This window comes from Salvelinus sp. IW2-2015, unplaced genomic scaffold (genome assembly GCF_002910315.2).
Source record: "Salvelinus sp. IW2-2015 unplaced genomic scaffold, ASM291031v2 Un_scaffold1623, whole genome shotgun sequence".
NCBI classification, from domain to species: domain Eukaryota; kingdom Metazoa; phylum Chordata; class Actinopteri; order Salmoniformes; family Salmonidae; genus Salvelinus; species Salvelinus sp. IW2-2015.
In genome coordinates, this window is record NW_019943041.1 from 107,484 (window position 1) to 179,572 (window position 72,089).

The 72,089-nt window shown below is 43.3% G+C and overlaps 5 protein-coding genes and 2 pseudogenes across 5 annotated transcripts; 4 read left to right on the forward strand and 3 right to left on the reverse strand.

Annotated features, from left to right (window-relative positions):
* Positions 1-2,409: 2,409 nt before the first annotated feature.
* LOC112071485 (transient receptor potential cation channel subfamily M member 4-like) lies at positions 2,410-25,316 on the reverse strand. The gene is made up of 4 exons (XM_024138936.2): positions 25,088-25,316; positions 3,752-3,813; positions 3,446-3,623; positions 2,410-2,729 (listed from the first exon to the last, which is right to left on the reverse strand). Exons 1-4 carry the CDS (start codon positions 25,193-25,195, stop codon positions 2,493-2,495), a joined length of 585 nt encoding a protein of 194 aa, XP_023994704.1. The 5' UTR covers positions 25,196-25,316; the 3' UTR covers positions 2,410-2,492.
* Positions 25,317-33,303: 7,987 nt separating this feature from the next.
* LOC112071486 (RNA polymerase I-specific transcription initiation factor RRN3) lies at positions 33,304-38,620 on the forward strand. Its single transcript, XM_024138937.1, has 17 exons — positions 33,304-33,754; positions 33,879-33,935; positions 34,034-34,123; positions 34,222-34,351; positions 34,436-34,495; positions 35,005-35,068; positions 35,197-35,266; positions 35,355-35,453; positions 35,561-35,656; positions 35,767-35,896; positions 36,020-36,150; positions 36,257-36,387; positions 36,549-36,733; positions 36,921-37,029; positions 37,232-37,384; positions 37,537-37,615; positions 37,727-38,620. Exons 1-17 carry the CDS (start codon positions 33,659-33,661, stop codon positions 37,877-37,879), a joined length of 1,833 nt encoding a protein of 610 aa, XP_023994705.1. The 5' UTR covers positions 33,304-33,658; the 3' UTR covers positions 37,880-38,620.
* Positions 38,621-38,624: 4 nt separating this feature from the next.
* Positions 38,625-53,218, reverse strand: LOC112071487 (zinc-binding protein A33). Its single transcript, XM_024138938.2, has 7 exons — positions 53,129-53,218; positions 40,649-41,084; positions 40,065-40,160; positions 39,748-39,981; positions 39,601-39,623; positions 39,377-39,495; positions 38,625-39,229 (listed from the first exon to the last, which is right to left on the reverse strand). The coding sequence occupies exons 2-7, from the start codon at positions 41,051-41,053 to the stop codon at positions 38,658-38,660; spliced, it is 1,449 nt and encodes a 482-aa protein (XP_023994706.1). The 5' UTR covers positions 41,054-41,084; positions 53,129-53,218; the 3' UTR covers positions 38,625-38,657.
* LOC112071488 (tubulin beta-3 chain-like) lies at positions 43,615-46,573 on the forward strand (annotated as a pseudogene).
* LOC112071490 (tubulin beta-4A chain-like) lies at positions 49,811-52,564 on the forward strand (annotated as a pseudogene).
* Positions 53,219-53,317: 99 nt separating the features above from the next.
* Positions 53,318-58,225, reverse strand: crb3a (crumbs homolog 3a). The gene is made up of 4 exons (XM_024138939.2): positions 57,815-58,225; positions 56,614-56,840; positions 54,840-54,883; positions 53,318-54,725 (listed from the first exon to the last, which is right to left on the reverse strand). The coding sequence occupies exons 2-4, from the start codon at positions 56,711-56,713 to the stop codon at positions 54,516-54,518; spliced, it is 354 nt and encodes a 117-aa protein (XP_023994707.1). The 5' UTR covers positions 56,714-56,840; positions 57,815-58,225; the 3' UTR covers positions 53,318-54,515.
* Positions 58,226-59,563: 1,338 nt separating this feature from the next.
* On the forward strand, positions 59,564-62,931 carry LOC112071491 (histone chaperone asf1b-B). Its single transcript, XM_024138940.2, has 4 exons — positions 59,564-60,098; positions 60,873-60,988; positions 61,417-61,593; positions 62,089-62,931. Exons 1-4 carry the CDS (start codon positions 59,990-59,992, stop codon positions 62,278-62,280), a joined length of 594 nt encoding a protein of 197 aa, XP_023994708.1. The 5' UTR covers positions 59,564-59,989; the 3' UTR covers positions 62,281-62,931.
* The last annotated feature ends 9,158 nt before the right edge of the window (positions 62,932-72,089 follow it).

Consider the following 72,089-nt stretch of genomic DNA (forward strand, 5'->3'; position numbering starts at 1 on the left):
TGCTTTGCTTCTGGGCATCCGAGAAGGAAGGATCAACACGACTCCTGCTCGTCAGCCACAGGGGAGACTCACGTTCGACCCACCACCGCCTCGTGCGCTCGCCCACTCCCATCTCGGTCGTGCCTACCGTGTTCTCCAGCCCGCCAGCAGGTAGTGTCGTAAATTTCAGACGCGAGGTTTCGAGGAAGCCAAACGACACACTGTCCACGCTATGTTGCCTGTCAGAGCTGATCACCTGTCACACTCTAGTTTTCAATAACAGTAGATCACACTCAACTGCTCTCCTTACTCACATAAGGACCACACTGGTCTACTACTGGCCAAGGAAACAAAGCCAGAGCATAGAAATATCAGCCAAGGAAGCACAAGAGCACGCACTGGTGAGCGCAGAATCCTACAGACTGCACCTACTCGGGTGCAGTTGGCTACTCGAGCAGGCTCCGGACCGTAGCAGCCGTTATGGGCTAACTCGTGGCGCGAGCATGGTAGCTAAGACGCTCAACTGGGCCTTGAGCAGCTTCCTCGAGCTCAAGCAGTTCAGCCATATTAGCGTCCGCTACAATGATCTCGCACAGGTTTATGCAATAGAGAGGGCATACACGACTGTCAGCTTTGTCTTGCAATAGAACGCATATCCTGCGAAAGGTCTCTTGACCCTTCACCGGGATAACTTCTGCTGAGAAAGGTTTATTTTTATACTCGAACAGACATGTAGCTGGTATTTTTCTATAGAAACTCTTATGATCATAGGCTTACTTGGTCTAATGAATTTCTGTTCAATTCTATATACAACCATTGTTGGTACTCTTTGATACTAGAATTGTGCACTACGATGGAGTCATTAATGTCAACTTGACTTTCGAGAGAGAGGCATATAGCACCAGTTCTCGATGTCCTAGCATTGATCGCGTGAGTGCACCGGCGCGTGATGTCGGGTCGCGCTCTAGACTCGGGTGTAGGTCGCCATTTGTGTGCTCTAGCTTCATCCAAGCTGTAGTTCCCCAATAGGAACCAAAGATATCATAGCTCGACGCCTGTCACCACAAGCGAATGGCAGTCTGAGGCTGTTCATCACACTTGTGGGAGTTTACGTGGGTCCCTGCGACTTCATGGGCTCGACATGTAGTAGCATTCGCCTTACAAGCACTACTTCACTTAATGCTTGTCTGCACAACAGACGTATAGACACCACTGGTCGCACAATAATGAATGTCTTCACCATCAGTTCGAGACTATGTAGTAACTATGTTTGTCACATCAAATGCTATAAATATGTCCTTTATCTGTGGTATTCACCATAAACTAATTGTAAGCATGTGATAGCGGGGCTTACCAGTCAACGACCTTTCTTAGCCATTATGTGTAAGAGGTAGATGGACCTTAAGTAGTCTTCCATGATCTTTGAGTGGTTATCAACCTCGAGCTCATATCGTTTAGTCTAATCATTTACAAACCGACACTGAGAATCTTTTACTGTTAAATTCAGCTATCACACTAACTAAGTAACTCTGTTTTGATACGTTTCAAATTCTAAATAAGATTGATGAGTATTATGATCTTAAATAGTGAATATTTGGTCCGTTTGCAGCAGCAAGAGTTAACACGTGCTGACTACATGGTACCTTCACAATCAGCGAAGCCCCGGACGGTGCTGAACACTGACCGAGGAGCTCTAAATCTTACCAGCCCGCAGGGGTTCGTACGGATGGAGGCTTATGCTCTCAGATTCCAGGGTATGGGTTAGATCGTACCTACCTTCAAGATCGCGACCAGACATTGAAATCGGAGCACTTTTGACTATAGCGTTACGGGCAACTCTTTCAATACAATGAGATCCTTTTTGGTAGTTCGGCTACACTTTCAGATCCTTATAGTTTTATTCGTGTGTTGCCATTTAGCGACGATTCCTTTGTTCTTTAGGGCTATAGTCCATTTGCGCGAGGGGCGCTCAAATTGAAATATACTTTCGCCCCATTTGGCAGCAATCATTCTCATGGCGGCGTTGCCAAGATTCAAATACTCTTTGGTCGAGTGTCTATTCATTAGGCGCGCCAATCAGATGAGTGATCTTATACTAAGACGCGTATAATCGTGAGAACTGATTATCTACATAGAGTCTGTTATATGCTTATATCTGGTCCATCTACTCGGTTCTCTCCGATTGTCTTTGCTCCACTCCTGTAGCTGTGTGAACTGAGATTCTTGTCTCTCTAGTTGGTGTGTGTAACTTTGAAGTGAGATCCAGCTCGTCAGGTTTAAGCGTATCTAGACGCACACTTTTATACAACGCACATCTTTTAAACAAATAGATGAAACAGAGTGGGCGTTGTCCTCAGCTGTGCTCTGACCAGCCTCCATCACAGCACACCATTTATGTCTCTCGTCTCTCTGTACCGATGGCTGCTTCTAAGAGTGTATGAATGAATGATCTTTTAAACAAATAGATGAAACAGAGTGGGCGTTGTCCTCAGCTGTGCTCTGACCAGCCTCCATCACAGCACACCATGGTATGTCTGTTTGTGTGTATGTGTGTGTGTGTGTGTCTCACCGGTTCTCTGTGCCGCCTTGACCAGCCCCTGTCTCAGCACCTCCCTGACCCAGGTCTTGACCTTCTCGCACCCCCCACCCCCCACAACAGAAACCACCAGGTTGGGGGAGGGCACCCCCCARTGGGCCGTCATCAGACTGTACACGATCTGAGGTGGGGTGTCACATGACAGACGCAAGAACTGACCWATAGGAAGAGAAAAGGAGAAGAGGGTGGGGAAGGGYCAATGAGTATCGCCACACAAAGTTATGATGCTCAAGAGGCTACATAAAGTGCTGCTTGCTAGTTSCTTGTTTTGCCTATAKGGTGTAGCTAATCGATAGTGAAGAGATATCAGTACMGGTGAGAACATTCCGCACGCCACGGTTCCATAGAATGCCAGACAGACGTTCTRCAACATACAGCCCAACCAGACTTGATGTAGATGAGCAAAAGACTGAAATGAAYTACATTCACATATTTGTCATTTAGTGTCAATGAATGGCTATGTGACGTATTCATTAGCATCATGAGATTAGCATGAACTCAATCTCTCAGTAGGATCATGTGRTAACATAGCTGAGTCAATTGATAGTTATGAGTTGACAGGCACTAAGCCAGCTACCTAATTCATGAATCAGCCAGTCACCATACTGACAGATATGTGTGTGTGTGTCCTAATGTTATTTATTCCTTAGTAATACCCTGGGCTGATTGATTGAGTGTGTGAGACGGCTGAATAAACACACCGTCCTCCATGAGGTCATCAACAAGGGCCAGAGGCCAAACCCAAGACACCAGTGTTGTGTGGGTGTGTGTGTTAGTTTGCCCTTGCATGAGTGTGTGTGTGCAAGTGTATGCACGCACGTGTGTGCATATGTTGGTATGTGCATGCTCTTACATGTGTGTGTTACTCACATGGCTGTGTCTCCTGCCAGCCCCTGCGAATTCCAGCTCTCCGAAGGCGTCGGTGGGGTACTCTGAGGAGTGCTGGGAGCTGTCCCACTGGCTGACGATGGCGGCTCCGAAATAGTCTCCCGTAGCGTTGGAGCCGTGAGTCTCCCGCATGCCCCCACACTGACACAATGCCCCATTGCTGACAGGGAGAGAGACACACACACACACAACATTTGCTTTGCATAGACCAGACACATTTTGCATTGTAACTGTAACTATATTGTGTCAGATAAAGGGACAACTCAGTGACCAAGAGAGAGGCTGTACCTTAAAGAGTCCTCTACGAATGTGGTGCATACTCTCTTCCTGATGATGTTGGGGATCCAGCTCTGGGAGAGAAAGAGTTGATTAAGAGTAACTATCTCGGCTACAGATGTTGAATTTTAGGTGAAACTGGATGTATAGTAGCAATTAGCAAAAAGCCAAGTCATCATACACATTGTACGGAAGTGTGTGTGTTTGTGTGTGGACTGCATGGACATGTTACTGTTCAAGGGCTGCTAAGGATTTTAGGGGCCGCCTGAGGCCTTTCACCCCCTAAGGTTGATGTCCGTGCACCCGTGGAAATCGAATTAGCATAATACAAAAATCCCGTAAAAATCTGTCGGTTTAAGCTGTCTCACCTCCACATCTACGGTGAAAAGTGACAGTGCTATTACGGTGTTTATCTGATCATGAGACTTCCTAAAAATCTGTCTTCTCACAAAATCGTCTGTAGCAACCCCTCTATGGAAAGATGAGACTCTCACGAACACGATGTGCTCTGTTCTACGACCCACAAGCGTCTTGGGACTCATCTGAAGTCGGTACAGCCGACTAGCACACTCCACCAACCCTGATGTCCTTGCCGTATCTGAATCCTGCCTTAGGAAGGCCACCAAAAATGATGAGATTTCCATACCCAACTACAACATTTTCCGTCAAGATAGAACTGCCAAAGGGGGAGGAGTTGCAATCTACTGCAGAGATAGCCTGCAAAGTTCTGTCATACTTTCCAGGTCTATACCCAAACAGTTCGAACTTCTAATTTTAAAAAGTAATCTCTCCAGAAATAAGTCTCTCACTGTTGCCGCCTGCTATCAACCCCCCTCCGCTCCCAGCTGTGCCCTGGACACCATATGTGAATTGATCGCCCCCCATCTAGCTTCAGAGTTAGTTCTGTTAGGTGACCTAAACTGGGATATGCTTAACACCCCGGCAGTCCTACAATCTAAGCTAGATGTCCTCAATCTCACACAAATCATCAAGGAACCCACCAGATACAACCCTAAATCCGTAAACATGGGCACCCTCATAGACATTATCCTGACCAACTTGCCCTCCAAATACACCTCCACTGTTTTCAATCAGGATCTCAGCGATCACTGCCTCATTGCCTGTATCCGCTATGGGTCCGCGGTCAAACGACCACCCCTCATTACTGTCAAATGCTCCCTAAAACACTTCTGCGAGCAGGCCTTTCTATTCGACCTGGCCCGGGTATCCTGGAAGGATGTTGACCTCATCCCGTCAGTCGAGGATGCCTGGTCATTCTTTAAAAGTAATTTCCTCACCATCTTATGGTGCCCCGTTCATGCCCCGTTCATGCCCCGTTCAAAAAAATGCAGAAAATGCAGAACTAAGAACAGATATAGCCCTTGGTTCACTCCAGACCTGAATGCCCTTGAGCAGCACAAAAACATCCTGTGGCGGACTGCAATAGCATCAGTCAGGAACCAATACACGCAGTCAGTCAGGAAAGCAAAGGCTAGCTTTTTCAAGCAGAAATGTGCATCCTGTAGCTCTAACTCCAAAAAGTTTTGGGACACTGTAAAGTCCATGGAGAACAAGAGCACCTCCTCCCAGCTGCCCACTGCACTAAGGCTAGGTAACACGGTCACCACCGATAAATCCATGATAATCGGAAATTTCAATACGCATTTCTCAACGGCTGGCCATGCCTTCCTCCTGGCTACTCCAACCCCGACCAACAGCTCCGCCCCCCGCAGCTACTCGCCCAAGCCTCCCCAGCTTCTCCTTCTCCAAAATCCAGATAGCAGATGTTCTGAATGAGCTGCAAATCCTGGACCCGTACAAATCAGCTGGGCTAGACAATCTGGACCTTCTCTTTCTAAAACTATCTGCCGCAATTGTTGCAACCCCTATTACCAGCCTGTTCAACCTCTCTTTCGTATCGTCCGAGATCCCTAAAGATTGGAAAGCTGCCGCGGTCATCCCCCTCTTCAAAGGGGGTGACACCCTAGACCCAAACTGTTACAGACCTATATCCATCCTGCCCTGCCTATCTAAAGTCTTCGAAAGCCAAGTTAATAAACAGATCACTGACCATTTCGAATCCCACCGTACCTTCTCCGCTGTGCAATCCGGTTTCCGAGCCGGTCACGGGTGCACCTCAGCCACGCTCAAGGTACTAAACGATATCATAACCGCCATCGATAAAAGACAGTACTGTGCAGCCGTCTTCATCAACCTGGCCAAGGCTTTCGACTCTGTGAATCACCGTATTCTTATCGGCAGACTCAATAGCCTTGGTTTTTCTAATGACTGCCTCGCCTGGTTCACCAACTACTTTGCAGACAGAGTTCAGTGTGTCAAATCGGAGGGCATGTTGTCCGGACCTCTGGCAGTCTCTATGGGGGTACCACAGGGTTCAATTCTCGGGCCGACTCTTTTCTCTGTATATATCAATGATGTCGCTCTTGCTGCGGGCGATTCCCTGATCCACCTCTACGCAGACGACACCATTCTGTATACTTCTGGCCCTTCCTTGGACACTGTGCTAACTAACCTCCAAACGAGCTTCAATGCCATACAACACTCCTTCCGTGGCCTCCAACTGCTCTTAAACGCTAGTAAAACCAAATGCATGCTCTTCAACCGTTCGCTGCCCGCACCCGCCTGCCCGACTAGCATCACCACCCTGGACGGTTCCGACCTAGAATATGTGGACAATTATAAATACCTAGGTGTCTGGTTAGACTGTAAACTCTCCTTCCAGACTCATATTAAACATCTCCAATCCAAAATCAAATCTAGAATCGGCTTTCTATTTCGCAATAAAGCCTCCTTCACTCACGCCGCCAAACTTACCCTAGTAAAACTGACTATCCTACCGATCCTCGACTTCGGCGATGTCATCTACAAAATAGCTTCCAATACTCTACTCGGCAAACTGGATTCAGTCTATCACAGTGCCATCCGTTTTGATACCAAATCACCTTATACCACCCACCACTGCGACCTGTATGCTCTAGTCGGCTGGCCCTCGCTACATATTCGTCGCCAGACCCACTGCCTCCAGGTCATCTATAAGTCTTTGCTAGGTAAAGCTCCGCCTTATCTCAGTTTACTGGTCACAATAACAACACCCACCCGTAGCACACGTTCCAGCAGGTATATCTCACTGATCATCCCCAAAGCCAACACCTCATTTGGCCGCCTTTCCTTACAGTTCTCTGCTGCCAGTGACTGGAACGAATTGCAAAAATCGCTGAAGTTGGAGACTTATTTCCCTCACCAACTTTAAACATCAGCTATCTGAGCAGCTAACCGATTGCTGCAGCTGTACATAGTCCATCTACCTACCTCATCCCCATACTGTTTTTATTGACATTTCTGCTGTTTTGCACACCAGTATCTCTACTTGCACATCATCATCTGCTCATTTATGACTCCAGTGTTAATCTGCTAAATTGTAATTATTCGCTCCTATAGCCTATTTATTGCCTACCTCCTCATGCCTTTTGCACACACTGTATATAGACTTTTTTTTCTTTCTACTGTGTCATTGACTTTTTTATTGTGTTATTGGCTTGTTTATTGTTTATTCCATGTGTAACTCTGTGTTGTTGTCTGTGTCACACTGCTTTGCTTTATCTTGGCCAGGTCGCAGTTGTAAATGAGAACTTGTTCTCAACTAGCCGACCTGGTTAAATAAAGGTGAAATAAAATAAAAATTGCAATTATAAACTAGGTACCAACACAATTAGAACAGTAAACAAGTAATTTTGTGTCATACCCATGGTATATTGTCTGATATAGCATGGCTTTCAGACAAATCAGCATCAAGGACCCAAACTACCCGGTTTATAACACTGTTCCATTGTCTATAATATGGGTCCACACTTTCAGTGTTAAATGAAAGGTTGAGTAAATTAGAAAATTGGGTACATTTGTGGACAAAATTCTATGTAAATAGTTTAAAATAGTTTTAAATATAGTTTTATAGTTTTAAATAGTTTCTCGTTAGCTGAAATCGTATTATTCCGAAGTTATTTTAGCTGTCGCGCTAGCTGTTTGGTCCGAACACATGAGCAAATCATGGGATTTTATCATAGGAAATGAACACATGTAATAAAGTAGCCTCTGCTTCCAGGCCTGAGTCACATTGTTCTCAAGAGTCTGGGAAAGTTCATATTGGAAAGGTAGGTATGAGTGGAACGCTGATTACCAGCGGCTGCTGGCAGATTGGCCGTGAGAAGCACAAACTATCCAGATTAAGATCATTTACGGTGCTAGCATTGTTGGCATACTATATATTGTTTTGAATACATTTTTTAYATAATWTGGTTGAAAATGACACTACCCCAAGTGGGCACCAGTGAAAATGATTGGCTTTCGGTTTCGACTCYCCGCCTTTGTTCAWAGCCATGTGAATWAGGGGTTCTRAGGGTGCTGCAACACCCCCTGAAAATCTGAAGAAAAAAATTACAACAATAAWGTAGTGCACTAGGCCTTTAATAGTCCTGTWTTAGCAGACCGATATATCCRTCTGCAGCGCCAGCAATGACAAAAATATTTGGCTAGCCCCCCCCGCACGTCGACAAAAACTACTACCCGCAGCTATACCTTTGTTTGAATGTGCCTATTCCAAATTGTCAAAAAATGTACAGTCTCCAGCCACCCAGGCCATAGAGCATCTATCTCTCTGCTACTGCACGGCAAGCGGTACCAGTGCACCAAGTTTGGAACCAACAGGACCCTGAACAGCTTCTACCCCCAAGCCATAAGACTGCTAAACAGCTAATCAAATGGCTACCCGGACTACCTCCCGAGTGGGGCAGCGGTCTAAGGCACTGCATCTCAGTGCTAGAGGTGTCACCACAGACTCTGGTTCGATCCCGGGCTGTATCACAACAGGCCGTGATCGGAAGTCTCATAGGGCGGCGCACAATTGGCCCAGCGTCATCCGGGTTATGGGAGGGTTTGGCCGGGGTAGGCCATCATTGTAAAATGTTACTAGTTAAATAAAGGTTAAATAAAAAAATACCTGCATTGACTCTTTTTTTGCACTAACTCTCCTGCACTGACTCTATGCACACACACTGGACTCTACCCAGAAAATTATACTGACACCCCAACACACACATACTTTCACACTCACCACATACGCTGCTGTTACTGTCTATTATCTATCCTGTTGCCTAGTCACCTTACACCTACCTATATGTACATACTGTAGCTACCTCAGTTACCTTGTACCCCTGCACATTGACTCAGTACTGGTACTTCTTGTATATAGCCAAGTTATTGTTACTCGTTATTGTTATTATTTATTCACTGTGTATTTATTCCTTGTGTCATTATTTCTATTTGCATTGTTGGAAAATGACCCGTAGGTAAACATTTCAATGTTGTTTATGAAGAATGTGTCAAATAAACTTTGATTTGATTTGTTGGGAGTGGCAAACAGCTTGGATACACTCCACCTTCTTTTAGCCTCTTACTGACAAGATGTTCCGCAGGCTTTATTACCGAAGGCGAGGTGAAAGCGTGGTAGGGACTAATAATAAAAGCTACTATCTTGTCCCTTAAGGTGCACTATTGGCTGTTGAGGTCACACTGCAAACTCACAATTATGTAGGGGAGAGTTGGGTAAGTTGAGCCATTTTTTACATTCAGCATCACTATGTCAAGAGAAATATACTATTCTTTCTAACAAAGACACTGTATCTACATTCATTTTCGATGTTGTGTATCCCTGGAAATAAGAACAATTCATGTAAACATAACAGTTTTGAAAACATAGCTTGTCAAAAGTAGTCTCTTGAAAAAAAATGACCCCAGGTATGGGGTAAGTTGAGCATAGAGAAAGGGTAAGTTGAGCCACCTTGGGGTAAGTGGGTGATGGTGTTCTGTGACAGTGGGTGATGGTGCTGGTCGGTCATAGTTTAATTAATGGATTGGAGGTGTGATAAATTGTATATCTTAAATTCATGCCTAGATTCATATGTAGATCTCTCTGTTCAATATCACTTATCCTTCCATTTCTTGACCAGTTGTCCGGGACAGGGATGTTGTTTTGATGTGCCAATTTGTAGGCAAGTTCTCTCCATGAAACTGGTCTGCGACATTCTTGACATGTTTAGCAAGCTCAGACTCCATGTCATCAGATAAGACCGTGTGTGCCTCTGCTACTCTATCATAGCCCTCCTTCACACAGGTACGTGGTCCTTTTCTTTTTTGTCAATGTACCATTCAGTCTATTTTTTCCATCTCTTGCTGCTGCTGAATGGACTTCTTCTCTTCTCTCAATTCCTTGGGGGGCTAAACGCACTGGTTTTGCATTTGTATACACTGGGCATGACGATGTCTGCTCTTTAACAATAGTTTAAATGCATGATACATTGCATAAAACTGACAAAATGTTATAATTTGTATGGTCTATGGTGGCCATTGGCTGGACTTACCCAATGGACATTGGCTCAACTTACGCCAAGGCAAACATAGACTATATTAGCCCATACATGATAGGTTTAGGATCTCACTTTGTAGCTTATAGACCCCAACTGATTTACAATTTTAAAAATCTACTTTGGTTTAGATACAAGCATCATTAAACCTATAACACAATTAATTTATTTAACTATAAAAATCTGTTTTTTGGACCCAACTTGCTCACCACTTTTTTCATGTTGTTTCTTCCTTCACAGACTCCATGGAATGATTTCATATTTGGTGTATGGACGGTTTCCCAGAAACAAGGGGTGGCTCAACTAACTATTTGGGTCAACTTACCCCACTCTCTCCTATAACTAATGGTACAGTGGGAATACCTTACAGGGTACCACTACAGTGACAAGCACGTGTACCCCTTTAAGTACAATGCCCAATCTTTTTTTCTGAGACTGTGGGATACTGTAAGTGTTAAGTAAACAAACTGTAGACTAATCTAACTGGTAGAACATGACTAGCAATAGCTGCTGAAAGGGGATTGGCATTCAATTCACAACTCATATCCCATTGACCCACACCCTAGTACCTGTCATAGCATGCTCAGTGCATATAGAAGTTATACTGTACCGGAAGTGCATTAAGATGGCTAGTCTCTCGCTCTCAAACTTTTAGATCTTGTTATGATGAGAAACCAGGCCTGGGCTAGAAAAACGGACTCTCTGGCTGATTGGCAGCTTTTCATGCAATTGAGAAAGAGATGTACTACCTCAATCAAGAAAGCTACATCTAGCTGCTTCCTAAGTTCTATCTCCGACTCCACTGGTGGTCTGTTAGAATTTGGGAAAACAGAAAATGCACTGAAGCGTGGAAATTCCTCTCCTTCCCTTCTTAAGCAAGTTGTGTCAAACTCTAGCATCATAACTGAGAAAAATAAATAAGAATTGATGTTTTTAATCTGTTCCGTCAACTTCTAGTTAATCTTTGCTTTCATTACAACAGCTTTGGACTTGTGATGTGCTAGACAACTTGTGCAAGATTGATGTTAAAAAAAATAAAAAAATAAAAAAAAGCCACAGGGGCTGATTTGCTTGATCCTTTTTTGCTGCAGCTTTCTGCTGATGTGATTGCAGAATCTTTAACACTCCACTTTAACCTAACAATTATTTCTGGTATCATCCCCAGGGTCTGGATTATCACCCCATTTCAAATGATCTTGCCTAGCAGCAAAAAATGATAGAATCCTTTGCAAATATTCAACTTAGATTTTTTTAAACTACGAAATACAGTACCTTCGTAAAGTATCAGACTCCTGGACTTTTTCCACATTGTTACGTTAGCCTTATTCTAAAATTGATTAAATAAAAACAATCCTCAGCAGTCTACACAATACCCCATTATGACAAAGTGAAAAAAAGGCTTTTAGAAAAAATTTGCCAATTTATTCCAAATAAAAAAACAAATACCTTATTTACATAGGTATTCAGACCCTTTGCTATGACACTCGAAATTGAGCTCAGGTGCATCCTGTTTCCATTGATCATCGTTGAGATGTTTCTATAACTTGATTGGACACGACTTGGAAAGACGCACACCTGTCTACATTTGACAGCGCATGTTAGGACAAAAATCAAGCCATGAGGTTGAAGGAATTGTCTGTAGAGTGTCGAGATAGGATTGTGTCGAGGCACAGATCTGGGGAAGGGTACCAATAAAGTTCTGCAGCATTGAAGATCCGCAAGAACACAGTGGCCTCCATCTTTCTTAAATAGAAGAAGTTTAGAACCACCAAGACTCTTCCTAGAACTGCCCCCACGGCCAAACTGAGCAATCGGGGGAGAAGGGCCTTGGTCAAGGAGGTGACCAAGAACCTAATGGTTACCCTGACAGAGCTCCACAATGTTCTCTGTGGAGATGGGAGAACCTTCCAGAAGGACAACCATCTCTGCAGCACTCCACCAATAAAGGCCTTTATGGTAGAGTGGCCAGACGGAAGCCACTCCTCAGTAAAAGGCACATGACAGCCCGCTTGGAGTTTGCCAAAAGCCACCTAAGGACTCTCAGACCATGAGAAACAAGATTATCTGGTCTGATAAAACCAAGATTGAACTCTTTGGCCTGAATGCCAAGCGAGGAAACCTTGCACCATCCCTACGGTTAAGCATGGTGGTGGCAGCATCTTGCTGTGGGTATGTTTTTCAGCGGCAGGGACTGGGGTACTAGTCAGGATCGAGGCAAAAATGAACAGAGCAAAGTACAGAGAAATCCTTGATGAAAACCTGCTCCAGAATGCTCAGGACCTCAGACTGGGGCGAAGGTTCACCTTCCAACAGGACAATGACCCTAAGCACACAGCCAAGACAATGCAGGAGTGGCTTCGGGACAAGTCTCTGAATGTCTTTGAGTGGCCCAGCCAGAGCCCGGACTTGAACCCGATTGAACATCTCTGGAGAGACCTGAAAATAGCTGTGCAGCGATGCTCCCCATCCAACCTGACAGAGCTTGAGAGGATCTGCAGAGAATGGGAGAAACTCCCCAAATACAGTTGTGCTATGCTTGTAGCGTCATACCCAAGAAGACTCGATGCTGTAATCGCTGCCAAAGGTGCTTCAACAAAGGACTGAGTAAAGGGTCTGAATACTTATGTCAATTTGATATTTCCGTTTTTTATTTTTAATAAAATTAGCAAACATTTCTGAAAACCTGTTTTGGCTTTGTCATTATGGAGTATGGTGTGTAGATTGAGGGAAAAAACAATTTAATCAATTTTAGAATAAGGCTATAACGTAACAAAATGTAGAAAAAGTCAAGGGGTCTGAATACTTCCCGAAGGCACTGTATATTCTAAATGTACACCAGTCAGGTTTCAGACCAGGTCATAGCACTGTCTTTGCTACCTCTATGTTTTAAATGATGTTCTTAATGGTTTGGATAATAAGAAACACTGTGTCCATGTTTATTGACCTGTCTAATGATGGCTTCAACACTGTGTCCATGTTTATTGACCTGTCTAATGATGGCTTCAACACTGTGTCATGTTTATTGACCTGTCTATGATGGCTTACACTGTGTCATGTTTATTGACCTGTCTAATGATGGCTTCAACACTGTGTCCATGTTTATTGACCTGTCTACAATGATGGCTTCAACACTGTGTCCATGTTTATTGACCTGTCTAATGATGGCTTCAACACTGTGTCCATGTTTATTGACCTGTTAATGATGGCTAACACTGTGTCCATGTTTATTGACCTGTCTAATGATGGCTTCAACACTGTGTCCATGTTTATTGACCTGTCTAATGATGGCTTCAACACTGTGGATCACTCATTACTTATTCAGAGGCTTTCATCAATTGGACTTGACCAGTAGCTGGTTTGAAAATAATTTAAAAGGACAGAATACAGTGTATATTTACTGATGGAGTTAAATCAGGTTGTTTAGACATAACAACGGGTGTCCACAGTATCCTTGGTACAAATATTTTCATTATTTGTTTAAAAAAAAAAAAAAATTAAATACTTTCACCTGTATGCATATTGACACTGTGGTATATAATATTGTCACCACAGCTGACAAGGCTCTGTCAGAGCTTCAATCTGCCTTTATCGCCTGTAGAAAGCCTTGGTTGAACTGAAATGAATTCTTAATGCTGGTTAAACCATGTATATGTTATTTTCCAAATCACGTAAAAATGTATCTGATGATTTATGTATGTTTTTGGATGGAGCCCTCATTGTGTCCCCGCTTATAAATGTCTGCCACTGGATTGAAGCCATTGGATGCAGTTTATCAAAGTGCATTGCGTTTTATTAAGGGCGATAGGTTCAGTACACATCATTGCATTTTGTATCAGAAAGTAGGCTGACCCTCCTTGAAGTCTCAGAGCGAAGCATTGCGCTCTTTTTGTCTATAAAGCCCTCTTGCATATGCTTCCGCCATACCTTACCTCATTGCTAACCTTCAGACTTATAAGTTACCAAACCCGGACTCAGGAATGGCTAAACTTTGAGATTCCTTCAATATCCTTCACTCTCCTTCCAGACTGTACGTTTGTTTATCCCATGTGTAACTCTGTGTTGTTGTTTGTGTCACACTGCTTTGCTTTATCTTGGCCAGGTCGCAGTTGTAAATGAGAACTTGTTCTCAACTGGCCTACCTGGTTAAATAAAGGTGAAATAAAAATTTATTTTAAAAAATCTACAAATTTAGGTTAATCTGCTTTTAGTTTTTTTGCGCCTCTCATGTGGAATGATCTCCAAACATTCTTAAAGTTGGTCCTTCTAGCGCAATTCAGGTGGATGTTACAGGGCGTTTTTACTGAAGAATGTGTTTGTTTCATGATTGTATTTAGGTTTTCGTGTTTTGAGTTTGCTTTTCCATGTGTATATACTGTAGATATGTACAGTATAGTGTAATCGTTTGATGTTTTCATGCTGGGCTCATCTGAGAAAGAGAGCGCAGTTTCAGCATGACTCCCTGCTTAAATAAAGGTCAAATAAAATTAACACACACACCCTCTCTCTATACAAATATTGACTGTCCACTCAAGCACCACTATTCAACAGAGTACATAAGAGAGAGGAAAATGAGCGGACAAGATTAAAGGTATCACTAGACAAGAGAAATACCTTCCTCTCTCAATAGGCAGATTTCCAATGACCAGGTTTATTCAACAAAAGCAATGTCGCAAAAATAACTTGTGACACGTGTAATGGAAAGGGAAACGTGTAATGGAAAGGGAAACGTGTAATGGAAAGGGAAACGTGTAATGGAAAGGGAAACGTGTAATGGAAAGGGAAATGTGTAATGGAAAGGGAAACTAAATAGGAGAAAGGTTCTAAAAGATCCACAAAATGTTTCTGTTTGACAGGAACTTTCTTTGTAGCAACAAATGATGGAAAAGTGTTTCTCTAATAAATAACGAATTATATAACACACTTATGTTTAAAATGCTCATAAATGTGCAGTAAATGTGTACACAAAACAAGCTGCTCAGTTACTACTCTAACCAGCAGGAGCTCCGGGTGCCCAGGCTGTGCGTCCAGTGCTTGGATTGTTTTGTCAGCTATTTGCTATGAGGGGGGACTGCAAAGTAAATGGACATCCTGGGGTGCTGAAATGTGCGCTCAGTTCTTCTGATCTGCCCTATCAGGTAGTCAACTGATAGCGCTAGAGAAAATTGTACTTGAATTTTTATTTTTTTTATCATAAAAAGTCATTGGGAGCCTGCTGGATGGGATCTGGGACTTGATAAACTGGACAGCCACATCCAACAACAGTCGAATAACAGTCAGAGGGATACACTAGCTAGAATCTTCTCACGGACCAGGTAAGACAAAAATGCATGGCTCTGTGAATTCCCAATTAGCAACACCGTATTTTGTTTCAGATGCTAGGTAGTGGACAGGGTGTGTTCACTAAATCATTGTAATTGACATAGGCTACATTTCCATTTTTCATATTTTAGGTGTTTTGTTAGTTCTCCTCGAAATGGTCAAATAATTTAAGCATAGATTCTTAACTTTTTTCTAATTTGGCAAACAGAAACTAGGGGACATAGTAACTTGGCCAAAAATAATGGCACCGATTGGCCTACAGGGGTCGCTGTTATAAGCRGTCTCACAAACCCTCATATCTGTTGCCCCGTTTGACCTAGAGACTTTAAACTTTGTATGTAGGCTGTTTCCGCATGCTGAATACATTTGTCACAAGGACCCATAAGGTCCGTCAGGATAGATTTTCCTCCATCTTGGACATTTTGGAAAACGTGTTCTGAACCAAATAATATCAAATTTGACAGTTTGATAAAAGCTAAAGAAAATATAATTCTGACCTTCATTTACCTGCATATCCAGACCTTATATTTTGCCTCACAATGAACTGGACTGTTTTACCATTTTCTTTTCAGGACAACCCGGGCTACACATAGAACACAAAACAATTTGACAAACAGTTGCAATCATGAGTTTTATTGACAAATGTCAACAATTTCTTTTTTTTTAAAGGTCCGCCAAAACAAAAACCTGATAAAAATGAATTTGAATGCTGTAGTACAAAAATAGTTTCTTCAGTGAGAAATTAATATCCAACTAGTCAGTGACAACTGTGTGGAGATTGTGACAGCAACTACGTGAGCTTATTAATATATTATAGACACCATGTCCTGGCATTTCCTATGATAGTCTATGTCGAAGAACGCCTTACCTTCAAACAATTATTGTGTAGCTTGTGAGCGTCAAAGAAAAAAACATGTTACACGTGTTCATGAGAGCCTCAGCTTTTTCATAGATATCTACAAACTATTAAAAGCGCAAACCATTCTTACTCTACAGGGTTTTTTGTAAAAAAAGACCCGGCTCAGGGCCCCTTCTGGGTCCGCCCTTGTCTCACAACAACTGCTCTAGCTCAGCCCCTAACACATAATGGTTGTTACCAACTGATGTAGAATAAATAGACAAATCCAAATGGTACAACCCAGAAGTATGTAGCTTAAACACACAATGTTTAAAAGGGGTTAGAAGCCCTAAATCACGCCGGCCTTAAGAGATGGCTGGCTATTTATCGATAAATCAGGAAGTCCGATTTTACGTGTCCATTTAAATCCTTTGTAAATACACTCCAATGGCCTGTCAACTTGAAATATTTTAGGGTCATCAAAAACATTACTATGTTATAGGATATGCTTGGCATTGATATCATAAAAAAGGAGGAAGCTTAACAATTCACTTTTTTGACTACGAGACACTAATGTTTAAAATAATCATAAAAAATCTTCTTCTCTTGGACTTAGAGTCAGATTCACTCCAAATGTGTTAGACTCATCACAATAGTTCCTAAAGAGTTTGAGAAAATAACATTGATGCATTCAAAGATGACCACACTATACCAGTAGATACTTATTAGCACAGACGCTAATATGCTAAAAATACTTCTCATGAACTATAGGACTAAATGGCACCAAATTTGGAATGTAGTCCCTTGGTACGTCTTAACATAGCTTTTCTCAAAGTAAGGGATTGTCCATTTTAAACCACTGTAAATCCACTCCACAGTGGCAGATCAACTTGTGTCATCACTATTATGGCCAGTACCTAAGATGAACCACACTGAATTTGCTATTGACAAAAATAAACTATTTACTACTAAATCGTTATATATGTAACGCTAATACTCAAAATCATCTGCAATCATCAACTTCTCATGAACCATATGTCAGATTCATTTCAGATTTTGTATTTAGACTATTACATCAGTCTAATGGTTTTGAGAAGAAAAAAGGTGTTGCTGCATTCAAATATGGCCACATTGTACCTATCTGCATGTTAGCACATATGCTAATGCAAAAAAAACATACATTTTCTTCTCATGAATGATAAATCATATTAAGTCCCGATTTGGTATATAGACTCAATGAATTTGAGAATGATTAGTTGCTACATTTAAAGTGGGCCACACTACACCACTAGATGACACCAGGGATATAAGAGCTGAACCGAAAGACATGGGACCATGACATTTTGGTATGAAAACCTTATGTATATGTCCTTAGAAGCTGTGTAAATATAAAGTCACTGCAACCTTTGATGGCTGCACCAGACCAGTTGGTGGCACTATGGATGTCATTAGTAACTTATGTGACACTTACTTTTTATTTATCTTTAGGCAAGTCAGTTAAGAACAAATTCTTATTTCAATGACAGCCTAGGAACAGTGGGTTAAACTGCCTTGTTCAGGGAATCCCCTTGTCAGCTCAGGGATGTGATCTTGCAACCTTCTGGTTACTAGTCCAACACTCTAACCACTAGGCTACCTTCCGCCACTGGTGCCAGAGCAATGACTATTGTCTAATGCAAAAAATATATAAAAAATATGGGCAAGCCAAAATAAATATTGTGATTAGTATATCTGTATAATCAGATATATGAACATAGTGAAAAGTGGATCTATTATTCAGGGAAATTAGAAACCCGGAAGTCCTGCCGCTTGCACAGTCTGCGTATTACAGCTGTGAGATTGTATTGACGTATTTTGGAACGCTGATGTGGAGTGCCTCAACTGAGATTTAAATCATTTACACACAAATATTGAATTCCTGGACTTTATTTTGTCAATGATGACCGCAATATAGCTATACACACTAATGCTGAAAATATTTCACAAATCATAACGTAAACCATTAGTCAAATTGACCCCAGAATTGGTATATAAACTCATTACATTAACTAATGACTAAGAATGATTACCTGTTGCATTAAAAAATAACCAACCTACAGCACTAGACTAAACTTCACTTGCATCATCCTTGTGGTACTGAGATAAACATGGTAATGATTTCACATGATAGTTCCTACATGATAGAGTGCTTGCTTTGATAACCAACTGATACTGTCCTTTCTATCATCTTGTGAACCTTGTTGTAGAGGACTTATGGACTTAAATCATTGTGCAACATCATGGGTAAGCTCTGGCCATTGTCTTTCAGCTCGAAAAATAGGATTTCTACTGCTGTGAGCGTTAAAAATCTGCCTGTTCAATGTATTTCCATCACATTTTCAAATTGTAGACTACTGATGGTTTTGTCATAAAAACTGTTGCGTTAATTAGCAAATTATGAGATTATTATGGACAAGAGCAAGATTTATATTTGTCAAATGGCTGCCAATCATCGATCATCATGTCTCCTGTGAAGTTCATCATAACTTATTTCCTCTGTAGCATAATAAACTGCATGCTTTTCCGAGTTGTAGTGGGAGGACCACATAACATATTATTATGTAACTCCAAGTTTCCTTTAACGTCATTAATTTTACCGGCAAAAAGATCCCACCATGTGGAATGAACAAATTGTCTGTCGACATTCATGAAATTATCTCCATCATCTTGTTCTTGGCTTTTTTTATGCTTCATATAATTTATCCGCATGGGGTAATCTTCTTGGTAGCCAACTTGATTCTTCTTGCATGTCCTACTGAGGTGAAAAAGCATTGGATTGGTGTAAACATGGGCGAGAGAGAGTTTCCTTCCACCAGTCATAGCATTATTCTTTTTGAATCCAAGTCACATTGAGTTTGACTTTATCATTTAAAGGGCCAATCAGCAGTTGAAACAAAAACAAAGCATTATACCCTTCTAAAATAACCTTGGTGCACATAAATGGTAATTTTTCACTTACATTTTCAAGTATAAAATTACATTTGTTTTCATTGCTTTTTCAAATAACAAATGTACCCCCTCTGGTCTTGGCACATGTGGTCCAGCCAACAGTTCACAGATAAAGTGCCGATAGGCTAGCCTACATGATGAGATCATATTGGATAAAAGAAGAATATTTGTATTTGTCAAATGGCAACCAAGCAACAGTCCACCAGGGGTCAATTTATAGTCCCCAGGTCCAGAACAAATTCAAGGAAACATACAGTATTATACAGAGCCATTAGTGCATGGAACTTCCTTCCATCTTATATAGCACAAGTGACCAGCAAACCTGGTGTTCCAAAAACAAATAAAGCAACCCCTCACAGCACAACACCTCTCCCCCATGTGACATACTTGTTGTGTGTATGTACTGACATGTATGTGTAAGTGACAGATGCACACACTACATGTTAATGTTTTTAAATTGTAAAGTCTTTGTCTGTAATGTATTTTTCGTTATATGTCGGACCCCAGTAAGACTAGCTGTTGCCATTGGCTGATGGGGACCCTAATAAATCAAAGCATCGATCATCATGTCACCAGAATAAGACCCTGGATATTTATTGGAAAAAAGCACTAAGCTCATCACTGTGCACTTTCACCACTCTGTGAAGTTCATCATAACATAATCTGTAGGGTAATAAATTGCATCCAAGTCATAGGAGGACAACACATATAATCATGTGAATACAAGTTTACTTAAATATAATGCTTGTATATCAATATTTGCACATAAATGCATTTTCCATAGCCATTTCATGCTGATTAATTTTACAGACACAAAAAGATCCCACCATGTGAAACGAACAAATTGTCTGTCACATTTATATTATTATACCACCACTTCCTGTTTCCATCACAGCTGTAGTGATTTTTTATTCGGTATGACAATAGTCCCATAGAAACTGTGGATGGAAACGTGGTCTTTGTCTCTATTTGCTCGCTCTTGAACAGAGTTTTGTCCAGTCTTATCTCTCCCTTGTTTCTATTTCTCGGGNTTTTGTCCAGTCTTATCTCTCCCTTGTTTCTATTTCTCGGGAATAATGAATGGAATGCATAGTACTACCATACCAGCATGTGGGCTATCATGCCTTATCTTTTGTGACTGACACAAATTGTGTAATTTAAATTCTCAAGTTTAGTTTATTAGAGGCTGCATACATATACAGAACTTATGGGCCAATTGTCACACAGAGTTTTGCTTTTTCACTCCTTTCAAATAGGGTTAGAAAAACCTTTCAGCTTTTGTATGTCAAGAGACTAGAGGGCACTAAAACTCATGTTTTTTTAATAAACTACTTTGTTTGTGGGACAGTTGGCAGCTGCTGTACAACTTAAATTAGTCGTATGTCCAACCTCTCGTCCTATCAGTTCATGCATGAAAAAGATGGACTAGCCTGCCCTAGGGATTTGAGACGCTCGTGTCACAACAACGCAGACATTATCCCGTCATTGCCACTCAAAAAAACAGTTAAACGTCGACAAAAAAAATGCAATAAAGTCATACAGAACCTTGTTAGAAGGTATGAACAAAAAACAGCAAGCCTACAGTAGTATGCCTTGCCTACATTGATGAGTAAGTAACTGTCACAAGGATTGAGAATTCAGCTATTCTTGTCTCCCTGTCACCACATAAGAATAATGTGCCATTTACGATCAATTATGTGCAGATTTATTTAAAAAATATTTGCCAATAGTTTTATACTATAGAGCCTTGAGGTGGTAGATTTTTGACAATGAATGTAAAGCTACTGACATTGATGAATGTAAAGCTACTGGCATTGATGAATGTAGGCTATATCAAGATTAGGGTATAACAGGTTAGGTGGAACTGTAAAATCAAGATTAAGTTACAAGTTTCCTGGTTCTGTAAGCACTTTAGCCTACTGAATTTCAGCAACTGAAAAGAGAGCAATTAGTTAAATAAAGAAATACCACGAAATGGAGAGGAATGACATAGGCTACTGCAATTTTACATCTAAATTCCATCCAAATTGATTTTTCTTTTGCGATAAACGTTATTTATTCTATAATAAAAGTCAGTTAATACTATACTTTCTGCATTCAGTGAAATATTTAACACAGAAACAGAAAACCCTTTCTGCATATGCTGTAGTAGGCTACCATTCACACACGATTTTGGCTTGCCAATACCCAAAGAAGAAAAGAAAACCTTATGGCACAGCGGGGACTGAAGAGAGACATTTTTATGCATTTTGTATTATATTTCGCATTTGTATTACATAGCCTATGTGATTTGTGGTTGGGATACAACTGTGATATGTGGTTGTCTCACCTAGCTATCTTAAGAAGAATGCACTAGCTGTTGGTTGCTCTGGATGGGAGCGTCTGCTGAATGACTAAATTATAAATGTACACTACATGACCAAAAGTATGTGGACACCTGCTCGTCAAACGTCTCATTCCAAAGTCATGTGCATCAATATGGAGTTGGCCCCACCTTTGCTGCTATAACAGCCTACACTCTTCTAGGAAGGCTTTCCACTAGATGCTGGAACATTGCTGCGGGGACGTAACCTCTCTGGGATATGTGGGACGCTAGCGTGGCCAACATCCAGTGAAAATGCAGAGCGCCAAATTCAAATAAATATCTATATAAAATGTAACTTTCATGAAATCACATATGCAATACACCAAATTAAAGCTACACTTGTTGTGAATCCAGCCAATGTGTCAGATTTCAAAAAGGCTTTACGACGAAAGCACACCAAACGATTATGTTAGGTCAGTACATAGCCACAGAAAAACACAGCCATTTTTCCAGCCAAAGAGAGGAGTCACAAAAAGCATAAATAGAGATAAAATTAATCACTAACCTTTGATGATCTTCATCAGATGACACTCATAGGACTTCATGTTACACAATACATGTATGTTTTGTTTGATAAAGTTCACATTTATATCCAAAAATCTCAGTTTACATTGGCGCGTTACGTTCAGTAATGTTTAGCTTCCAAAACATCCAGTGATTTTGCAGAGAGCCACATCAATTTACAGAAATACTCATCAAAATGTTGATGAAAATACATGTGTTATGCATGGAACTTTAGATAAACTTCTCCTTAATGCAACCGCTGTGTCAGATTTAAAAAAAGCTTTACCGAAAAAGCACACCATGCAATAATCTGAGTACAGCGCTCAGAGCCCAAACAAGCCAAAGAGATATCCGCCATGTTGTGGAGTCAACAAAGTCAGAAATGGCATGATAAATATTCACTTACCTTTGATGATCTTCATCAGAATGCACTCCCAGGAATCCCAGTTCCACAAGAAATGTTTGATTTGTTCAATAAAGTCCATCATTTATGTCCAAACACCTCCTTTTGTTCGCGCGTTTAGTACACAATCCAAACTGACGATGCGCTGGCAGGTCCAGGCGAAAGTTCAGATGAAAAGTCATATTACAGTTCGTAGAAACATGTCAAACTAAGTATAGAATCAATCTTTAGGATGTTTTTATCATAAATCTTCAATAATGTTCCAACCGGAGAATTCCTTTGTCTGTAGAAATGCAATGGAACGCAAGCTACCTCATGTGAATGCGCGTGACCAGCTCGTGGCACTCTGCCAGACCTCTGACTCAATCCCCTCTCATTCCCCCCTCCTTTATGGTAGAAGCATCAAACCAGGTTCTAACAACTGTTGACATCTAGTGGAAGCCTTAGGAAGTGCAATATGACCCCATTTCCACTGTATCTTGGATAGGTAAAGACTTGAAAACCTACAAACCTTAGATTTCTCACTTCCTGGTTGGATTTTTTTCTCAGACATCATTCAAACAGTTTTAGAAACTTCAGAGTGTTTTCTACCCAAATCTACTAATTATATGCATATTCTAGCTTTTAGGACAGAGTAGCAGGCAGTTTACTCTGGGCACCTTTTTATCCAAGCTTCTCAATACTGCCCCCCTGTCCCAAAGAAGTTAATTTCATTCAGCCACAAGAGCCAGGTTGGGCACTGATGTTGGGCGATTAGGCCTGGCTCGCAGTCTGCGTTCCAATTCATCCCAAAGGTGTTCGATGGGATTGAGATCAGGGCTCTGTGCAGGCCAGTCAAGTTCTTCCACAGCCTCCTGAGATGTGCAGTGGTCCAAGGCTGTGCCACTAGACATCCTAGTTCGAGTCGAGGCTCTGCCGCAGCTGGCCGTGACCGGGAGACCCATGGGGTGGTGTACATTTGGCCAGGCGTCGTCCATAAGGGGAGGGTTTGGCCGGCAGGGATGTCCTTGTCCCATGGCCGGCAGGGATGTCTTCTAGCAACTCCTGTGGCGGGCCGGGTGCATGCACGATGACACGGTCGCCAAGTGTACGTGTTTCTTCTGACACATTGGTGTGGCTGGCTTCTGGGTTAAGCAGGCATTGTGTCAAGAAGCAGTGCGGCTTGGTTGGGTTTCGGGGGACACACGGCTCTCGACCTTCGCTCTCCTGAGTCCGTACGGGAGTTGCAGCAATGAGACAAGGCTGTACCTACAAATTGGATACCACAAAATTGGGGGAGAAATAAATAAATAAAAGTTCTTCCACACCAATCTCGACAAACCATTTCTGTATGGATCTGGCTTTGTGCACGGGGCATTGTCATGCTGAAACAGGAAACGGCCTTCCCCAAACTGTACTATAGAATGGCAATGTATGCTGTAAGATTTCCCTTCACTGGAACTAAGGGGCCTAGTAAGAACCATGAAAAACAGCCCCAGATCATTATTCCTCCTCCACCAAAGTATACAGTTGACACTATGCAGTCGGGCAGGTAGCGTTCTCCTGGCATCCGCCAAAACGCGTTTCCAGAGTCCAATGGCGGCGAGCTTTACATTGCGCATGGTTAGGCTTGTGTGTGGCTGCTAGGCCATGGAAAGCGATTTCATGAAGCTCCCCACAAAACAGTTATTGTGCTGACTTTGCTTCCAGAGGCCATTTGGAACTCGGTAGTGAGTGTTGCAACCAAGAACAAACATGTTTTATGCGCTTCAGCACTCGGCGATCCCATTCTGTGAGCTTTTATATTTATTATTATTTATTTTTTTACTTTCATTTAACTAGGCAAGTCAGTTAAGTACAAATTCTAATTTACAATGATGGCCTACCAAAAAGCCTCCTGAGGGGACGGGGCCTGGGATAAAAAATAATAAAAAATGAATACAATATAAATATAGGACAAAACACACATCACAACAAGAGAGACAACACAACACTACCTAAAGAGAAACCTAAGACAACAACATAGCAAGGCAGCAACACATGACAACCCAACATGGTACAAACATTATTGGGCTTGTGTGGCCTACCACTTCGTAGCTGAGCAGTTGTTACCCCTAGACATTTCCACTTCACAATAACAGCAATTACAGTTAAACTGGGCAGCTCTGGCAGGGCAGACATTTTACGAACTGACTTGTTGGAAAGGTGCAGCATTGACAGTCACYRAGCTCTTCWGTAAAGCCATTCTACTGCCAATGTGTCTAGGGAGATTTTATACACCTGGCTGAAATAGCCGAATCCACTCATTTGAAGAGGTGTCCACATACTGTTGTATATATACAGTGTATATTTATGTATATTTTGTATTTTATATGTTGTTTTGTTCACTTTTTGGACCCCAGGAAGAGTACCGCTACCTCAAAAGCAGCTAATTGGGGATAAAATAATGCTAAAAAGACACGGGCTATTTAATGTACGAAATTGCGTGACACGTGTTTAGAATAGTAAACCAAACCTGATCTTTGTCGGATCTTCTTCTTCCCGTTCTCCCTTCGCCTCCTTCATGCTCTTTATCCGTCATTGCGCACTCTTGCCCCCTTCCTCTCGCCTCTTCTCCGGTCATGTCTAGATGGATTACAGCTTTTGTCAAATTGACGTCAAAAGTAGTTTTTTGTGCATTTTAGCTAAACCAAACCCTTCTCCTAAATGCTATGAAAAGTCCATTTTTACAAAAGCTGTATCCCTCCTAGTGTTGATAAAACGTTTACTGGAGACAGGAGATCAAGTTGAGACATAGGACGAGGTGGATATTTGTATAATAAGGCAGTTTATTCACAGGTAAAAATATCTTAGTAAATCGTGCAGCACGGCCCCTTCTGTCTGATTCGTATGGAATCGTCGGAAAAGAGACCGCTCTAAACAGTTTGTACAGATTATATAGGCAACAAGCAAAGTAGGTTGATCTTGTAGTCTGGCCTTCCTATTGGCGACTGGTCGTGGGTAGTCCCTGTCCGGGCCTGATGTCGACGTCCATTGGCTCTTCACACAGTTCTTTGTCTTAGTCTCATCCTTGAGCAGAATGCATGTGCGTTTGTTTTCAACAGGGGCCTAATTCATGGGGGGAGGGGAGTGTGTGTGGGTCTGTGGTTATTTATAAAGGTACAAAGTGTGGGGGTATAGTGGGGATGGGTGCATGTTGTGCCAAGTATAGCTTGTGTTGAGAAGTTGTAAAACAAGTTACCAGTATCTAATACAATTTCTTACAAATCCCCCTCTTCACGTCTTATAGACGTGAATAAACTAGTTAAAATTTGTCAGAAGACACATTTTTTTATTCCCTCTTCACGTCTCACAAGAGACGTGACATAAAAGTAAAAAAGACAAAGCTATGGGATAAAATTTGTCAGAAGACAAATTTTGATTCCCCCTCTTCACGTCTCACAAGAGACGTTGACATAAAAGTTCTTAGTCCTCAAATAGATAGACAGGTCCAGCTTCCCCATCATCAAGCAATGGGAACATTTGGGCCCTTTCCTGATTAGGGTCTATGGCGGCAGTGATAACACAGCTAACAAGCGTGCGCGCACATGGAATGCAACAGCATCCACAAAGTACAAGAATGCCTGCAAAAACGGAAATAGATACTAGGAATGAGGAAACCAGCGTCTTATATTTACCAAAAGCATCCATCCATGAGTCCCACATAGAAGTGTCCACTCCAGAATGCTGTTTCATCTTAACCATTAAGGGTACGAAGTCCCTCCATGCTACAGTCAGACTCCCATCCGTAGCTGTGTTGTTGGGAATGAAAGTACAACACTGTTCACTCACAAACATGACACAGACCCCCCCCCCCCCGTTCTGCCAATAACATATCAACCGCGATTCTATTTTGAAATGCCATCAGGGATGTAGCTTTCCAATTGTCCATGGACCGCCTCAAAGCCTTGTTGAGTCCAAATCACACATTATTAACCAAAAAACGAGAAAAATGTTAATCCTCAGGTCCATCCCTCTATACAACCTGTACCGGATGGGCTCGTCGCCACCCGGGAACTTCAAACCTTCACAACAGGGAGGAAACAATCACTTTTTATTCATTCGACAACCTCTACTCCAGCAACCAAGGGTCCTCCTCTGTCAGGCCCACTCTCCTGCGCAAAGCTTGATTCCGTATCAGCCTCTTTCCACATCTGTAACAGACTTCTCCAAAACAAGGTATGATACAGGCAGCACCAGCACACTGAGCATAAGAAAAACAACAACTAGAGTCAGAAATCCAGTAACCATCATTGGTAGTGTACTTACCAAACCAACACCCAGCCAGGGAACAGTCCCATCTCCTCCAACACCTGCAAGACCCTTCATCTCACTGATAACCTTGCCAACCCACTCAGAGCTTTTGAAATGCTCCCATCCGGACTAGTATTTGTTAGGAACAAACGTGCAACACTGTTCTCCAATCATTTTACATACACCTCCCTGGTTGGCCAGAATCAAGTCCAGTTCTAGTCTATTTTGTCTACTGGTTTGAGAGGTAGCATCCAATCGTTCAGCCCCATCCCCGTAAGTAACTGTGTGGGTGTAGTTAACAAATCATTGTTGATTATAGTAGAGTATCATATTGATCCAGGCATTCTGCTTAGCCATCAACAATAGCTGGGAAAAATGGGCAATAAATGCCACAGGCCATCATTCCTGTTTGATGTCTGGTATTCGTGGGGGAGCCCCTTATTGGGACGCCCAACAGGTTGGTGTGCATGTTATCTGTACCTCGGACCAAGGAGCGTCCACGGTTCTGCCGTCTCCTGGGTTGGTACCGAGAGTCTCTGTGTCATGTGCAGCTCCCAGAAGTTGGTTTAGCTATAACCTCAATAATAGGCAATGGTGGTATCAGACTGGCCAAAGCACATGTGCAACGACAAATTTCCTTTCAAAATGGGTCAACCGCCTGGCAGGTCCAACACATCCACCATACATCAGCAACACCTCTAGTTAATAGTGGGCATTAGTGATGCAGGTAGTAGTAGGGAGCCTCCATAGTCTATACCCCTACCGTACCAGTGATACAGCTGTAATATCCCCATATGCCTCAACTCCCCACGGTACTTCTGGGGAGGGACTCTCTGGGAACACAAGACTCAGAGTTTACACACGGGTTGATTTGGCTTAAACTTTCCAATATACACATCAACCTTCCCCCATTACTTAGGGCAAATGGGTGAGCAGCCAGAAATAGGTCTGGCATGTCCACATACGACACAGTCCTTTCTATTAAGTGTTTTGTAGGCCAACCACATATTCTCCCTTTCCTCATAACCAGTTTCAGTCCCCAAATGTTCACTATCTGAGATGTCTTTTATATTTATTATCTGTACCAGATTGGAGAGCTTAGGTGATGGCGTGGGACTTGGTCTTGAAGTGGTGGAGGAGGCCGGCTGAACCCTGGTCCGGTTGGAACTGGTGGTGGTTCTGGCAGCACTGTGATGGTAACATCCCACACGTATCCTAATCAGACAGCTCAGGACTACAAGCAGTCCTGTAAACCCCACCCCTCTCCAGAGAACACATCATCAGCCAGAGATCAAGCAACACTTTCACTTCTATGACGTAGCACTAGTGTATGAGCAGGTCGGGGTCAGGGATTCTTCATTAAGGAGTTGATCCCCGAGCTCTATTAGCAACGGTTCTTCTCCTTAACTCTGTGATCATTCGGCAGTGTCAGTGTGTCTCACCCTCCAAGTGCGATATGCCCCCAGGTCGAGTGATTCACCTTCTCCTTTAATTCACCTGCAACGCATAGAATCCTGGACATACAGGCTTGGCTAACAAACAGTTTCTCATTTGTTCTATCTGATTATATATTTAACTTCTATACCCATTTGTTAGCTAGTAACTTGTAATTTTTAATTAGTTTATTATCCAATAGGCCCCAATCCTATCCTAGACCACAATGTACCCCTCTCCCGTTTGATACCTGGCTCTGGCCATTAGCAAAAGGAATAACAGCCCATTCAAAACCTAAAACAAAAACAAATCTCGAATAGGTCCGACGCCAGGACAGTAACAATTAAAACCTCATTTTTAAATTTGAAGTTGACTGCTGTAATTGCACCGCATATAGAGCTAGAGCTGCGCTCCCCCACAACCACGGAGCTTCCTAAATAAATGTACAGAGCTCGGTGTAGCTGTGTGTAGGCCTATATAGCCAAGCCCACGACAGGTATGTTGCAGACACGGTGTGGCGATGGGATGATATATAGCAGGGGAGTGGGAGGAGACCAAATGGTAAATTAATATTTAGGAAGGCCACCATTCTAAAATTATGTTTACGACCACAAATAACAATAACTAGCGACCCTGCTTATAAACGTGCATATCGACTTTGCCACTTCAGCATGCTTTTGTGGCACAGTCGATGTCACGCAGGGCTACCGGCCAGAAGGTGGAGGTTTCGCCGACCTCCATGGGCGAGCTCACTGTCGCTGCCTGTTTCATTACACTACGATGTATTACACCACGACACTACGGCTGCAGACAATGATCAGCTAGGGGGACGACACTACGGCGTCTCTAGGTCTACTGTTGGTTTTGCCACACAAAAAAATGTTGCATAGGTTTAGCGAATGTGGCAACTCTCGTATTGGCATCTGTGCTCTAGCCAACAGCTCACATACAGAGTGGGTATAGCCTACATGATGAGATTATTATGGACAAAAGTGCAAGATTATTTGTATTTATCAAACGGCACCAAACATCGAGCATCATGTCACCAGAATAAGACCCTTGACATTTATTGAAAGGAGCATTAAACTCATCACCATTCACTTTCACCACCACCCTGTGAAGGTCATCATAAATGATTTAATCTGTTGCCTAATAAACTGCATGCTTTCCCATGATGTCGTGACTTTTTTTGATCCAACATGTACTTTACTCGCATAAAAAAATTGGATGGAAACCTGGTTAATGTTAAACCATTTTGAGGAGGCTGGAATTATATTTTGGACAATGTGCGCATGCGCTTGAAGTATGCAATCGGATTAAAACATTGTGACTCGTTGTTTTTATGCCACATACCACAAAAGGTAATACATTTTAAAAGTTAAATTATAAATATTTAGTCTATATGAAAGTGTTAGGTTCTATGTGCGCGAGGAATAGACCCTTGGATTGGAGAGGAGGCAGAGCGCGCATTAAGCGTTCCTGAATAACTGGACCTACCAGGAAGAATGATGATCTGCAACAGACAGCGCATCTCAGTATCAAAAGTAAAAATACATCTAGACTGGCCTGCTACCGCGCCTTTCGAGACCTTATAAACGGTCTAGAGTAGACTCACAACTGATCCAAATGGAATGAAACATTCAAATCACAGGCCTTTGTCACCGTTGCAGCCTAGACTAGAATCTTGTACTCGCTTGAAAACAATAATGCAATTACAGGTAACCTGAAACTGGGCGAAACAGGTAACCCTAATCGAGTCTTGTATTATTCCACGTCCTTGTTCAAGGCATAGACCAAATTGCACAGTTCTAAGCAATCTTGTATCTATACAATTTCAAGCCAACCCCATGGCCATTTCATATAGAGGGTTACCTACTGATCATAGCATGTTTGTGTTAGACTCTCTGAAATCCCACAGCTGTGGTCTTGGACTGATTCATGTAAATGTCAGAAGTTTGATTTCGAAAATGGATCTTATTGAAATTCTGGCTTCTCAAACTAACTCTGACATTTTGTTAATTACTGAGACTTGGTTAAAAAAGTATGTGCCAGACTCTGATATGTCTCTAAATGGATATAATGTTTAAAGATCTGACAGTGCTGGCAGAAGTGGAGGTGTCTCMAAATTCATGAAGAACAACTTGAATGTTGCTATGTGTATTACCACCTCTGTCCCCAAGCAATTTGAATGGATTGTCCTAAATGTGAGCCTTTGTAATAATGCCCAACTAATGTTAGTGGGAGTTTATTGCCCTCCCTTKGCCCTCCCAATTGCTCTTAGCAAATTATCTGACTTGCTAACTATTCTCATTCTGAATTCTGAATTTTGGGTGATCTTAACCTGGATTGGTTGATGCCAGTATCAGATAGACTGACATATATTTGTACTGACCTAAATTTAACTCAACTGGTAACCAAATCAACTTGCCCCAACTTAAAACACCCTGAGAAATCTACTATTTTGGATATCATTCTGAAAGTATAGAGCTAATGGAATCTTTGCTAACAAGCTCAGTGACCATTGTCCCATTGCCTGCATTAGCGATACTGAGCTACCTAAATCATGTAGACGCATTATTATAAAGAGACATTTTAGAAATTTCAATGAACAACATTTCCTGTATGGCTTGGGGTTGCATGATTGGGAGAGTGTGTCCTCTATTTCTGACTCGGATCAGGCCCTTAAACGTTTTACCTCTCTGTTTAACTCTGTTGTAGATAAGAATCCCCCACAATAGAGATGAAGGGTAAAGGACATATGTAACCCATAGTTCACGCATGAATTGTCAGAAATATTTAATGAAAGTCAATCTAAGGCTAGATTGACTGATTCTTCCTGTGACTTGCAGTCCTTCAGACATTTGAGAAATAGATGTCTTACTCTGGTTAGATAAGCAAAGTCAATATACTTTTTGAATTGTGTATCTGAGTGTGTTGGAAATCCAAGTAAATTCTGGAAAGTGGTCAAATCTTTGAGAAAAAAATCCGCCCCCTCATTACCCCAGCAGGTTATGACAGCCTCTGGAGCCATTTGGAAAGAAGTAGAGGGTGCTCAACCAATGTGAGTTGAGGTGCAACCTAAAAATGTGTAAACATCATTGGAAAGGAAAAGGCGCAAGGCTCACTCACCATAAAAAATTACTACTTTTATTAAGCAAGTTTAAAAGATTTACGTTTTCGGCCTGCAATGGCATTTTTCAGAATAATCACAAAGGGAATGGACAAGTTCATATGGGGCAGACAATTAGGGAGAAAACGCTTAAACTGGTGGCGCTAATGAGAGATGGTGTGGTAGACCGTACAGGTTGATACTCAGGGTTGGGGTACTGTGGTCAATGTCTCCACCTAGTGATGGACTACAGAAGTGGAACCAGTAAAAAAACTATTGGAAAACTGGGCAAGCTTTTTTTCCAACTGCAGTAGGTGTAATTGATATACAACCTTTACTATATAATACATGTTCAATATGTTGGGTATTGGAATATAAACAGGGCTAAGCAAAACTAGGGATAACAACAAAAAACATCAAAAGCTTAGGAAAAGAGGTCTAAAACTGGTTTGGACAACAGTTAGAGAGCTGGTAGGCTCCCTGCATGCGTATGCTAAGAAAGTAATACTAAGTGTATGTTGTGTAGTAAGCTGTTAATAGCCCATGTGCCTCACCCTAATAATTTGGTCCCTTTTCCCCTCATAATTTAGCCTACTGTTCTGACTTGGTGTACATGTAGCCTATAGCCTGTTTTAGCAAAATGTCGTAATTGAATATTGTACGAGTTTTCATTGTCTGCTTATATGCCCCCTTTATTTATCCTACAGTTCTGACTCGGTGTACAGGGAGAATACTGTAAGAAAGGTCCATGTTCTGAATTCTGTTGCTGTACATTTCAAAAGTGCTGAGCAAATAGTTATATTGTCTACGTCCATCCTACCTCGTTCATTAATGTCTTAATCAAATTACGAATTGCCTCTTGTTCGCTCGTCATCCACTTATGCCATAGTTTGTACATCTAAATTGTCAGTAGAAACCACATTTGGTTAAGCAAGTCAGCCATATCAGCTATGTTGTTTTTAAAAGGCAGTAAATTAGTCTGAATTAACTGTTTCGCTGCCAGACAAGGCTCCGATGATAGCCATTTGTAGCAGTAATTTGGTGTTGGGACTGCTGTTGGGACAGCTTTATGTAGGCCCTAACAGTTTGTGGGCACCATTTGTAACCGTTATAGTGCAATTAATGTATTGTTTATTGTTGTATTGTGTAGTGGCTTTGCTGGGATGGATCTAAAAAAATATATGTTTAGTTTGCCCCACCAACATTTACATGCTAAAATTGCCACTGCACTGGACACAAACTGGTTGAATCACTGTTGATTCAAAGTCATCACATTGCATTTTTTGTTGTTGAAATTATTCAACCAGTTTGTGCCTAATGGGCACAACATTTTCAATGACCGAAATGCAATACTGCGTGTACAGGTATGTCTGAGTGGATGTGTAGGGCTTTGAGTGGATGAGTAGTGTTGAAATATAGCGACTGAGAGTATTGAGTAGATAAGTAAATCAGTGGGAATAAATGTGCCTAAAGCCAATGCGTTGCATTGTAGATCTATTTTGTTTTATTTAACTAGGCAAGTCAGTTAAGAACAAATTCTTATTTACAATGACGGCCTACCCGAGACTACGCTGGGCCAATTGTGCGCCGATGGCACTCCCAATCACGGCCGGATGTGATTCAGCCTGGATTCGAACCAGAGACTGTAGTGACGCCTTAGACAGCTGCGCCACTCGGGAGCCCACATGCAGTGCCCAATGTTATAATCCCTCCCCATAAATTTAGAGTGCAGTATTAGAGTCGGATTGATAACGCTCAATCCAGATAGGCAGCGATGGCAAAGGTGACATGTTCTGATGGAACTGTTCTATCAAATATGCCTATGCTCCGCCACGGTAGATAGCAGTAATGCACCATAGAAGACCACGGCGCTAGTACAGGAAGAAGAATCTACCATTCATTTCCGTAAATAAAATGGTCACCATTTTCTCTTCCTGTTGTGAAATAAGCGGCATGGAGAAGGCACGTTTCATTGTATCACGATCGAAACAGCATTTTGCGTAGCAAATAGAATTGTAGCTATCTGAACACTATTTAATTTCATTGGTAAAACTGAACCCTTTCAAATACGTGTTTGTAAATGCATTACCATCAAACTAATGGTAGCTAGCACATTTATAGCAAGCTGTTCTACCTGTATTGTGTTGTCATGCTTTATGGTTCACAATACTTGCTTACCACTCTATCTCAATCAATTGACTCGCGCGCTATTGTTGCCATCATTCCCTCCCCCGCGCTTGTGTGTAAAGCATGGAGATTGAGGGGAGAGATTTCATGAACACTCCCCCCTTGAAGACGGTGCGGTTTGGRGGCAATGTTGTTGCCACGTTAGCGAAATTCAAACAGGTGAGATTTCCAATCCAGTGACACCAAACATGGATGCCTTAGACACTTRTGTGATTCATYTGGAATGYAGTTATAACCTGGTATACATATGACAGTATTTGCTGCTGGTTGGTTGTTTTTCAAGGGAGACACCAGTGACTATGAGTTGTTGAAACATCAGCTGGCAGATCCAGATATCAAGGTAAATGAGCACGACTAGCAGTTATGCTACATGTACAGTGTAACAAGGACGTTTCCAGAGGTCTTAATGATAATAGAATGTCTTCCTTTTTTTGACAGGATGCCCAAATCATCAACTGGCTGCAGGAGTTCCGGAATTGTGTGACACAACTCAGCAAAGACCATGAGCAGCTGATCTATGTGGCTCTGGTGAGGATGGAACACTTGAATCAAGAGATGGACAGTACTGCCCAGGCCAGGAACAGTTTTCTAATGCTGTATCTACCCCTTGTGTCTCTGTGTACCAGAGGCTGCCGTGGCTGGGTCGAAGCCCTGCCGTAGTGGAGGAGTATCTGGCCTTCCTCAGTAACCTGGTATCTGCTCAGACGGTCTACCTCCGGGCCTGCCTCAAGATGGTGGTCTCCAACTTCATACCCAGTGAGTTCCTGTCTGTTTGCGTGGACATTCTGATAACTCAATATGGCTACTTTGAAGACGTATTGTTTTTGCCTTCCTTTCCAGAGAGAGTGAAGATCTGTGAGGGAGGAGTGGACATCTCTGACTCGGATGATGATGATGAAAGTAGGTGTTACTGTTTCATTATGGTTTGCAATGGAAAACCAAGATTGTTCAACGGACGGTCCCTGAAATGTTTCATTGAAATACACACTGCAGTAAATTCATAGTGACCTGAGAATGCGGTTGGTAAAAGGCTGCTCCACTCGTCCTTTTAGGGAAACTAGGCACACTTCTAAAGTCCTTGAAGAGTGAGGATGATAAGGGAGGTGAGGTGTAGATAAGATAATGCATGGAGACTCTAGCACTGGTGACCTTCACTGCAGGAGTCCCACCCCTTATGGTTCCTGATTTGTCAGGCTGACAGACCTCTTCATAAATCTGTTTTACTTCAATGTTACAATTAGTTTTTACTTCAAACGTTACAGAATCAATGTTCCATTACAATATAAAGGGTATAATGACACCCAGTTCACAGATCCAACTTGTTCAACGTTGGATGTTAGTTCAAAACGGCAAATCGTTTTTTCATTTGTGCACAGTTTTAACCCTTTCTCTTCTTTCTTGATTTGAAGACCTTCCAAGAAGTTTTGACCAGTGTCATCAGGCCCTGCAGCTGATTGGCAGATATGTCCCATCGTAAGTAGCCATAAGACAATCCTACAACATGTTGCTGGGTCATTTTCAGATCCAGGTCTGACCTTGGGAATTGTTGACCCACAATGCAAACTGGTAACAAAATGTTTTTTTCGTCCTTCTCATTTCAGCACCAGCCGTTTCCTGGTGCCCATTCTGATTGAAAACTTTCCCTTTGTGCAGAAATCTTCCAGAACCCTGGTAAGCAGTGGCTACGGTGGGTAGCCTCATGTTTGTTTTTTTAATTGTCAGATTGTTGTACAGTATGGTTGTCTTTCTCTCTGCCCAGGAGTGTTATGTCCATAACCTCCTGCGGGTGGCGGTGTACATCCCCTCTCTACGACGAGACGTCCTGGAACTCATCATCAGTAGGATGCTCAAACTGGACGTAAGTGTGTTTGTTAAGCCACAGTTGCTCCTGTGTGTGTGTTTTGGCTTTCCAGTTCTTSACTGAGAAATAGGTGTTTTTTGTGTGCTAACTGTGTTGTGTTCCAGGTGAGTGCTCCTCGGGGAGAGATAGAGGAGGTGGAGGAGAACGCTGTGCARCAGGAGATGAAAGGAGAGSAGGAAGAGGAGGGCCTCTTTGACATGGTGACTGACTAGATCTGCTATGTTTTACATACAACAGTCACTGGTGTGATAGTTCTCCATTTCGCGACTAATGTGGTGTGACGTTTCCCTCATCTCTCTCTATCACACAGGATGAGGATGWGTGTTCAGTGAAGTCCAGTCCAGCAGGGACCAATGTGATGGTCCACCCTGTCGCTGAGAGACTGGACACTCTCATGGTTGTGCTGCTGGCCTTCATCAAGGACATGTGCCACGTCAACGGTGAGCACAGGGTCTTCACACACACACTCACTAGACATATGACAAGAAAGTGCTTACTCTGCTCCCTTTCTCTCTCATCTTCCACCCCTCCATCTCTCTCCCCCTCTACTCTCTCTCTGGCAGGTTGTCTGGATGTGGAGCGGACTAAGGATCTATACAAGGACCTGGTGTGTGTGTTTGATAAACTTATCCTACCTACACACGCCTCCTGTCACGTCCAATACGCCCTCTTCTACCTCTGCAGCTTCAGACTGGTCAGTACTCGCAACAGTGTGCATCCGTGCGGCTTTATAGTAGTAGCATTTTATAGAACGGTTGAGTGGGTAACTCGATTGATTGGCTGTGTGTTTGACCACTCAGGCTCTGGCAGAGGCGTTTCTGGAACACCTGTGGAGGTTACTGCAGAGCCCGTCTCACCCGGCAGTACTGCGCCAATCTGCCGCTGGCTACATGGGTAGCTTCCTGGCCCGTGCCAACTTCCTGCCCGTCGCGTGAGTCACACCCTCTCTCCTCCTAAATATTCAAAGTGTACTTTTGCGCTTCAGAAAGGGCTCCTTAGAGCATGTTGGGGTGTGGTTGGTTCTACGCAGCATACTCTCTGGTCCCTCCTAACTCCCTTACTAAGATTCTCTGACTGTTCTCCGTCCTGCAGTACGGTGTGTGCGTGTCTGGACCTGCTGGTCCCCTGGCTCCACCTATACATAGACAGCCAGGACTCCGGCTCCCGGGCCTACTGTGACATCACGCTACACGGGCCCTTCTACAAYGCCTGCCAGGCTGTCTTCTACACACTCATCTTCAGACACAGGAGCATCCTGGAGGGYGACATGAAGAAAGGTAGGGGATTACACATGCGTGTAAAATACATACTTACACAGATACAATTTTAAAAAAAATATCAGTTGGTTTGTGTGTATATATATCTCTTTATCTCACTGGGCTGGCAATCTGTGTGTCTGTGTGGGGGGGGGGGCTCTCTACCAGTTTCCAGTATTATATAACTGTATGTCTGTTTTCCTCCCAGGGCTGGCGTACCTGCAGGGTCTGAACCTAGAGAGGATAGTGATGTGTCAGCTCAACCCTCTGAAGGTCTGCCTGCCTGCCGTCACCAACATGTTTGCTGCCGTCACCAGGTACAGTGGTACACCAACCAACCACCCTTTTAGCCAGTCACACATCAATTACACTCTGCTACAGCATTACATTTACATTTAAGTCATTTAGCAGACGCTCTTATCCAGAGCGACTTACAAATTGGGCACTGTGTTAGTTTCTGTCTGCTTCTAAAAATGTGAAGTGGTTGTTTGACCCAGACGTGTATCCATCCATCCACAGAAAGTACCAGTTGGTGTTCTGCTACACCATCATCGAGAGGAACAACCGCCATGTTCTCCCCGTGGTCCGCAGCTCCGTGGGGGGCGACTGTGTGTCCACCAACACCAACCCCCTGGACAGTTTCTTCCCCTTCGACCCCTACGTGCTCAAGAGGTAACCCATGAACCCTTCTCAGGGACCACTTATCAGTAGGCACAAAACAGGAGTTGGTTGGAACCAAATTGGTTGGAAATGGCAATAGTACAACCTGAACTCTAAGAAGAGAGTTAATTTTCCATTTCTGATCATGTTTTTCTTCTCTCCAGGTCAAGTAAACTCATCGAGCCCCTCTACCAGGTGTGGGAGGAGCCAGCAGACACCATTACCACCAAGAGAGTCAGACAGGTAAAACACAGACAGTCTTGTATTCTCTCAGGCACACACATGATTGGATGCTGTGTGTCTCCCTATTGGTTGTTTTTGTGGTTTTGATTGGCTGTTTTCTCTCTGTCTCAGTGCTCGGATGCAGATGAGGATGACTTCCTGCGAGGGGAGACGCCGGAGACAAAGGGGGTGATGGGTATGACCCCTGGCTCGTATGAGTCACACCTCCACAGCCCCAGCAGTGTGGGCTCACCGCCCATCTCCTTCCTACAGAGACCCTTCTGACACCCCTGTATTTAACATGGACTCATACACAACCCCCTGAAAAATGGACTATTCCACAACCCTGAGCGCCTTCATACAGAGACACCCAGCTTTAACATTTTCAAATGGAATATTAAATGATCTTACCATAGACCGTTCTGATTTTGACCCCCTGCTGTTTAAAATGGACGGGTCCATCCTTCCCTATCATCACTGAAGAGAAGTTACAGTCGGAACCATCTACAATCACCACCCCATCAAGAACCTACTCCAGGACGCAAAAGATTATGAACACAAAGTGTACAATGTGTGGCTAGAGCTATTCATTTTATAATAATGGTTCTATGTTATAGCAGTTAACATGTTATACCTGGTTAATAGTGAAAAAGTTAATTTAACTCAATTATGGAGAGAAAATGTATTTGTTTTATCTAGGATGGGAAAATCGTAATTTTTTTGTAAATACAGTTACCTTCACCGAGAACACAATCTTATCTGACACTTTCAATGGTTCATTGATTTTGGTTGTCTCTGATCTACAATTTGTGTCAAGGTCTGAACACATTTTTATGATTTATATAATTTTACAGATTGTAAACATGTTCCCTTATTGAAATTCTTCTTAACCAGAACAGATACTATTAAGGAAGGTCACATGCAGTAGATGAAAAAGGAAACATTTCTGTAAACTTGTGCTTGTATGTATGGAGTATCAATTACATAGTTGACGTACACTACTCTGTAAATAAAAGTCAAACTATTTGTGAGTTGACAGAAATTCATTTATTGTAAAAAATTATCAGTCGGGTACTGTACAAGGATGTCCTGCCCCACTCTGTTGCACTGTAACACACGTCCTCTCAGGTAGGATTCTCAGAGGGTGTTTGCTTTGCGTATAAAAATACGGAAACACTTTCTCTGTGAACTTGTGTGAGAAAGAGTAAAGGGGTGTATCGTCATCAGCAGGGTCAAAGAAAGACACTTGGCCCTTGTCCCAGTCCAGCTGCACTCTGACCCTCTTGAGTTTCTCTGTGACTGTCATGGCTGTTGGTGGTGAGGTCATCGCTCTGTACTCCCTGTCTCGCAGACACATGGTCCAAAACCCGTTCTCCGGCCGGGCCTGGACCTCCGCATTCCTGGTGACAGACGTACAGGCCACGCCCAGAATCCAGTCGTTGTTACATCCTGTATCCACTACCCAGCAGTGGCTTCCTGAGCTAAGCCCGGTCATGCCCAGGACCTCTGCACTCATGTGGAAGCGCTCAGGGTTGTCAGGGAGATGGTGAGGCTGGCTGGTGTACTGAAGGGACGTGAGGTCATGTGACAGGAAGAGGCAGGGGTGGGCTGTGTTTGGGTCCAAGGTCACAGGAGCTGAAGAGGAGGAAATAGGCCAGAGACTGGGTTAGAGACAGGAAAAGGGTTTGGGTCACCACTGTTTTAGCTTCTCTCCGCCAGGTTAAAATGCTGTGGGAGTTAACCTCCTTATCTCATCTCTGTTAACCATTGAAATTGACTTACTGTATTCAACATGCAGAAGCACTTTCTTCCAGACTCTGTACTTGAGATTACAGAGGTGCTTGGCCACATCAATCAGCGCCCCTGAAATTGTCTCTGGACCCTGCCCTGTGCACTGGGCTCTGAAATGACAAAATAATACAATTGTCCTGTTCAGTATTCCAAAGCAGAGAGAGGGAGGAACAAATACAATGTTAGACAGAGAGAGGTGGGGGATTTCAACATACCTCTCTATAGTGGCTTTAAAATTCTGAAAAACAAAGAAAGTGTAATATTGTGGCTGAATACATTTTTTTATCCCATCCTCTCCTCAAAAATGATTATTCTGGCTTTATTTAATTTGTGTGTAATGTGTAAATTGTGCCAGTACAAACCTGGAGCAATGTCATGTCTTCAGCATCTGTCATCTCCTGTGTTATGACTGTTATAGTCTCTTTGAGGTATATCATCCCTGCTGCAGCCTTTGTCACCGTACTCTTCATCAGCCCTATCTTCTCCTCTTCCTCCTCCTTCAGAGCAGCTAGCCTCGCTGCCTCTTCATCATACAGGAACTGGTGGAGTTCCACAAACAGATCCTTTATCTGCCTCTCTGTCTCCAGGGCCTGATTCTGAGGGGCAGTTAGAGCACAACTTGATGGATTTGAGTTCATTTTAATGAAAAGGAAACTGAGATGACATCTGTGGAGATTACCTTAATGGGCTCGAGCATCTCTTCAGAGGTTCCCTTCAGTCTAATGAGGGAGTCCAGAGTATCCTGTAAGGTTTTCAGTGCTACGTTGAGCTCATCCTAGAAGTCAGAGGGTATTCTAACATGAGKTTTTTTATGAAAGCAGCAAGCTGTAACTCGATTAAATGTCTAGATTCAATTATGTGAAATAAATTAACAATAGGTTCAATGCCAGGTGTGTCGCTTGACTAAAATAACCCTTTCAATACCTGAGATAATTTACTATGTTTAAAGATGTTTTACTCTGCAAACACACTGTATGTTCATCAACCCACTCACTGACGTACAACCAGCAGAGCAGATTTTATCCCATAGGAATGCAGATATAATACTTTAACACACTTTGGAATTTCTCTGCTATATTTCTCTGCTAATACTGTACACTCGCATATACTGTCAGGATAGACCTGATTAACAGCATTCTACTGCCAGGGGCCACAGGCTCCTTACATGAGAAAATGGCAACGTTAACTATGAAAAMAGACATTGCCAARTTATTTCATGCATATACATACTAGAGTCATTTCAATTATTATTCAGTCTCTCACCTTGCAATCCTGTGCTGCCTTCTCTGTGGGTACGCAGTCATGGTTCTTGTGTATTTTCGAGKCTTGGCACACTACACAGACAGGCTGCTTGTCCACCAGACAGAAGAATCTGAGTCTCTCTCCATGTAGACTACAAAGYACACTGTTCCCCTCCGCTGAGCTCTGAATCCTGCCCTGTTGCAAAGCTTCACAGAGGTTCTTCAGWGCCAGGTTGGAGGGAGGGGTGCGCTTGGAAGCTCTTCTCCTGCAGACAGGGCACTGTCTGAGGGYTGAGGTGTTCCAGTAGCATTGTAGGCAGGTCTTACAAAAGCTGTGGCTACATGGTAGGAGGACAGGGTCCCTGAAGATSTCACAGCACACAGGACAGGAGAGATCCTCCTCTGGGAGACASACACTGGATGACATGTATGTCTTCACCTGATCAGGTACCGGGAGTCTGTGAAGAAGATATCCTCTGGCTTAAACAATACTACATTCCCATGTCAAGCATATAAACGTGGAGATTATTTACTTTGTCTTTCAGAAATCACCTCCCTTTTGATTTTCAAAACAGATACTCAAAGTGCCTATTCTTCCATTGTTCTTGTTGTAATGCCAGACCTTAAAAGTGCAGGCTGTTTCCTGTCTGTTGAGTTGTGTTTGTGTGTGACTCCAGAGACACACAGTACTGCGTGACAGACAGCAACGTGAAACAGGAAGTCGAGCCCTATTGGTCACATGTGGAATAGCTGCAAACTGGTTTAGCCTAGAAYCTGTTACATGTTTTGAATAGCAACATTGTTAAAGGTTGTGGATAGAGATACACAATCAATAACKTTAAAMGCCTTTRAWAGACTGAAAAGTGAWAGATGACTGTCAAGATATATCTCATGAAGCAGRAWGAAAATATGATCAACCAAAATTATTGGTAAAATCATCATAAATAAAATTGGYCTCACATTACATTGTGTTCCTAAAACATATRTATTTACATGGTTATAACAAAGGCAGGTACAATGTAGGCCTAACGTAAATRCCATACACATCATTACACATTGTATACAACTGTTATACCTGTTTGTACCTTGCACTATAYTAATAATTTGCAAATAAAACTTACAATGGGGATAACTGTGTAATCTAAAGCAATAATTATATGCCAGTGCTTTTGACACCAATGAATGCTCATATAGAGCAAAGCTTCAAAAGGTATTCCGTAGGCCTAATCTTCCCCTTCCACAACCTCAATGGCAAACCAAGTTTCTTCCCCAAAAGCCTGTGCAGTTTCATTGCATTTACCAAGGGGATGMAGAGGGGTTCACAGGGGGAGAAAGGGGTTTGGAGGGGCTAGCCTGTGTTTCCCTTGAAAACTCAAGGTTTCAGGATATTGGTTAAAAACAMATCAACCATCTGCCTCCACCTCCAGTGTGGTATTTTAAATATTTGTTATTGTTGCTTGGTGTCAATATCAAATCAAACTTGATTTGTCACATGCGCTGAATAAAACAAGTGTAGACCTTACTGTGAAATGCTTACTTACAAGCCCTTAACCAACAGTGCAGTTCAAGAAGAGTTAAGAACATATTTACCAAGTAGACTAAAATAAAAAGTAATAATAAAAAGTAACACAAGTGACTATGCATAGATAATAAACAGCGAGTAGCAGCAGTGTAAAAAAGGGAAGGGGGGGTCAATGTAAATTGTCCGGTGGCGATTTTATTAATTGTTCAGCAGTCTTATGGCTTGGGGGTAGAAGCTGTTGTGGAGCCTTTTGGTCCTACACTTGGCACTCCGGGACCGCTTGCTGTGCGGTATCAGAGAAAACAGTCTATGACTTGATTGACTGGAGTCTCTGACAATTTTATGGGCTTTCCTCTGACACCGCCTATTATATAGGTCCTGGATGACAGGAAGTTTGGCCCCAGTGAGGTACTGGGCCGTTCACACTACCCTCTGTAGCGCCTTACGGTCAGATGCCGAGCAGTTGACATACCAGGCGGTGATGCAACCAGTCAGGATGCTCTTGATGGTGCAGCTGTAGAACCTTTTGAGGATCTGGGGACCCATGCCAAATCTTTTCAGTCTCCTGAGGGGGAAAAGGTTTTGTCGTGCCCTCTTCACGACTGTCTTGGTATGTTTGGACCATGATAGTTCATTGGTGATGTGGACACCAAGGAAATTGAAACTCTCAACATCAGTGTGGTTTGTAGCTTGTGTATCACTACATGGGATTGTGACCACTTTATATTATTGTGGAAAATCTATGAACATTCATTAGTGGCTTGATGACAATGATAATTTCAGGCTACTCACAAGAGATTTTATTGTAGGATGCATGCAGCTATCACTACACCACTCAGKGACTATAGTCGTGTAACTACGCATCTCTGGAACACTCATTCATCTCTGGAACAATCTCTTCATTCAAAGACTCAATCATGGACACTCTTACTGACAGTTGTGGCTGCTTTGTGTGATGTATTGTTGTCTCTACCTTCTTGACTTTTGTGCTGTTGACTGTGCCCGATAATGTTTGTACCATGTTGTTGTTATGTTGTGTTGCTACCATGCTGTTTTGTCATGAGTTGCTGCCTTGCTATGTTGTTGTCTTAGGTCTCACTTTATGTAGTGTTGTGTTGTCTCTCTTGTTGTGATGTGTGTTTTGCCCTGTATTTATATTGTACTTATTATTATTATTTATTATTATTACTATTATTTTTTTATTTTTTTAATCCCAGGCCCCGTCCTCGCAGGAGGCCTTTGCCTTTTGGTAGACCGTCATTGTAAATAATAATTTGTTCTCAACTGACTTGCCTAGTTAAATAAAGGTTAAATAAAATAAAATAAATAAAATGGCGAGATCCAAATCACAGCATCCTATCCGCTCTCTCCACGAGCCTAGGATGATGTATCCCCCTTTTTCCTCCAGTCTTTCGTTACCATGGGGATGACGTCAGGTTGCACCACCGATTCGGCCCAGTAGTAGCAGGAGAGGCGGGTCCATGAGACAGTCAGCTGGGTAAGAAGACAAAGAGAGTCCTCCAAGCTCAGTACCTTCTCGTTCCACCGTCGAATCCTCACAGCTAACGCCCTTCCTTCCATCCAAAATGCGCGAAATAGTGCATCTGCAAGCCGGACAGTGCGGAAACCAGATTGGAGCCCAAGTAGATTACTCTTCTCTTGTTTGATATCAAATAAATAGATTGCTCATCTTTGGGGATTTGCATTGCGATCTAGATTAAACCCTCGTATCTTGTCTGGCGTAAGTGAGCGTAGCTAAATTAAGAATGGCCGCTTGTAATCACCCATAAGACTGCATCCTCGATAGGCTAAAATAGCCTATAGGCTACCATGGACGAAAAATGCATGATCATTCCTGCACAAGATAAACTACATTAATCGATGTGTAACGAATGACATGTCCTTGAAAATTTTTTATAAAAAAAAATTGTTTCCGCTGATTCATCCCAATGGTTATTTGGGTCTTGTGAATATGGCTTGAAGGGAAAGATATGTAGCCTACTATAGAATACCACCTCCCTCTTATGACATTACATGTTCAACCTGATTAATATTCGGTCTAAATGGCATTTTAAATCTTAATTTGAAAGCATTTACGATAACATAATTATGTAAAGGGAATATTTAATGCCAAGTCATCATGCTATTGTGTTTGCTCTTGAAAAAAGGTAAAATGTCCATGCAACAGAAAATACACACATGCACTTAATTATTTCTATTTATATTTAAGTCGTTTTATATGGATGTTTCTGTGTATTGCTATTGACTGCATCTCTCCCCCTGTATACCCTCCCTCGTTCGCTTCCTCTCATTCTCCTCTTCTTTCTTTCATTGTCTCAGTTCTGGGAGGTATCAGATGAGCATGACATGACCGAACTGGCCACCGACCTTGGAACAGCTACCTGCAGCCTAGACAGGATCAAATGTTGTACTACAATGAGGGCCTCAGGTACGTAGGATGCACATTATATAGCATTGCATACATGAACCACATAATGTCTCCAATTATTTGAAACATGCGCAATAAAAACTGCTGTTTAATTAGGAAAAATTAACTGATTACACTTATACAACAAATAGTACATACATAAAACATGTATAGCAACAATAGTTTCAGTATCCCAGTATGCCCAACATTTCCCTATTCTTATTTTATGTACATATTCTTATTCATTCCTTTACACTTGTGTGATAAGGAGTTGTGAAATTGTTAGATTACTTGTAGATATACCGCATGGTCGGAACTAGAAGCACGAGCATTTCGCTACACTCGTTTAACATCTGCTAACCATGTGTATGTGACAAATAAAAATTGATTTGATTTTATATTGATTTTTCAGGTGGGAAGTATGTCCCCCGTGCCATCCTTGTGGATCTGGAGCCGGGCACCATGGACTCTGTCAGTCTGGCCCCTTCGGCAGATCTTCAGGCCAGACAACTTTGTCTTTGGTGAGTGGTTGTGTGTTCAGTGCAGATATGAGATTTGGTGGTAGGCAACTTCTAAAATCTTGTCCAGGAAATAATGGGTGATAACACTTCTGTCTGCAGGCCAGAGTGGAGCTAAACAACTGGCCCAAGGGCCACTACAACAGAGGGAGCAGAGCTGGTAGACTCTGTCATGGATGTAGTGAGGAAGGAGGCAGAGAGCTGTGACGCCTCCAGGGCTTCCAGAGCTCACCCACTCCGTGGTGGGTGGACTGGCTCGGCATGGCACCCTGCCTCATCAGCAAGATCCGCGAGGAGTACCTGACCGCATCTGCATGACACCTTCAGCGTGGTGCCCTCTCCCAAAGTGTCCGACACAGTGTGGAGCCCTACAACGCCACCCTCTCTGTGCATCAGCTGTGTGGAGAACACAGATGAGACACCTTCTGCATCGACAAGCAAGCCCTCTACGACATCTGCTTCCGCACTCTCAAGCTCACCACACACCCACCTGATGGAGACCTCAACCACCTGTGTCAGCCACCACATCAGTGGAGTGACCACCGCCCTTCGTTCCCTGGCCAGCTCAACGCCGACCTCCGCAAACTGGCTGTCAACATGGTGCCCTTCCCCCGCCTGCACTTCATTCGCCAATGCTGCTCGCCCCCCTCACCAGCAGGGGAGCCAGCATACCGCGCCCTGTGTCCCGTGAGCCTGAGCTCACCCAGCAGATTGTTCGACTCCCTCAAGAACGATGAGCGGCCTGCGCCCTCGTCACGGCCGTACTGGCCGTCACCGTGGCCGCCATCTTCCGTGGCCGCAGTCCTGAAGGAGGTGGACGAGCAGATGCTCAACGTCCAGAACAAGAACAGCAGCTACTTTGTGGAATGATCCCAACAACGGAAGACAGCTGTCTCGGACATCCCACCCCCGCGCCCTCAAGATGTCTGCCACCTTCATCGGCAACAGCACAGCATCCAGGAGCTTGGTCAAATCGCGCGTCTCTGAGCAGTTCACTGCCATGTTCCGTCGTAAGGCCTTCCTTCACTGGTACACCGGAGAGGGTATGGATGAGATGGAGTTCACTGAGGCTGAGAGCAACATGAATGACCTGGTGTCTGAGTACCAGCAGTACCAAGATGCCACCGCTGAGGAGGGCGAGTTTGAAGAGGAGGGAGAAGAGGAAGCCGCCTAAACCATTCAGTCACTCAACTGCCAAACAGTCTATCACTCCCCTCCGTCCTGTGCCCAAAGCACAACTTGATTGATTTAAGTTAATGTTAAAGAAAAGGAAACTCAGATTTGTGATAATTAAATGAATGTGCTCAAGCATCCCTTCAGCGGTTCCCTTCAGTCTAATTAGTGTCCTGTAAGGTTTTCAGTGCTCATCCTAGAAGTCAGGATATTCTAACATGAGGTTTCTTATGAAAGCAGCAAGCTGTAACTCAATTACTAGATGTCTAAATTGAATTATGTGAATAAATTAACAATGTGTTCCAATGCTAGGTGTGTTGCTTTACTTAAATAACCCTTTCAATACCTGAGATAAACATTTGTAAACAGAGAGAGAGAAAATCTTTCTGTAAAAACACTATCAGTCCATCATTTGACCTGCTGGTTGTACATCAGTAAGTGGCACTGACGTACAACCAGCAGGTCAGATATCCCATAGGAATGCAGATAGAATACTTTACACACTTTGGATCATGGTAGGTAAATTATGGTGCATTGGGGAAATGTTGTGTGCGGGCAAAGAACTGCTGTATTTCGAATGGTGCTGTATTTCCTTTCCACAGAATACAGTACCGTACTGTATTTTTGGATCGCCAAAAACTTTTTGTTTATGGCTCATTAATATATTTTGAGGCGTACCTTGTAAGAGACCATTTTTTTCACCTGTTAGTGAGAATGCTGTACCAATCTAACTCCTATGTGGTTACAGTGCTCCATCAATTAAAAATATATAGGGGATAGATAAGAGTGGTAGCAAGTCTTAAATGTTTAAGCATTTTGCCATGTCCCTTTGGCCTGTTTTGCCCTGTAGTCGCTGCCGGGTTGGAAGCCTTTGTTAAGGCCTCTAGAAGTGCAAGTGATACAAAACACCAAATATTCATTGATATGCTGTAATGTATTTTTTATTTCACCTTTTATTTAACTAGGTAGGCCAGTTGAGAACAAGTTCTCATTTACAACTGCAACCTGGCCAAGATAAATCACAGCAGTGCGACACAAACAACAACACAGAGTTACACACGGAATAAACAAACGTACAGTCAATAATACAATACAATAGAAAAAGTCTATATACAGTGTGCAAATGAGGTGGTGAGGGAGATATGTGTGGGGGTGACCAGTTAAATATACCTGCTGGAGCGTGTGCTACGGGTGGGTGCTGCTATGGTGACCAGTGAGCTGATATAAGGTGGGGCTTTACCTAGCAAAGACTTGGATGACCTGGAGCCAGTGGGTTTGACGACGAATATGAAGGGAGCCAGCCAACAAGAGCATACAGGTCGCAGTGGAGGGTGGTATATGGGGCTTTGGTGATGAAACGGATGGCACTGATAGACTGCATCTCCAATTTGCTGAGTAGAGTGTTGGAGGCTATTTTGTAAATGACATCTCCAAAGTCAAGGGTCGGTAGGATAGTCAGTTTTACGAGGGTATGTTTGGCAGCATGAGTGAAGGATGCTTTGTTGCGAAATAGAAAGCCGATTCTAGGTTTAATTTTGGATTGGAGATGCTTAATATGAGTCTGGAAGGAGAGTTTACAGTCTAACCAGACACCTAGGTATTTGTAGTTGTCCACATATTCTAAGTCATAACCGTCCAGAGTAGTGATGCTAGGCGGGCGGGCAGGTGCGGGCAGCGATCGGTTAAAGAGCATGCATTTAGTTTTACTTGCATTTAAGAGCAGTTGGAGGCCACGGAAGGAGAGTTGTAATTGCATTGAAGCTCGTCTGGAGGTTAGTTAACACAGTGTCCAAAGAAGGGCCATAAGTATACAGACTGGTGTCGTCTGCGTAGAGGTGGATCAGAGAATCACCAACCGCAAGAGCGACATCATTGATGTATACACAAAAAAGAGCCGGCCCGAGAATTGAACCCTGTGGCACCCCCATAGAGACTGCCAGAGGTCCGGACAACAGGCCCTCTGATTTGACACACTGAACTCTGTCTGAGAAGTAGTTGGTGAACCAGGCGAGGCAGTCATTTGAGAAACCAAGGTTGTTGAGTCTGCCGATAAAAATGCTGTAATTGACAGAGTCGAAAGCCTTGGCCAGGTCGATGAATACGGCTGCACAGTATTGTCTTTTGTCGATGGCGGTTATGATATCGTTTAGGACCTTGAGCGTGCCTGAGGTGCACCCATGACCAGCTCTGAAACCAGATTGCATAGCAGAGAAGGTACGGTGGGATTCAAAATGTTCGGGGATCTGTTTGTTAACTTGGCTTCGAAGACCTTAGAAAGGCAGGGTAGGATAGATATAGGTCTGTAACAGTTTGGGTCAAGAGTGTCTCCCCCTTTGAAGAGGGGGATGACCGCAGAATCTTTCCAATCTTTGGGGATCTCAGACGATACAAAAGAAAGGTATTACCTAGCAGCCAACCTGCTTGCACCAATCCCATGTAATTACAGTAAAATACTGTGAAATACAAACCCAATCTCCCCTCAATGAATGTCATTCATTAATTATGATTACAGTAGCATTTACTTTTTTACAGTATAATACCCTAAATTCTATGGTATTGTACCATGTGTCATTACACAGTACTTATTTTGACACTGTATTTAAATTGCAGTAGTTCTACTACAATATGAAATACATTAACTTACTTACCCCTAGCTGCCTGTAAATTACTGTGAATGTTACAGCAACACCTTTACAGTGTGCACAACATCAATGCCAAACCAGGTTTCTTCCTGTGAAGCCTGTGTAAATTGTTGGATTTACATAATGGGAGGGGGCTTCACAGGAGGGACTACCTGTTTGATCACACTGGCAGGGTGTTTCTCTTGACCACAGTCGGTTTCAGAATATTGATTTAATAATAGCCTACTACCATCCGCCTCAATCTACAGTATGGTATTTTAAATATGTATTTTTTTGGTTGGTGCCAATATATCATYAGTCCACAGTGTGTGGTTTGTATCTTGTGCTTCACCACTCGTGATTGTGACCACTGTGTTACTGGGGAAAATCTCTTGTGTACATCATTAGTGGGTTGATGACAATGATACCTTCAGCTCACTTACGAGAGTCTWTTTTACTGTAGGATGCCTGCAGCTATCACTACACCACTCAGTCAGTAGGGTCGGGTGACTGCGCATCACTACACCACTCAGTCAGTAGGGTCGGGTGACTGCGGGTCGGGTGACTGCACCATCACTACAACACTCAGTCAGTAGGGTCGGGTGACTGCGCATCACTCACACCACTCAGTAGTAGGGTCGGGAGCTGCCATCACTACACCACTCAGTCAGTAGGGTCGGGGACTGCGGGTCATGCACTAACTAACACCAGTCAGTAGGGTCGGGTGACTGCGCATCACTACACCACTCAGTGAGTAGGGTCGGGTGACTGCGCATCATCTGGAAACGACTCATTGAATGAAGACTTCCAAATAACAGCATCCTATCCGCTCTCTCCACGAGCTTAGGATCCCTCCTCTCCTCCGGTCTTTGGTTACCATGGGGATGACGCCCACCGATTCGGCCCAGTAGTTGAAGGAGAGGCGGGCCCATCAAGCAGTCAGCTGAGGAAGAAGAGAAGAAGCGTCCTCCGGGCCAAATCTCGACTGCGGTCTCCTCACTGCCAACGCCCGTCCATCCATCCATAATGCGAGAAATAGTGCATCTGCAAGCCGGCCAGTGCGGTAACCAGATCGGAGCCAAGGTATCATTGTTGACTCCTTTGTATTTTACCAAGAAAATAGATTGCTTCATGTGAATGATTGCAGGCAAGCTAGATAAGCCTCTTTTTTTTACCTCTGCGTAGCAAAATGAAGAAATACCGCTGATAATCCACCCATAAGACTTGTAGAGAAAGCTGGTGCAGGACTGTGTGCATTATCGATTGGCTATAATATAACATGCATGAAAAATGCATGGTCATTCCGTGCACAAAATAAATATGTGTATAAGAGAAATAGGCTAAACAATAGCTATATCCGATTAATATCAGTTTGAATCGCTGTTGCATATGAAATGGGCAGATTTGTTATTGTTGCTGCTGACTCATTCCCAATGGTTATTTGGGGTCCCTAAATGGACCTGCGGTGGAAGGGAGAGATAACGGTACGAGAATATCTTCCTCTCCTCTCTTTTATGACACAACATATTCAACCTGATTAATATTTAGATCGAAATGGAATTGTAATGCTTCATTTAAATAATTTAGAGGCTTACATAATTATGTAAAGGGAATATTTAATGCAAGTCATGCTATTTGTGTTTCTCACAAAAAGGTAAATGTCCATGCAACAGAAAAGACATTGCATTATATCTATTTATTTATATTGTATATTCTAACTTGCATTTTAAATGGATGCTTCTGTGTATTGCTATTGACGTGCATCTCAACTCCTCTCTCTCACTGTCTCAGTTCTGGGAGGTGATCAGTGATGAGCATGGCATCGACCCAACTGGCACCTACCATGGAGACAGCGACCTGCAGCTAGACAGGATCAATGTGTACTACAATGAGGCCTCAGGTACAGTATGCACATTATATAGCCTTGCATACATGAACCACTAATGTCTCCCAATTATTGAACAAACAGAAACATGCACAATTGATTAAGGACTTGTATTACATGAAAACAATCTGGCATTCAGAAGGTACCCTATATCAACAAATTTTCAGTGCAAATATGCACAGTAATAATTGGTGTCAGTGACGCCATATTTTATTTTCTTTTCAAGGTGGGAAATTGCCCAGTGTATCCTGGTGGATCTGGAGCCGGGCACCATGGACTCTGTCAGGTCTGGCCCTTTCGGACAGATCTTCAGGCCAGACAACTTTGTCTTCGGTGAGTGGTTTGGTTTGGTAAGTCAGTTGAAATATGAGATTTGATGGTAGACTCTAATGTCATCTTGTCCGTCAGTGAAGTAGTGGTTTATGACACTCTTGTCTGCAGGCCAGAGTGGAGCTGGAAACAACTGGGCCAAGGGCCACTACACAGAGGGAGCAGAGCTGGTAGACTCTGTCATGGATGTAGTGAGGAAGGAGGCAGAGAGCTGTGACTGCCTCCAGGGCTTCCAGCTCACCCACTCCCTGGGTGGGGGTACTGGCTCTGGCATGGCGCACCCTGCTCATCAGCAGATCCGCGAGGAGTCCTGACCGCATCATGAACACCTTCAGCGTGGTGCCCTCTCCCAAAGTGTCCGACACAGTGGTGGAGCCCTACAACGCCACCCTCTCTGTGCAATCAGCTGGTGGAGAAACAGATGAGACCTTCTGCATCGACAACGAAGCCCTCTACGACATCTGCTTCCGCACTCTCAAGCTCACCACACCCACCTATGGAGACCTCAACACCTGGTGTCAGCCACCATGAAGTGGAGTGACCACTGCCTTCGTTTTCCTGGCCAGCTCAACGCCGACCTCGCAACTGGCTGTCAACATGGTGCCCTTCCCCGCCTGCACTTCTTCATGCCCGGCTTCGCCCCCTCACCAGCAGGGGGAGCCAGCGTACGCGCCCTGTCCGTGCCTGAGCTCACCCAGCAGATGTTCCGACTCCAAGAACATGATGGCGGCCTGGACCTCGTCACGGCCGTTACCTCACCGTGGCCGCCATCTTCCGTGGCCGCATGTCCATGAAGGAGGTGGACGGGCAGATGCTCAACGTCCAGAACAAGAACCCAGCAGCTACTTTGTGGAGTGGATCCCCAACAACGTGAAGACAGCTGTCTGCGACATCCCACCCCGCGGCCTCAAGATGTCTGCCACCTTCATCGGCAACAGCACAGCCATCCAGGAGCTGTTCAAGCGCATCTCTGAGCAGTTCACTGCCATGTTCCGTCGTAAGGCCTTCCTTCACTGGTACACCGGAGAGGGTATGGATGAGATGGAGTTCACTGAGGCTGAGAGCAACATGAATGACCTGGTGTCTGAGTACCAGCAGTACCAAGATGCCACCGCTGAGGAGGGCGAGTTTGAAGAGGAGGGAGAAGAGGAAGCCGCCTAAACCATYCAGTCACTCAACTGCCAAACAGTCTATCACTCCCCTCCGTCCTGTCCCCAACTCCATCCCTTCATCCTTACCATCTGCTTTCTCTSAAGAAGGCAGATGTTCCTAAATKAATTKAATGTTTTTCCACATTAGACAGTGATCTTACCAGATAGTAGTAAACTTTTGACATTATTTTGTTGTTGTATGTTGGAAATCCACTGAATTGTTTCCATTTTCCTACATTCATCTCATCATTGCTTTGCGGAATTAAAAGCAAGTGATTTTAAAGTTCAAATTAAATTGGTACTTACTCTATGTTTTTATTGTTTTTATTTGATAGGTGTTATAAATAATTAATATGGTCTTATATAGACTTGATTACTGTACCACATGACATTTAAATGACACACTGGGTTAAAGTCAGCATGTACAATTACAGTATGTTCACATACTGTAAGTTATATCAATTTGAAGCCATGAGCCCAAAATGTCAAAGGTAAAAGCAGATTTACAAACCAGAAAAGGCCAACCACAGTTGGAAACTGGGTTTGTGAGGGAGCATTAACTATAGGCTGAAGACAAACTGCACTGCCCACTATAGGTTCATGCCAATGAGTTAGTAGCACTAAACTCTGCATTGGAATGCATTCCTAGAATGTAATAACAGGCAAAATGAGACTGACGTATAGTGACTGTTAAAGACAGAAAGACTTGGCCGCATTGTTTTCAGCAGTCATCACTTCCCAGCTCCTGCAGTCAGTTGCCGCTGGCTAATAATTCTGACTGAAGCTATTTTGTCAATCACAGCTTCACCGAAAGCTGACTAGTAAGGTCTGCATGCTGAGCAAGTGCGTTATTTCTCATACACTTCACACTCACCATTTTAGGGATGTYTGATACATGATGTCAGCTGATACGATGCTCTGTCTTCTGCTTTTCCCCTCTCGTTAATTCCTYATAGAAGTCTGGTTGTGTTTTCACAAGAGAGAGAGAGACAGAAGCAAGTCTTGACATCATCTGATCAAAGTCCAGCACTGATTATGCAAAGAAAATCTACTGAGGTGGCCAATTCTAAAAATGACTATTAGTATTTATTTAACATGTAGGCTACAATAGATAAATATGTCATGACATTGTGTAACAACTCTACATGATGAGAATTGAATCCCATCATAGGCTTTKCAAMWTACAAACAGCGTACTGGTAAGAACACACATAGAATATATGATCTAATGTAGTATYACATTTCAGCCMATGTTAAATTAATGTAACAATTCTGAAATACTACAATASAATTATTCAAATGTAAACAATCATTCATTTTGTGCTTAAATATGATTAATAATGACATAATTATTTGTTCTGCACACAGTATCCGCAAACAGCGAATATCCCACTGGGAGAAATGTTTTCTAGATAATATTAGCTTACAGTGTCAWTATCTGTAAAGCTGGATACAGGACTGATACAGGACTGATTCAGTAGTGAGACATGTATTGAGGTAAGTAATCAGTGTAAAAATCTAGACAATGAAATGCTTTTCTGACAATCAATAGTGGTTAAACAAATATTATTGCACGCTATACATTTAAGTAATCTATAAAAAAAATTATACAAACATTTACATTACATTACAATATCATTTTTTGCATGTATCAAGGTAGCACAGGTAACAGCAGTCTGCTTACAATTATAGCAGATAGACTGTATCCAGTCTTTTAGTAGCTGTTGAGAGTACCAAAATTGCCTAGACAGAGGACTGAAATACTCAGACTGAAATGTATTTACCAAAGACGAGTATGAGCAGGGACTGAATACTGGTCTTCTTCCATCTAGTGCAGGTGATGGTTTGTTTCCTCTTCCAGTATGACCATTTGAATGATTGTGTACATGTCTATCCCATTCARATATGCCAGTGCTATTAAATAACACATCATAGAGAAAGCAGTCAGAGCCTCATGGACCTCAGTTCTAGTTGTTCTAGTTACAGGCTGTGGTATTTGTAGTAGCTATCCCTACGTCTGTGTCCGGGTTCTGTACTAGCACTAGTCCATGTGCTTGCAGTACGTACAGTACAGTGCCTGGGCCCTCCTCTTCCAGGGCTAGGTGCTGTGTACCTCTCGWCCCATCCTGTATCTGTCAACGTTGTGTCATGACCCTCTAATATCTAGGTAATCATCAGCTCTTTAGGTGGAGCTTCTACAGTCGTCAGGATTTTGCTGTTGCTTGGATGTACAGGACAGGTGTTGAGAGACATCTGAGAGGCTCAGATGAGTCTCTCCTCCTTGGGCAGTTTGAGTGCGTCTGGTGTCTCAACACTGCTGGCCCCCGTCTGCTCCTCAGCACTGGGCCGGTACRTCCCCTCCGTCTGCCTCTTCTTCCTCACCACGCAGAAAAGCCACACTAGCACAGCAGATGCTATGGCCAGCAGCCCCAGTATAACAGTCGGGGCCACAATAGCTGCAATGTTGGGTCCCTAGATGCAGAACAACACAGGGGTAGTAGTCATTCTCACAAATAAAGCTCTGGATACTTCTGGTTTAAGTTCCTCTAACAAMAACARAGATAAAGATAGCAGCAGTTTACTCACTGGGGCAGTTGTGTTAGAGGGTAGACTATTAGTTGTGTTGTCCCCTGTAGAAAACATTAAAGATTACCACTCAGGTCATYGTAATAGTTTGCTACAAGAATACAAATASACCCTCTCTTTGATCAATGTAGCATAACACAATAGGWTTGAACAATGTGKAAAAACAGGTYATTTTAAAATGACACACTGTATACCAAGTGCAGGTGATAGAAATGACACGTGTGGTGCTCTGAGGCAACAACCTACATGTCCACACATGACCACATACCAGAACAACATGCAAATGTAAAAGCATGTATATGAGTATTGTTTGTATTCTTTTTAGTTGTATTGTTTGTATATCGTTGTATTTTCAATTTGTGACTGTATCAGTGTTTTGTTACTTTTCATGTTTTGTGTTTTTTTGTGGACCCCAGGAAGAGTAGCTGCAGCTTCTGCAAAAGCTAATGGGGATCATAATAAACAAATAAGCAAACGTTTTAACACATGAAGTTACTTAAATACAGTTAAGAGTAATTTATTTACAGCCTAGGGGGAGGGGGAAACAAAACAGAAAGGTGGAAGTTGATGTCATTTTTAGATTGATAGATTGACAACATAATAGCCTATTGCAATGCGATGGGATTACTGAGTTCCTCAAGTCCAGTGCTTTTTTTCAGGCACTTTCTCCATGACAAGCCATGTGATTACTCTGTGACATCCCGCACAGTAACTACTTGAATGTRGGAGAGGGGGAGGAGAGGACTTGGAATGCGGCCTTTGCCYGTGGTCAGTGAAGCTCAGCCCCTGAACAGTTTTACTAGTTGAAGTATCYGGAAAAGCACTATTATATTTTGGTTACCATGTCAGTGYGGTGTCAAAGTGATTATTGACTATTAATTCACAGTAGATGTCTTGCTTAGAAAACTTCAACGCCCATTTAGGGATGTCAAACTAAGTTAATGATTGGCWAATGCAAATAGTAAAAYAGTAAACTCCCCCAGGGGCAAAAGTACACCTTGATAACAAAAAACAAGGGTAGGTTGTTTGGGGGAGGGGCACAACTTTTGCTCAAAATGAGACACCGAAAAACCTCCTGTAGCAGTGACAGCCTGATACGYTTATTGTAGCAAACTAACTACAGTTGACATTACAGCTTGGAGGTGTCTGCATTKGAGTGCAGCCATTGTTCAGTGTTGTCCCATTWCCAGAAAAGCAGAAGAGCACTCAGAACAACCAATAAGGGCTGCTTCATCTATTGTTTCTTGCTGGGTAATATACAGCTATAATGCATTGTGAAAACGTTCTATAAGTACATACAACCCCCTTATAACGTCTTACTATCATCTGATAATGATCCTGACTAACAGTTCAGTGCACTGACGAATAGCAGTGTAAAATATAACATATAAGGGCTYATACGTACTTTATAACAARTAATAAAGCATTWCAAATACGAGCATTATGTATTACCATACGTCTATCAGAGAAATCACATGTCCGCATTAAGAAAAGTGGGTGTACCAGAGYTTTTCATWCCAATGGKTCCTACCCAAATCTCTCACGCATTACGAAATATTTGTAYAACCTGTTGGCATGTTACTGCATGCTTTAGTTTGCCTAGAAGTAATGCCTAGAATTGTGTGCAACCTGCTTTTGTGCTTTTGTGCATATCGTTCCAAGCAGTCGTACAGTAGATTGTTTGTCTGTGGTCAGAGACAATCCAGTGTGGTGGTGATGGGGTTATTTCACAAGAAGGATGGGGGGGGGTTGTAGAGGCAGTGACATGACTCACCCACAACCCTGGAAGGATTACTCCCCAAGACCAGGAGTAGGACACTCCCAGCCAGGAGACCAGGCCAGACCGCGATRTCTGGGAGCAGTGTCATCTCCATTCAAACCAATGGGTTCTAAAGAGGGTAGACCATCAGCAAGGGGACRCCTGGACATCAGGTCGGGGTCATTTCATCAGGAGTAGTGCTCAGCAGCACAAGCACACCGGCGTCAGTCTCCAGGGCCGCTCTAGAGAGATGAAGGGGGTGTTAAAGAAAAAAAGAACAGTTCATAAGGAGCTACACTGAGCCYGAGTCTCTWTTGAWACCCCAATGTTATTGAGTCTGGTTCATAAAGTGACAAAATGTAAGAGAAGATGAAATCATAACAGCTTTCTATACTTCATTCTGCATAGAATCATTGTAAGTATCAGGAGAAACAATTATCCCATACCATGACAATACAATATAACATAATGAATCAAGTTATTATAAACATTTCAGACTGTCAGAAACTGTCCAAGCGGAAATTGATAGGGCTTTAGGTAGTCTAGCGGTTAAGAGTGTTGGGCCAGTAACTGAAAGGTCGCTGGTTAGAATCCCTGAGCCGACTAGATTAAAAATCTGTCGATGTCCCCTTAAGCAAGGCACTTAACCCTAATGGCTCCTGGAAGTCGCTCTGGATAAGAGCATCTGCTAAATGACTAAAATTTGACCATAGAGGCAAAATTACAATTGTGATTAATTCAGCACCATGTCGAAACATGACCACCCCCCCCCCAAAATGTGAGTGAGTCCCTTCAAGGCACTTCAAGGCAAGTCCCTTCAAGGCACATTCAGGATCATTTGTTTGAGACATGTAGGCCTATATGCCAAATGAAACGTTTAAGGTGGGCTGACTTAGTAAAACTAGTGGTATATGTGAACAATTGCACCTGTTCAGGGAGGTGGGGAGGGAGGGCATTGAGATAACAAATKACAATTCATAAATCATATTCTTAATAAATGTTGTAAAAGTAGCATCCTATCGAAATAAAAGTAAAGCCTTATAAAAGTATTGTAAATTATAGGATTTATAGTGCCCCATAATTAATTTCCAATAGTTCCAAGCCATTTTATGTAAAGAGAAACTGCACTACTGCTCCACAACAAATTAGTCGTTCTAACAATACAAGAAGTATAGGATTTTATTATAGACAGACCTGTACAGAACATTATACACACCTTTTCACCGAATAATGTTGATATCCGTTTTAGGCAACCGGGATCAATCCAAATCCTTGCGGAAAAAACAACGTCTCGCTTCCGCCGCCTCACCTAAACGAGTGAGTGGGTGAACCGAAACTGGATCATATGTCAGGACGTGTTTATGATTAAACCTCTCCCAAMAATGTCTGAAAAATAATCTGCAAACTAAACCCGATCGCACAGCCGTTTTACTGTCTGAATGGGTTTATTTTGATATATATCACCGTAGACTACCTGTATAGGTTTAACTATGTAAAACTGTTTTTTAATTCCCTCTTCACGTCGCCCCTATGGTCACATGGTTCACTTCAGTCTCGTGTTACAGTACCTGAGCCCAGTATCAACCTGTGGCACAGGAGACAGATACCCTTTGTATGATGAGGCACCAGACTAGTGGACAAAAATCCACCTGCTCAATGGAGCCTACTTCCTCCCATTKCTCATGCTCTYTMACTCATTATGGATSCTTTACTATTAGAGTTCTATGGGACCCTTTCTCAAGTTCTACACTGTTCTATTGATGTGTGTCTGAAGCCTTGAAAGTGTTCATCTACCTTTTTTTCCATCTGCAAAAKAAAKATAAAAGGCTGTGGAATATGTTCAGGCCCAATGAGTAAACACTGAACATTTTGAGAAAYTTWRGGCYGCATTTTTTTAAAYCYKKWWWTTWARGRRMMMMWKKTTYMWKKKRRRKSMWKGKKRRRAWTTKKTTKSMRKTTTWRGRMCYYYWRKKGRRRRSMAWTWWWWWTTTTCTAGCTGACCYTATCCTCAAAGCAAGATAAAAARAATCCTGAAATACCATAARCACAGCTAATCATGGTCCCTTAATCCTTGCCTAATCGCAGTTTCATCTAGGCCTATGCCAGAATGTGACTGAAGACTGGCATAGAAAACACAATCTGATCAATGTATGATTCTATTTCCATGTTTGTATTTGGTGTGGTTGATTGTCAACCCATAACCACCCCAATATTGTATGTTATGTAGGCCTACATTCTGCAGTCTGCAAAAAGCACTGATTAGTCACATCATTATGTGTGCAGAAAGTATCTCTGCCACATAGGTCCTTCGGGTTAATGGTCTCCCATGTATTGACGCACACAACATAAACTTGAAGTATATGTAACAGATGTGAAATGGCTAGCGGTGGTGCGCGCTAATAGCCTTTCAATCGGTTACGTCACTTGCTCTGAAACCTTGAAGTAGTGGTTCCCCTTGCTCTGCAAGGGCCGCGGCTTTTGTGGAGCGATGGGTAACGATGTTTCGTGGGTGACTGTTGTTGATGTGTGCAAAGGGTCGCTGGTTCGCGCCCGGGTCAGGGCGAGGGGACGCAATAAAGTTAAACTGTTACATATACACCATCAATTGCTAGAGCCCTACACATATACACAAATCCACTGAAACACACACAAATGTGGTGTAGACATTATGGGACCAAAAATGAAATAGTCTTGCGACTTTCTTCTTCACTCCAGACTGGAATGTTGTAGACATGTTTCCATCTAAAAGAGTGGCTGAATTTGGTACAGTGGTTGTGATTGTTTGCCTTGGCCAAAGATGGGGGGTAGGGTCGTGTCAATTGAATTTCTACCTGAAACGTTTTGTAATTGCACGCGTCTTGTGGCGTTGTTCGAGCACTACGTACTTGTTGCTTGCCAATCATGCCAGCTTTACTGTTGTTCTACCCAGCGAATCATCGTTTAGAACAGAAAACCACCCGCCCCATTTCCTTCGACATTTTGGTGGCTTTGTGAAATTTACTGGCGGGTGGTTTTTGAAATAGTTGTTTTGAACAAAACTAGTCAGAGGAATATTCCAGATAACAGTAAATACTTAAATTAATGGCACTTTCTTTAAAAAATACAATTTCTGTTGAAATGATTAGCTCATATAGCAGGCTATCATAACAATAAGATATATATATAACTAGTCATTTCAAAATTACACTAAAGCGTAGCTGTCAACCTGCGAAATCAGATGCATTTTTAAATGCAACAACCGAATTTCTTCAGGGATAGAATTTATCTTTGTGTACACTGCGTGAGAACATTGCTTGCTAGTTGCTACATTGTTGAGGCCTGAAACCTTCCCCGGGAAAATTTGCTATCCACTCAGCCAGCGTGTCTGTCACTCGCAGCAGGAACCGCAATAATGGCGAAGGTTCAAGTACTAAATGTCGCTGTCCTCGATAACCCGAGTCGATTCGGAAACCCATTTCAATTCGAAATAACATTTGAGTGCATGGAAGACTTGCCAGAAGGTAAGTGTTGTGCTCACCTGTCGATTAATTACTTTGTTTATTCTCATCTGACGATTTATGGCTAGCTTGCTAACGTTAGCTCGCTAGCTAAATCTCAGACGATTTATGGCTAGTTTGCTAACGTTACATCGCTAGCTAAATTGCCAGTTGGAACATGAAGAAGCTAGCCTAGTTGAGAATCTCGCTAGTTAGCTAGCGCTGAGATTCTCAACTAGACTAGCTACTTCATGTTCAAAAACTGGCAATTTAGCTAGCGAGATAACGTTAGCAAACTTGCCATAAATCGTCAGATGAGAATTAACAAAGTAATTTTTCGACAGGTGGCAAACAATAGTTAATTAATCCCTTATGTCTACTGAACAAAGAGGTGGCTCGTATAAAAAATAATAATATATATATAAAACACATTGTACTTTGTGATATTGCTTAGCAACACGATGGCGTTAGTTGATATCGCTAGTTAGTTGGCTACTTCGCCTATAGCTGGCTAACTTAGCCAGAATGGTGTCCAACTTTTGTTTGTATTTGGTTGGCGGCGGCGGGGAATTCTGACGGAGGTAACTAACGTTAACTTCTAGAACATGCATTGACATGTCCACTTGCCTTTCGCGTTATCTACCCAAACAATCAAATCGTTTCACAGGTGTCATTGATAACAGCATTCTGACCAAAGCAGTCTTCACAGTCCAGCGATTTCCTTGCTTTCTCCAGTTTCGAACCGAGTTTGTGGGTCCGGAAGACAGTGATTTGATTTTATACTTTTTTGTGTTGCAGATCTTGAGTGGAAGATCATATATGTGGGTTCAGCAGAGAGTGAAGAGTATGACCAGACCCTTGACTCTGTTCTGGTTGGCCCAGTACCAGCCGGGAGGCACATGTTTGTGTTCCAGGTGAGTTTTTTWAATTTATAGATGGCAGTAACTAACAATGTTATTTCAGCAGTACTCTGGCTGCAGCTTTCCTTGCCCCTCTTCATTTCTCTYTCTCTCCCAGTGGACCTGCTCTGACTTGGCCAAGGCCAGGCCACTGGTACTTTTAAGATATAATTTACATAACAATGGCCAACTGTGAACATGGGTTAACACCTTCACAAAGCAACTGATTTGATGATGCAGAGGTTGTTGATTCTGTCCTTAGTGACAGCCCTAGCGTTGGAAACCGTTCCCAAAAAATAACACTTAGCTTATAACATAATCACTAGCGACACACTGGTGCTGTATTGGAGAAACCAGATATAGAAACTACACCCTCCCTCTTACCCCGCTCTTCTCCTGCCTTCCTCCTTGCACCTCATCTACTGTATGTTCTCCGTCAACAGGCGGATGCCCCAAACACGGGTCTGATTCCAGAAAGTGATGCTGTCGGTGTAACTGTGGCACTAATCACCTGTACATACCGCGGACAGGAGTTCATTCGTATCGGGTACTACGTCAACAACGAGTACACTGACCCTGAGCTGCGGGAAAACCCACCCATAAAACCTGACTATGGACAGGTAAAGGAGGAAACTCAATGGGTGTGCTTGACTGTTTCCTTCCAGGAAGATGTTCAAGTTTTATTAGTCGTATGTACAGGATACATAAGGTATACACTGTCCAACAAAATGCTTACTTGCACTTTACTTGTTCCCTCCCATCTGCTCTTGTTCATTACCATTCACAGATCTGACAGGACTGTTAAATTAATATTGAGTAAACTAGGTGGAGCTATTGCTTACACCTACCAATTTTTATCAGATCTAAGAAGGGGAATGAATGATGGCAGAGGAGAGGGGACAACTTTTTGGAATGAAATTAAACCTTTGTGTTGTGGAAGGGCGAAATATCCATTAATACATTGGTCTTAAAGTGCAAACTCCGCTCACTCATCAGGGGCACGTGTGCCACAGTACTGCTCAGGCTTTAGTATAATGTAAAAATGGAACATGTCTTATTGCAAATATAAGTACATCTACTGAACAATTTCCCCCTTAATGCTGTTTGTCTTCCAGCTCCAGAGAAATATTTTGGCTTCAAACCCACGTGTAACAAGATTCCATATCAACTGGGAAGGGTGTGCAGAAAGGATGGAAGACTCAGAGAATGTGGATCCTGCCCCCAACTCTATGCTGCCACCATCTTGCCTCCCGGGCAAGGCCCCACCCATAGGGTTGCTACCTGACAACTCTATGGACTGCTTGTAGAGGGAAACATACATATACACATAATCTTTGATCAACCCARGCACTATAAGCAGAAGAATGGACATGGACATTCTGACTTGGATGTACAGCCAGCTTTGCCTTACAGCTGCCCTTAATTCTCAGAAACTGTCAACAACACACTCCCACCTTGGACTACAGTGTCTTGCAACCAAGACAATCTTTCTGGAGTAATCTTTATTATCTATTGGAAGTTTTTCACTTTCATGTTTATAACATGGTGAAAAAAAGTTGTAAAACTAATTCATTCCTTCATTTTTAATACTATCAACATGGCGACAGCTGAAGTTTCCATAGATGGTTAGCAGCTAATTGGCAGAAATACTGATTCACACCAACTAGTCAGCTGTTAATTATGTGATGTAAATACCAACAGAGGCTATGACACTAGTGAAGCAAAATGGAGGAAGAAATGACTCAAGTTGCAGGAAGGAAAATAATGGTGGTATTTTTTTTGTACTTTCTGAGCCATTGTGTTTCAGTGGTTATGGTCCTTATAGCATTTGAGTTACACTTTTCCCTGTTGGTGTTTTGGGAGACTTTTGGATGGGGGGGGGGGTGCTAATAATGGTATGTACATATGTTTATTTTCCTGTGYGCMATTTTGTTTTTGAAATAAATATCTTTTTGTTATGTGATGCGTGTGATTGTCCCTGACAAGCTTTGAGACGTGATGAAAATGGCAGATGTTGGAACTCTAGGAGAATCACCTTTTTTCAACTTTGAAGGGTTTTGCATTGAAAATAATGGGTGGAGCTTCCTCGACTTTTTGTTACATTCATAAATATCTGTAGTGTAGTGTGCTCACCTATAGTGCACATTTCGAAATTGATAGCCTGGCTTGCTTGTTGACATGCAATTTGAATTACAGCTGTGTTCAATACAAAATTTAAAAAATGTTAACATGCAAATCTCCCCTTTTCACTGAATCATGTTCTCTTGTCATTGACTTCAGAGTTCACTGAATGTAATTGTAATCCTTTAGTGAACGGTTTGCTGAAAAAACATGCATGTATGGACGCTTGCAATTATTGACAGCTATGACTCATTTTCAGCATAGGAGATAATGGCAAAAGCGGTATGTGAATGTGGGCTGTCTGGTGGTAAAATCTGATATCTAGGACGATTCGTGCAATATGACATATTAGAACTAAATGACACTGGTTTCCTTACMAGTCATACTAACAACATTTACATTTTTGTYMAATTTAGCTGTTTTAAGATGCATGTAATTCRCTCTGGATAAAAGCGTCGATCTGCTAAATTACTCAWTATAAATGTACATTKACCGATATAACTTGGAATGTATCAAGTGGTTTACTCCGAGATAATCCATATTTATTTTAGATATTCTGAAAATGTAGTCTCCGCGTGCGTTAAATTCTAACCAACTTTCTAAAAATAGCCCGTCTTGACGTCGCACAGCCAATCACGGATTAGTCGGGCGGGAGGGGTCGGTATAGGGCCAGTTTGCTACAGGCCTTGCATTTCGATCATACTTTATTATGCACGAATAAGACGAACTTTTGGAAGAGGTGAATCATACCTGTATTTGTCGACCATTGAGTTAACCAAAATCAGCAAGTAAAAACCAACCATTTGGCAAACTAGAGGAAAATAATAGATTACGTTAATAGCTGGTCTGAGAAGGCGGGCTAAAAAGACAATTTGACAGATACCAATAGACAAATCACAACATCACAATGATTGGATTTACTGATGCATATCCAATCAACAGTTGTCTCGTACTGTCTGTCACATAAGTATTGGCCAATGAGGTATATTCAGGGGGCGGATCTCTGAAGCAAGAGTTCGTCTCTCTGTAGTCTGAGGATTAATGGAGGGCTGTTGATTTTGGCAAGTAAACCACAGCTGATCGGATCTGAAACCTGAGAAATCATCGTACCTGAGCTCAAGGAAAGGGAGGGGCTGCTATCGATTTGCAGTAATAATTACTTGGAAAATTGGATATACAGTATAAGGTTTTTGTGTCGGAATACATTGGAAAGTCAAGGGCCTTTAGTGGGGTCTGCAAGTGACTGATATATAGATAGCTAGGAAGGCGACGATAGCTAGCCAGCCAGGCGTGCCGAACCGGTTCGACGTTCTAGATTGTACCAGGGAGAACTAAGCAACATTCGTTACCGAAATATAGGGAAAACCGGCTAGCTAGCTAGGTCGTTGGCTAGCCATTGGCTGGCCAGCTAGCTAGCCTGTGCAGCTAACTAGTTTACCCCCCCAACCCCGGATAAAGGAAAAGTAGTAGCGGAGTACAATTGACACCTCACTGTTGGCTAGGTAGCCATGATAACAGCCAGCTAGTAGCCAGCTTCCTCAAATACAGAACTCAAAAGGCTCGTGAAAACTCAAAAGTGACCCAGATCCAAGGGATCCCTATCGGCCTGCAATCATGGGCAACGCGCCCACCGCCAAGAAGGGCAACGAGATGGAAAGTGGTGAGTTTACTTTGCTTCCTRCTAGTRACTTAGTAGTACTARCTGCTTGACAACTAAYAGTAACTAAGGTTTGTTACATRTCTGCATTKCTACACRGGAGGGATGAAAGTAATATACAATATGCATTSAAGATCCTCTTGTGACCTAGTCATTACATGTATGTATTCTTTCCAATCTCCAGCCTTGTAAGCTTGTATGGTAAATTGTACGCGCCCCAGACCCTCCTCTTCACTTTGGCCTCTTGTTGATAAGATTGTGCGCTTATGATTATATAACTATTGAATATTGACAAAGGTAAAACCTTTATCTTGAATTTCCAAAAGGTTAGTCTGGTTGTAGCCAGGAAACCCCCCAAAACCAGACGGGCAACTTGACACACGCCCATGTCAGCCAATTACCACTACACATATCTACCTACTGCACCCTATTTTCACAACAAATGCTAGGCCTAGGCTTCCACCTGTCATACCTGGGGGTCATGTACAACAGCTGATAGTTCTCTGCAGGACTGTCAATACTGATTTTGATGTGAAACTCCAACTGAATTGACTACTACACTGCTCTTTCACCTGTATGTTTGGTAGTACTGCATCTTTATCTAGGCCAGGGATGGGAAACGTTGATGGGTGTGGGGGCCACAACAAATCTGAACTCCTCATTTGGGGCCGCAGTGGCTCGAGGGTCTGCGTAACCACATCGATACCCACACTTGCAAAGAATGCCTTTTGGGGGCCCTAAGCTAAAGCCTTTTGGGGGCCCTAAGCTACATTTAAGTTAAGAGTTAATTTCCTGGAGTTCTACATATTTTGTCATGGGGTGTAGAGAAACTGTTGCAGGTTTACAGCTAATTTCCAACAGTTCTACACATTTTGCCATAAGGTTGAGAGAAATGTTTTTAATATATGACTGAGTGACTAACAAAATCGATGGGGCCACCCCGGTCGGTAATTCAACCATGATTACAACAAGTTTAGACAGTTTACCGCTAGGCTAACTTACCAACCTAAGAAATGTTAGCTGACATAAGAGAAACTGCTGATGAACAACCACATTTTGCAATTGCACCTTGTGTATTCTACTATTGTGCTAAAGGCTAGAGTTGCGGCTTTCAAGGAGCGGGACACTAATCCAGACGCTTATGAGATATCCCGCTATGACCTCTGACGAGGAATCAAACAGGCAAAGCGTCAATACAGGACTAAGATCAAATCATACTACGCCGGCTCTGATGCTCGTTGGATGTGGCAGGGCTTGCAAGCCATCACAGATTACAAAGGGTAACTCAGCCACAAGTTGCCCAGTGACACGAGCCTACCAGACCAGCTAAATGCCTTCTATGCTTGCTTCGAGGCAAACACCATTGAAACATGCATGAGAGCACCAGCAGTTCTGGATGACTGTGTGATCTCGCTCTCTGTAATACTGTCTGTAATACCGACGTTTCAAACAGACCACCATAGTCTCTGTGCCCGAGAACGCCAAGGTAATCTGTCTAAATGACTATCGCCCCCGTAGCACTCACATCTGTAGCCATGAAATGCTTTGAATGGCTTGGCGCACAGCAACACCATCATCCCAGTCACCCTGGACCCACTCCAGTTCGCATACTTCCCCAACAGATCCACAGATAACACAATCTCTATTGCACTTCACACTGCCCTTTCCCGCCTGGACAAGAGGAACACCTATGTGAGAATGCTTTTCATTGACCACAGCTCATTGTTGAACATCATAGTGCCCTCCAAGCTCATCACTAAGCGCTGGAACCTGGGACTGAACAAGTCCATCGTCAACTGGATCCTGGACTTCCTGATAGACCGCCCCCAGATGGTGAGGTTAGGCAACAACACACCCACCACACAAACCCTCTACACGGGGGGCCCCTCAGTGGTGCGTGCTTACTCCCATCCCGTACTCCCTGTTCACCCACAACTGCGTGGCCGTGCATGACTCCCAACATCTTCATTACGTTTTCTGATGAGACAATGGTGGTAGGCCTGATCGCAGTCAACGATGAGACCGCCTTTAGAGAGGTCAGTGGCCTGGCAGTGTGGTTCCAGGACAACAACCTCTCCCTTAGCGCCAGAAAGACAAAGGAGCTGATTGTGGACCACAGGAAACGAAGGGCCGAACACTCCCCCATCCACATCGACGGGGCTGTAGTGGAGCAGGTCCAGCGCTTCAAGTTCCTGGTGTCCACATCACTAAGGAATTAACATGGTCCACACACACCAACACCGTTGTTAAGAACGCACAACAAAGCCTCTTCCCCCCTACAGGAGGCAGAAAAGGTTTGGCATGCGCCCTCAGATCCTAAAAAAGTTCTACAGCTGCACCATTCAGAGCATCTCGACTGGCTGCATCACTGCTTAGTATGTCAACCCCTTGACATCCAACCGCAAAGCGCTACAGAGGGTAGTGCGTATGGCCCAGTACATCACTGGAGCCGAGCTCTCTGACATCAAGGACAGCTATACCAGTTGGTGTCAGAGGAAGGCCGTAAATGGTCAGACTCCAGCCACCCAAGTCAGACTGTTCTCTCTGCTACTGCACGGCAAGCGGTACCGATGCACAAAGTCTGGAACCAACCGACCCTGAACAGCTTCTACCCCCCCCCCCCCCCCCCCCCCMYCCCACTACTAAATAGTTAGTCCAGGTAGCTATTTGCTTATCTGCATTGACCCTCTTTGCACTCACTCTTTTGACTCATCTCACATGCTGCTACTGTTTATTATCTATCCTGTTGCCTAGTCACTTTTTTTATTTGACCTTTAACTAGGCAAGTCAGTTAAGAACACATTTATTTACAATGACGGCCTAGGAACAGTGGGTTAAATGCCTTGTTCAGGGGCAGAACGACAGATTTTACCATGTCAGCTCGGGGATTCGATCTAGCAACCTTTCAGTTACTGGCCCAGCACTCTAACCACTAGGCTACCTGGCTACTTTACCCCTACCTATATGTATATATCCATCTCAATTACCTTGTGCCCCAGCACATTGACTCGGTATTGGTACCCCGTGTATATAGCCAAGTTATCCTTACTCACTGTGTGTTTATTCCTTGTGTTATTATTTTATCTATATTTTTCACTGCATTGTTGGGAAGGGCCTGTAAGTAAACGTTTCACTGTTAAGGCGCCAGCATGCCTCTGTTCGGCTGGCGCCTAGCCGAACGATAATGCTTGCATATTCCCTTAAGACCTTTGCTTGAAAAATGAGAAATGTGGCAATAGTACTATTTGTCCTTTTTGAGACGCCGTAGCCAGTTTACACTTCCTCAATTATAATTAATCTAACTCAAGAATTCTGTCATGTTGACGTTTTTGCAGAGTTTTGTATTGCAGTGTTTTGTAATGAAAAAATGTGCATGAGTTCTTTTGTTTAATGAAAAATACTTTATTGAAGAGTCCCTACTGTTGACCAATCACCGACGGACGGGGCTCTGAACTCTGCTTGCTTCCAGAAAAAATGTTGTGGGCCCGAACAGCTAGGGAAAAACCTTCTCTGAAGTCTAAAAACAACGTCACAATGTCGTCATAATATATGCACAAACTCTTCCGAACTGTTTCGGCTGGGAAGCATGCAGACACCTTTAGTCTACACCATTTGTTTACGAAGCATGTGACAAATAACATTTTGATTCTAACGCTCAAAAGTAAGTTCAGACCCTTAATTCAACCCCTTCTGAGTCCCCCCCCCCCCCCCTCCCCCAAATAATATATTATTAAAAAATTGTTTGGGGGAAATTGATCCAAGGGAGGCCACAGGCTGCCAGTTGCCCTTCCCTGATCTAGGCCAATCGGTGTCACTACAGTCACTACACTACTTCCTGTCAGGTAGCAGGGGAAGATCCTCTACTTTCAGTGTAAATCGCTATGTATAGGACTTAAACACACTGCAGATATCCTTTTTGGATGCAGGTTTTCAGGAGAAATAGTCAGCCTAGTTTGGAAAGAGGACAGAATAGTCCTTGTTATGGTCTTCTTTTTGGGGATTTCAGTGTTATCCCTGCCCCAGCCTATATAACTTTAAGAAGCAAAATTTTGCCAGATGTCTGACTTGTTACTCGGGGGAACCCCAATGTAAACACAGTAGTGGTCATCAGCCTTGAATCCCACACTGTACTTGACTGAAGGAGAGAGGAGGGTGTGGTGGGACACTGAAGGCACAGGGGCGGGGTCATATGATGCGGGTGGTGTGATCCTCTCCAGGCTGAACCGTGATGCTGAGGAGTCTCTTGAACATCATGTGATGAACAGCATTTAGAACAAGAACACTCTGTGTGCTGTCCTGCCCATCTCTGGGTCGCGACTCCCTCTCAAGCTGCTCTGCGCAGCTTTTAGTCGGTGCCATCCATTTGTTTCCCCGCTGCTTCCCTTTTCCTCCCTGGCTAGGGTCTTATCTGTTCCACTGTCTCTCTGCTTCTCTATAAGTGGTGACTGTCTCCCCCCTCATTGATATCCTGGTCTTTTAATCCTCTGTAAATGAAATGTTCAGTATTGCTATGGAAATGAACCACCTTCTCTAATAGAGCTTTTCCATGGAGGGTGAATGCAATGCAGCATCCCATCCAAACTCCATTAAATGTATTTCTGTTTACAAGTAGAGGAGTGGCAGTCCCGGAGCAGGTTTGGAAAAACAGTGTTRTGTAGGCWATGCATCCATAACACTAGCTGTTACATTGGCAKKCRCTTGGTTGGAACGGGTATCTGTGAAATGAGCCTCGGCTKCTTGTAGAGCATACATGTGAAGAGTGGACCAGCCTGGTAGCATTAACYCTTGTCTTTGGGTCTGTGTCCCACTGAAACGAGGCCRCCCAGAGATCACAGCTTCACCGCCTCTCAGTTGTCTAAGCACACAGCGTTGTTTTTAAATGGTATTGATGTAGTATTAATGGAGGGATTAGCGGAGAGCTACACACTGCTAAGATCTGACCCCTGGGCGGGGGCAGAGGAGGTCCCAGGGCCGTCAGAGGTTTGTCCACATGCCACGCTTGACATCCTTATCGGCCTGGATGGCCTCGCTATTGGCCCGCCCTGATCCCCAGAGACAGGTGCAGACCGGGGGTTCAGACGCTTGCGCCCACCACGGCAGGGCAGCTATTTTCAACTAGACAACCAGAGGATAAGGACAACATGCAGCCCGCTCTGAGAGACGAGACTATAGAGGACAGTGAGGCTTAAGGTCCGGTTCAGGTGGACCCTATCTCTCAGCCCGGCCTGCCCTCTCTTCCCTGATAGACGGAAAGAGCGGAGGCGTTGCTGTGGAGAGCTGTGCCAGGGCCCACAGGAAGGAGCAGGGTGGACAGTGTATGAGCTCAGGCAGGAAGTGGAGGAGCCTCTGGAYTCATTGCTGCACAGTGTCAGGCTTTGTCTCTACCTWCATAACATGGCAGGACAGCTTCAAGTCTAGTCRGATATCCAACCTCCTATACAGAATCCTCCAAGGGTCGGTGGTGCTCCACTTGTCTGGAAGTTCAGGGCTCCTCTCTGAAGGACACCTTTTCCTTGCTAGTTGCTACAGGTCCTAGGCCGGTGCCATGTCGGTGCTGCACAGGCTGGCGGGGAGGCTGTTCCAGCGCGCTGGGCCCTGTCTGGGAAACACCAGCGGTGGGGAGGGCAGACACTGCCAGCCACAGGAGGAGCCAGAGGCCCACTGCTGGAGTGAGTGACTGACTGACTGAACTGACTTGACTGGAGCAAGGGGGCGGAGCCTGTTCCCACGACACTCACGAGGGAGGGGAGTGATTGGTTGGAGTGGCGTGAGGGGGGCAGGGGGATGTGACTGGGTGTGTCAGCCGTCCGTACACACAATCACACTGTTTTCCAGTTCTCTTGTGGATTCGGTGCTCTCTGTGTGCGTTTTACTATACTTGTGAGTACCAAAAGTTCTCACACAAATGCTTAACCAACTAATATTCAGAAGTGGACATTTTGCTGATTCTCACTTGTAAAAAGGCAATGTTGGGTTTAGAATTAGGTTTAGGGAAAGGATTTTGAATGGGAATCTATTTTTTTGTCCCCAAAAAGTCATCACATGTATAGTAAGACATAGCTGTGTGTGTTGGGCAGGATGACTGCTTTGGTCCGGGTTTTACGAAAGTAGACTTGCTTTGGTTTTTGGCTAGGTTTGTTGTTTTGGACTGATGTTGTGTGGCCCACACACACATACTAAGCTCTTTTTGATTCAGCACCTCGTGTTTGTTCTGTTGCCTGGTGTCGGCTGTGTCAAAGTTCCAGGGAAGCCATTTGTCTGTATCCTGGGAAAGCTGTCGGTGTGTCTGTCCAGCGGGGTTCCCTCTGTGCTCCGGGCCACATGTGTCTGTCTCGGGGACAAGATGTCTGACTCTCACCCTAGCTTCCTTCAATCTGGGTTTGCATATCTGAACATGTAATTCCATTGTTGTCTACAGTCCCTCTGTGTGGGTACTGCTCAGTAATCAGTCCCTCTCTATATGAAATGACATGCATTTGGCCCTGTGACGCTACACTGTCAAGGTGGAGCTTTCACTGTGGCTATAAATGTGTGTGGCTGGCGGGGTGGTTTACACTGGCTTGCATAACAGGGCCAGGCTGATATTTGTATAGCACAGCACTTCTTGACTCTTTTTAAAGGCACTTTGTTCTTCTGGGCATGCTCAGATACTCTTGTAAGAATGCCCAGTCACTCTCACCTCTAGTAACTCCAAGTGCTGACTGAAYCTAAGTACCTGACAGTACAGTGGCCAGAGAAGCAAACCACGAGGACTGTAAGGACTGRGGTCTGAAGTGRCTGGGTTGTGRACCTATCACTTATTTCCTCTGGACTCTCTCACACCCAACAGATGTCTCTCTGCATCCTCGCTCTCTTTCGCTTCCTCTCTCACTATCTCCCTCTCTCACTGTATATCTCTCCCCCCACAACAAGTGTGGCTTTCTGTATCACCCGCCCCCCCCCACAACAAGTGTGGCTTTCTGTATCACCCCCCTCCCCCCACAACAAGTGTGGCTTTCTGTATCACCCCCCTCCCCCCAACAAGTGTGGCTTTCTGTATCACCCCCCTCCCCCCCAACAGTGTGGCTTTCTGTATCACCCCCCTCCCCCCCAGTGTGGCTTTCTGTATCACCCCCTCCCCCCACAACAAGTGTGGCTTTCTGTATCACCCCCCTCCCCCCCAACAGTGTGGCTTTCTGTATCACCCCCCTCCCCCACAACAAGTGTGGCTTTCTGTATCACCCCCCTCCCCCCCCAACAGTGTGGCTTTCTGTATCACCCCCCTCCCCCACAACAAGTGTGGCTTTCTGTATCACCCCCCTCCCCCCAAACAGTGTGGCTTTCTGTATCACCCCTCCC

What these genes read in the sequence shown, in the direction of transcription:
- LOC112071491 (XM_024138940.2), top strand. Translation starts at nt 59,990, where the DNA reads ATGGCGAAGGTTCAAGTACTAAATGTCGCTGTCCTCGATAACCCGAGT. An exon ending in CATGGAAGACTTGCCAGAAG is followed by an intron (nt 60,099 to 60,872) that starts GTAAGTGTTGTG and finishes TTTGTGTTGCAG; the next exon opens with ATCTTGAGTGGAAGATCATA. An exon ending in TAAAACCTGACTATGGACAG is followed by an intron (nt 61,594 to 62,088) that starts GTAAAGGAGGAA and finishes TTTGTCTTCCAG; the next exon opens with CTCCAGAGAAATATTTTGGC.